At 37.4% G+C, this 72,089-nt stretch overlaps 3 protein-coding genes across 3 annotated transcripts; 1 reads left to right on the forward strand and 2 right to left on the reverse strand.

Annotated features, from left to right (window-relative positions):
* The first annotated feature begins 14,800 nt into the window (after positions 1-14,800).
* On the forward strand, positions 14,801-16,665 carry LOC137033166 (transcription factor Adf-1-like). Its single transcript, XM_067405336.1, has 3 exons — positions 14,801-15,231; positions 15,542-15,723; positions 15,907-16,665. Exons 1-3 carry the CDS (start codon positions 15,081-15,083, stop codon positions 16,381-16,383), a joined length of 810 nt encoding a protein of 269 aa, XP_067261437.1. The 5' UTR covers positions 14,801-15,080; the 3' UTR covers positions 16,384-16,665.
* A 31,627-nt stretch (positions 16,666-48,292) lies between these two features.
* Positions 48,293-49,718, reverse strand: hmx4 (H6 family homeobox 4). The gene is made up of 2 exons (XM_067404975.1): positions 49,417-49,718; positions 48,293-49,305 (listed from the first exon to the last, which is right to left on the reverse strand). Exons 1-2 carry the CDS (start codon positions 49,619-49,621, stop codon positions 48,794-48,796), a joined length of 717 nt encoding a protein of 238 aa, XP_067261076.1. The 5' UTR covers positions 49,622-49,718; the 3' UTR covers positions 48,293-48,793.
* A 1,746-nt stretch (positions 49,719-51,464) lies between these two features.
* Positions 51,465-52,928, reverse strand: hmx1 (H6 family homeobox 1). Its single transcript, XM_067405073.1, has 2 exons — positions 52,661-52,928; positions 51,465-52,057 (listed from the first exon to the last, which is right to left on the reverse strand). The coding sequence occupies exons 1-2, from the start codon at positions 52,926-52,928 to the stop codon at positions 51,465-51,467; spliced, it is 861 nt and encodes a 286-aa protein (XP_067261174.1).
* Between the last annotated feature and the right edge of the window lie 19,161 nt (positions 52,929-72,089).

Here is a 72,089-nt window from a genome sequence, read left to right on the forward strand (position 1 = left end):
ACTGGGGGTGAGCCTTAAGGGCAAGGAATGTGTTTAGTTTAATTGAACTAACCCTGACAATCTTTCACTCTGCTAAGATTCATATCTTTTAACCACTTGTGTGCTCCAAAATTGTCATAAAATTGAAGCAGGCCATTTTGTTGCCATATATTACTCTATCAAACCATTCTTTTCTTATTGTTTTTTCTTTTTTTGTCTATTATTGCGTTACACATTAAAGGGTTAGATCACCCAAAAAAGACATTTCTGTCATTAATTACTCACCCTCATGTCGTTCCAAACCTGTAAGACCTTCGTTCATCTTCGGAACACAAATTAAGATATTTTTGATGAAATCCGATGGCTCAGTGAGGCATCCATTGCCAGCAAGATAATTAACACTTTCAGATGCCCAAAAAGCCACTAAAGACATATTTAAAACTGTTCATGTGACTACAGTGGTTCAACCTTAATGTTATGAAGAGATGAGAATAGTTTTTGTGCGCCAAAAAAAAGACTTTATTTAGCAATATCCAGTGATGGATGATTTCAAAACACTGCTTCATGAAGCTTCGAAGCTTTACAAATCTTTTGTTTCGAATCAGTGGTTCAGAGCATGTAAATTGCCAAAGTCACATGATTTCAGTAAATGAGGCTTCGGTATGTCATAAGTTTTTCGAAATATCAATGGTTCACCACTAGAGGGCGTAACTTTGGCAGTTTGATACACGCTTCGAACCACTGATTTGAAACAAAAGATTTGTAAAGCTTTGAAGCTTCATGAAGCAGTGTATTGAAATTACTAGATATTGTTAAATAAAGTCATTATTTAGTTTCTCTTCGCTTCATAACATTAAAGTTAAACCACTGTAGTCACATGAACTGTTTTAAATATGTCTTTAGAACCTTTCTGGGCATTTGAAAATGTTAATTATCTTGCTGTCAATGGAGGCCTCACTGAGCCATCGGATTTTATCAAAAATATCTTAAAGGTGCCCTAGAATTATTTTCCACAAGATTTAATGTTAGTCTAAGGTGTCCCCTGAATGTGTCTGTGAAGTTCCAGCTCAAAATACCCCATAGATTTTTTTTTAAGTAATTTTTTTAAGTGCCTATTTTGGGGCATCATTATAAATGCGCCGATTCAGGCTGCAGCCCCTTTAAATCTCGCGCTGCCCGCTCCCGAGCTTGTGACTCTATTATACATTGCATAAAGCAATGATGCATGCTGCATGCATGCATCGGATCATGCATCGGAGTACAGTATTTATTTGGATGTTTACATTTGATTCTGAACGAGTTTGATAGTGCTCCGTGGCTAACGGGCTAAAGCTAACATTACACTCTGTTGGAGAGATTTATAAAGAATGAAGTTGTGTTTATGTTTTATACAGACTGCAAGTGTTTAAAAATGAAAATAGCGACGGCTCTTGTCTCCGTGAATACAGTAAGAAACGATGGTAACTTTAACCACATTTAACAGTACATTAGCAACATGCTAATGAAACATTTAGAAAGACAATTTACAAATATCAATAAAAATATCATGTTATCATGGATCATGTCGGTTATTATTGCTCCATCTGCCATTTTTCACTGTTGTCCTTGCTTGCTTATCTAGTCTGAAGATTCAGCTGTGCACAGATCTAGACGTTAATACTGGCTTGTCTGCCTTGAACATGGGCTGGCATATGCGAATATTGGGGGCGTACATATTAATGATCCCGACTGTTGCATCACAGTCACCCAACGGTTGCGTCACAAAATGAGATTGACATAAGAAAGAGGAAACAATGTTTGACACTCACTGTATTTCCATGTACTGAAATCTTGTTATTCAACTATGCCACGGTAAATTCAATTTTCAATTCTATGGCACCTTTAATTTGTGTTCCAAAGATTAACGAAGGTCTTACGGGTGTGGAACGATATGAGAGTGAGTAATTTTCATTTTTGGGTGAACGAACCCTTTAATGTTTTTGTCCTCTAGCTTTTTTTTATATATAGCTTTATAGAAAAGTGAAAAAGCAGTTGACAGAAGCAAGTTAGTGAGAGTAAAAGTTTCTGTGACTGTACAAACCTCATGAATATTAAATGAGGTGACCACTGGGGGAGTTTATGATTTTTTGTTTTTTTGCTAAACCATTTGGTCTAGCTTCACACTGTACACCTATGGCATCACTTTCCGGTGCTACGTTGTTCTGGAGCAGGGTTTCATACACCCTGAATGGAAAGCAATGTGATGGTGTAAAAATAGCTATGTGACACCGTATGACAGCAACCATTTCCTGCTTTGCTTTATCTATTCTTCCACCTCTTCAGTTTGCAAGCTCCTCATTTCTCTCTCTGACTCTGTCTGTTATAGAGATGATTTAACTGATGAATCAAGCTGAGCAATGCACAGCCAGCAGAGCTCTGTTTCCTCTGTTGCCGTTCACTGTCTGTGTGCATCACTCTGAGTTCTAGAAGCAGAGTCCTGCCATGCATGTAGCAAGTGCCTCTCTGAGCTCCAAGATGCTCAGCTGTCACACATCTGTCTGCCTGATTGCTCTGCTCTCTGGGTGAAAAGTGCAAAGTACTTCCTCAAGCTGCTCTTTTGGATGTTAAAGCTGGCGAAACCTACCCATTTTGTAAATGCATGTTATAGATCTTATTATGAGCAGTGCATCCATGCATGTTTCGGGTGTTTTTAACATTTTTATTTGACCTTGTAATGTTTAAACAAAATGTCATAACTCAAATTTCCAAGCTCATTTTTGAGTGCAACTTTCACATCTCAAAATTCAATCAACAACCTATGGATAGAACCAAACCCTATACATTTTTTCTTTTCAATAATCTGTTACACTTGGATGTATAGTACGTCACAATATGGAAGTGAAGATCTGTCACTGTTTCCATTCAGAAAGTGTTGTTCAAAAATATCTCAAAATATCTTTACTAGGGATGCACCGATTTTTTTGCCCGATACTGATTTTAACAAACAACTATTGGCGATTCCAATTCCGATATTTGTTTTAAATTAGGAAGGTTCAAAAGCGGATGCATTAAGGCGTATTAACTAGTTTATTGCTGCATCTTCAAATAATTTCTATTGAACATGGATTGGATCCATTTAACATTCAACAGGCCATCATATACTGTACATAAATTCAACAGAACAAAGTTGCATTTGAAATAAACAGTGCTTTTCGGGTAGGTCTAACAGTAGTTTTCAGGTACAGAAATAAAGTAATCAAATGTAAAATATATTCTTCATTGTACAAATTAAATAAACATTAATCCTTATTACAGTTACAAAAGTCATTTACTCAGGAGTAGGAATGCAAAGGGATGGAAAATTCAGAATTTTGGAAAGTTTCGGGAAATTTTGGAAAGTTTCTGGAAATTTACCAGAAAATGTCCGCTCCTTTGTATCCTTAGTCAAGAGTAGTTTTTTGTCTTTTGTTGTTTGATTAAAGGGATAGTTCACCCCAAAATTAAAATTCTTTCGTTAATTAATCACCCTCATGTCATTCCAAACCCTGTAAGACTTTCATCTTCAGAGCACAGATCTTTTTGATGAAATCTGAGAGATTTTTGATGTTTCAAAAAGTTCATAAAGAGATCATAAAACTAATCACACAAAAAGTAATGTATCATGACCTTCAAAACAGTTTGCATCATTATTCATATCTGAACAGCAGAAATGTTGAAGAACACTTTTGTTCAGGACTATTTCATGTTAATTCTGTTTTTCATGTTAAATTCTGTAATTAGTAATAACTATAGATGGATCGGTATTGATATTGGCAATACGTGCCTTATTTGTTCTTGGTATTAGATTGAATGGCATCACTCATCCCTAGAGACTTCCAAATATGAAATCTACACAAGTGGAAGTGCTGTGAAATAAGGACTGATGTATTAACATTTTTTTATGACAGTTCTGTAATTTTACTACAGATACAGAGTGTTACATAACACTAATAGATGCCATCTCTCCACTGCCTGTTACACAAACACTGAATAAAAGTACCAAATCGCTCGCAGAACTTTTCAGACTCTAACCCCTCCAATCCTCTGCATGTGACCCGTAAGCTAGCAGAAAATCTCCAGATGATCTTCTGCTAGTACATAGTGAGCTAATTACACTGAAGTTGAAATTCATGTGCTGTAAAGTCACCATGCTCAGCTTTGAAATGGAGAAACGAGGGAAAGATTTAAACAAGTGCAAAGCTTTCTAGAGGTGAAGAGAGTTTGAGTGTGTTTGGAGAATGAAATATACACATTAAACCATTAAAATAATGCTATTTAGGTGGGGTTTGATTAAAAACAGAGTACAAATGCGACGCACTTATGAGAGTTAACGCTTCATGGGAACATTTTGGGAATGCTTAACTCAAGCTTGGTACTTTAAATGTCATGTTACTTTTGTCATCAGCCGCTTTGTATTAGCCTGGGTATGAACTTTATTCCAGGAAAGATATGCAAATTTTAGTTCCCATGCTCTGTATACAAACAGCAAATACCAATCAAAGAGCTTAACAATCAGCAGATTATACTCCACTCCAGATATACAAGCTAATTGCTACAACCCAGAAGGCTTTAGTAATGGGACCCCCAATTTAGTGTAACCGTATGGCTCTGAGCTTGAAGTTGGCATCCTTTTAGGAACAAGTAAATGACCGCATGACCACATTGGGGTGTAAGGCAGTGCACCATCTGTGCATCTGGACACAGCCGTAATGTCAGAGTGAGACTGTAAACACATGCTGTTTTTTACATTAGATTGAACACACACACATTTATATTTTAAGCTTTTACCATTAATGCACAACCTGTTCTGAAAGACCTAAATAACCCAGCAGATTGTGTGTGTGTGTGTGTGTGTGTGTGTGTGTGTGTGTGTTTAATGTACTCAAGATTTACATTTAGACATAATTTGTGTTAAATGCCATGATTCTGACATTTCTGATATTTTTTGCTGCATCATGATTATCATTTGTACTCGTTACTCAACAGAGATTCACAAGGTGTTTCTAATAAAGCATAAGCACTTGTGTTTGTCTGTACATGTCTATGTCAGATTTTGCCTAATTTTAGTCCCTACAAGGAAAGTTTCTTCTGTGGAACACAAGAGAAGATATCTTGTCCCAGTGCTTTTTGGTCTATACAATGAACTTTAATGAGGTCCATTATTGGTAGAAGTCAATGGAAATTCTCCACAAATGTGTGTATGAATATGACACAGATGCAGAGAGAGGGAAATAGAGAGTCAGGACCCAGCTGGAAGAGAGATAATAACACACATTAACTCACTCTGTACCACCCAAACTCCTTGCAGTGAGAACTGGGACCAACCCCTCCGTCTTCTACCTCACTACACACATCCCATTTAGCCCTAATCTCACTTTAGCTCCCCTAAAATAACATTGTTAAATCCACTAATCGCCCTAATCAACCATGAAAGCAAGGGTGGCATGTATAGTTCACCAAAATATGTTTTTTTCTCTGTTTATCTCTGTTTATTTCAGCTTGCTATTTTAGATTAGTGAATGTGATAGGATGCATTTTGGCTGATTTGCTTTTTCTTCCTTAATTACAGAGCTCAGTAAATAACACAAGTCAAAAGAAATATACTTTGTCATTTTCTAGGAATTGGACATGCTAAAAATGGAATGCCATAAGTGTCCAGAAAAGACACAAAGAGCGGCAATAGAATAAAGAAATGAGTACTTTGCCGCTCAAACATGATCTTTCTTTTATTCTCCCTTTCTCTCTTTCTACATCTCCATCTCATATGGAAATGGCTGTGTCTGGCATTAAATATGTAAAATTAGCACTTTAAGTAGAACACATTTCTGCGTTGTGCTCTGAGCTTGCCCAAGCTCAGGCATGCATATGATATGCAATTGGTCATCCCCATGGCAACCCAGATTGGATGAAAAGGTTTAGTGAGTGAAAGTGGATCAGATTGGGATGATTTTTTATTTAGTGAGTTTATTCATGGCGTAACTCACACCAAGTGTCTGCTAGAAATGCTGCATGTGTCTCTGTGGGGCGAGAGAGCTCTAGACAGACAATGAGGTGGAGAGAGGTTGTTGAGGTGGAACTGCTGTTTTTAAAACATTTTTAGTTTTAAAATATTTGATTAAAATGCACTGTAAAAAAAAAAAAATAAATAAAAATATTCCAAACCCGTAAGACTTTTATTTATCTTTAAAAATACAATTGAAGATATTTAAATGAAATCAGAGAGATTTCTGTCTTTCCATTAACAGTCCATGCAACTACCACTTTGATGCTTTAAAAAGTTCAGAAAGAGATTGTAAAACTAATCCATGTATTGAACAGTTTAGTCTAAATTTTCTAAAGCAACATGATCACTTTATATAATAAACATATTTAGGTTAGGCTTTTATTCACATATAAACATTTGTCAACACATGCATCATTTATGGTAAACAGAAGCTCTAGCATGCTTGTTTGATATGCGAGAACCAATGAGGTTCATTCTCGTTTTACGCAGCACGTTTGAGCTTCCGCAAGAACCAATGAGGTTAGTTCCTATTCAGTCAGTCACATTTGGCTTTACATTGACTGACGTATTGAGGTCTCGCCCGGGAAACTAATCACCAGAGAGCATCCAGAAAGACCTGTGCAAAGAAGTGCAGCATTTCATCCCTAATTGGATTCAGAGTTAACGGCAATGCTTGCCTGGGCCACCGCAGACATCGGGCCCTTGGCCAGGCGATGTCCACCTTGGTGGTACAGGAGCTCCATCTCTGGTTGGACCTGGCTGAGATGAAGGACACAGACAAAGTTTGCTTCTTCGACACCCCATCTCCAGGGGTGTCGACAATGTTCCAGGATTTCGCACAGCAGTTCTTGGCCATAAAGCACATCCTTTCCCAGCGGGATGACCGGAGTCATCCCATCCTTCCCGTTTTTCCCCCCTCAAGAAGGCGATGCACCCCATCCAGGCCGCTGCTAAACCCTCAAAGCGTCCATCGAATCGCCCCTGAAACTGGTGGCCCAGAGATGGAGGAAGGTGCTCTGAGCAAGGAGATGGTGAACGCACCACTCCTTTCCCCAGAGGAGGGGCTGGTGGAGAATCTTTAGTTTCATTTTATTTCTGTTCCATTTCTGGTCCTAGGGCAAGCACTACCCTAGAGCAGTTTCCTTAGCCTCTGGGCCATATTTGGCATACACTGGCAGTGAGTGACACCCTGCTTCCACACTCCCAGCCACCCTTCATTCACCACAGGCAGGGATTACGCATTTCGAGAACACACTGCATCCTCACATCTCCCTATCCAGTACCTCATGGGACCCATGGAGCCAGGTAAGTGTCACATCACACTCACTGCCTCTACTTAGGCCCTAGCGCTCCTCACTGCCCCCCCTACGGTTACTTCTGTTGTCACTCTGGTGTCACTTGTGCGGAGCATGGGAGTCTGTTTAGCGCTTTCCAGCCCAACCCATTGGCTCATTCAGACAGTCAGATTCGGCTACGTGATTCAGTTCACCAGGCGTCGCCCCAGGTTCAGTGGCATCCAGTTTACCTCAGTGGCAAACAAAGAAGCACCTCTTGAAATTTCAGTCCTCCTGGTGAAGGACGCAAGAGAGCCTGTCCCTAGGGGGATGGTGGGTGTTGTGAATTAGGCCCTAAGCTCCTGTTCAAGATGCTCACGCAGAAACAAAATCCTCAGGTGTGTTTGCCTCCAGGATTGGTTTTCAGGGATCATCCTGAAGGATACATACTTTCATGTCTCGGTTTTACCTCAACACAGACTGTTCCTATGTTTCACTTTTTATGGTCAAGCATGTCAGTACAAGGTCCTCCCCGATGTGCTGTTCCTGTCTCCCCACATTTTTACCAAAGTCGCGGAGGCTGCCTTACTGGGCATTCACATCTTGAACATCTTGATGACTGGCTCATTCTAGCTCACTATCAGCATCAGTTATGCAAACACAGGGACCTGGTGCTCGGGCACCTCAGCTATCTGGGGCTTCGGGTCAACTGGGAGAAGAGCAAGCCATTCTCCTGTGCAGAGCATTTTCAGTGCCCTGAAATCAAGTGTCCAGGCATATTGTTATTACTACAGATGCCTCCATGCAATGGGCGTGCAACTTTGGGCTCCTGGATGGGACCTTGACTGCACTGGCATACCAAATGCCTGGAGCTGCTGGCAGTGCTGTTCACCAGTTTGCGCCGGTTTCGACCATTACTTCAGGGCAAGCACGTGTTGGTCTGCATGGACAACACTGAAACTGTTGTGTACATCAACTGCTCAAGTCACTCAAGTCCCTTTGCGCAGTTCACATCCCAGGTGAGCTCAATCATGCTGCTGATGCGCTCTCACGATAGCTCACGCTACTGGGAGAAAGGAGACTCTACCCCAAGGTCCAGCTGATCTGGAGTCGATTCGGGGACACACAGATAGACCTGTTTGTCTCCTAGGAGTTTTCTCACTGCCAGTTGTTTTATTCCATGATCGAGGGGACCCTTGACACGGATGCACTGGCATACAGTTGGCCTTGAGACCTAAGCAAGTATGCATTTCCCTTAGTGAGCCTGCTTGCACAGACACTGTGCAAAGTCAAGGAGGACAAGAAGCTGGTCTTGATGGTTGCACCTTACTGGCCCACCCGGACATGGTTTTCAGACCTGATGCTCTTCGTGACAGCCCTTCCCTTGCGGATTCCCCTGAGGAAGGACCTGCTTTCTCAAGGACGGAACACTATATGGCAACCGTGTCCAGACCTCTAGAACCTCCACAAGTTGTCTCTGGATGGGACACGGAGGACTTAAGTGGCCTTCCACCGGTGGTGGTAGATAATATCACTCAAGCTAGAGTGCTCTACCAGGTGACCTTACACTTTGAAGTGGAGTCTGTTCACTGACTGGTGTTCTTCTCGACGGGAAGACCCCCGGGAATGCCTGATCATGGTTGTGCTTTCCCTCCTGCAAAAGAGGTTGGAGCAGAGGCTGTCCCCCTCCACCTTGAAAGTGTATGTTGCCGCCATCATAGCACATCATGATGCTGTTGATGGCAGGTCACTTGGAAAGCATGACCTGGTCATCAGGTTCCTGAGAGGTGCCAGAAGGTTAAAGACCTCCCAGACCACACCTCATCCCCTCTTTGGGATCCTTTCAAGCCGCTTGAGTCAGTCAAGCTTAAGGATCACATATGTGTACTATCCACGATATGGTTTCTCTGTCGGTAAACCCGTGTCTCTCCCCGGGCAGTTCTGTTCTGCCCCATCTCTGCATTGGTAGTAGCTCCTCCCTGGTTAGGCAGGACCTACTGCAGAGATCTTCCATATGTAGTACTGCCTGGCGGGTCAGTCAATATGTGTATCCACCACACGTTTCCTCCCCTTCAACAGTGTGTGCCTCCGTAGTGTCCCTCTCCATTGGACTAGGCATGTTTCCTCAGCGTTAACAACAATGGTCATGGCTGAAAAACAATGGGAATTGAGATCAGAAGCACTCTTCCCAGTGAAATGTCATGATAACAGGAACAGCAGCTATGCCCGTCCCCAGAGTAAGCCTTGTCCCTTCCATCCCTTGGTGTGGAGGACTACTCTCCTTGGGCTTACATGGGGCACTGAGTAGGTTATGACTGTGCAAGCGCAGTTGCCAAAAGGACACGCTACAGCTCACCAGCATCTGCGTCTTCAACACTTGTAACACAGTTCAGTGGCTGTGGCGCTGTCCATAGTGACCCCAATAAGTCAATTGACATAATGTCAAATGTAATTGATAAACCACCCTAATGTAGATTACTAATAACAAAAATTGGAAAAAAAAAATAAATTATTTATATAAAATATAATCATATATGGTGCATCATGCAGGCACTTCTGGGAATGTGCTTTTACAGCTTTTTTATCGTAAATTATATGGTAATTCTTCATAGTTTTTACTTGTAAAAAACATTATTTTGACAGTATTTTAATGTAAAATTACATGTAATGCAATGTTAAATCATTTATATTTATTCACAGTTAATTAGTTATTTAATTGTAGCGTTTTTTTTTTTTTTTTTTTTTTTTTACATTGTGGCATATCTCTACGTTTTTTTATTTGTTTGTTTTTATTTATTGGTTTTTACAGACAGCTCCATGTCTAAACTAAAGTGTCTTAAAAAAATAAAAATGACTATATTTACACATATGCATATCCACATGAAGCTGCTGACCCTTACTACAATGCATGTGCTGAGTTTGACCACATCAGCTCATATCATTCCAGCTGTATCACCGCCTGCTTTCCATTGCTTTGTCTTTTCATTATCTCTGCTGCATTGACTTGCATCAATGCGTAATATATCTTTTTATCCTCCTTACCTTTTTCACCTCTCTCATTTTTTCCACAACTGATATGTTTGCAACACATTTGCTTTCTATCATGGTGGGGACTTTCCATCAACATTATTTTTTATATTCAACTAAAGATATTTTCTATCTTCTAAACTTAACCCTCATAGAAAGCTTTTTTTATTTTTAGATTTTCATTACGATATTAAGCTTTTTCCTCAGGGGGATCCAACAATGTATGTGATTTCATGTTTTACAATTGTAGGCAAAACCTGACACTCCTGACACATTTAGACAGTAATGCATTGGCTTTAATTTACTGTCTTGCTATAGTCTTCTTGTGTCATTGGTTTAATATAGCTGTGACTAAATTAAACATTTAAAGGGAAAGTGGAACTTGAGTAAAGCTGAGGAAATTTATCTTGCTTGTGCCATTACACAAAAAAAATGAAAGATTACTGTGTACATTTTTTTGTTCAGTTTTGTTGTTGTTTCTTTTTTTTCTTTTTTTTTCTGTTGTTAACTAAATGATTTAACTTGAACAATATTGTCTTGGTATGCTATTCATGTATGTTTTATAATATAATTTGCCAAAAGCAAAACTCAAGAACACGATAATCTAAAAAATGAAATTAATTTTTAATCAGTGCTGGCACCTCTAAAGTGACTTATATAGTGCTTTTCCTTTCTGTCTGCCAGCAATGTCTTTCTGAAGCCCAGAGAAGACTAACCATATGTGCTATAATAAATGTAATTAAATATTCAAAAGGTTAGAGCTTATTGTAAAGTCACAACATTTTAAATTCACTTGCTCTGAAAGGACACGGCGTGGGGTTTTAAGGTTAACAGGTACCTGTATAGAATAATATTTTCTTCATTGGAGAGTATATTTTCAATTGTGCATTGAAACAGTTTCATGCATTTAAAAGAAGTGTCAAATGTACCAGCATACGCTTCAAACAGAGTCTTCTGGAGTCAGATTCTGTCTTGTTGTTATGGCTTTAAACACTGTGATTTAAGACTATCCATAGTTTTCATGACAACCCAAGGGAATCCCAGGCAACATGTTTATGATTTAGCACCGTGCCTACCTCGAGCTCTGTAGTGTCAGTGATATGGCCAGGGGTTTGAAACCCTAACATTAGCCCACATGTTTCTGTTTTGACTGTGCAAGTGCTGGGAACCTCTCCGAGTTATTATGCTGCTTATTCAGTGCCTTAATCACCCCACACAGTACCTGCCCTCTGTCCTCATCCCATAATGCACTGCCTCCAGCAACCGGTGGCCATTTTGGCTTTGAACCAAGCCCTAATGAAGAGGCATCTGTTTCAATGGATGTTAAACACCGCTGTTGACTTTCATTTCTCTTCTTGTCCCTCCTCCCTCCCAGGAGAATGGAGAGATGATAATGGATGGATGCAGGGTGCCTGTTTTTCTGCGAAATGTGAATTTGACGCCAGTCCTTTCTCTTCCTGGCTGCGGCCTAATCAATCATAACCGATCACAAATTCATCAGCTTGAATCAATTTCAGACCGTTAAGATTAAAAGCAGAAAAGTTTGCGGGAGGCTGTTTCTTCCTATGCCTAATTCGTTTAATTTAGGACAAATTAACCCCAATGCCTTTTAAGGGTAACCATAAGTCTAATCATTACGGGCCTGTCCAGTGTATTTTTGAAACTTATCAAAAAATGTTATTGCTTATGTTCACAGCCAAGTTGCATTCAGATTCTCATAAACTTCTCAAATGCCTCAAATATTAATATATTTAAATTCACTTCACATGAAAGGATATAAAACAAAAAAAGCAATGCCAACTTCATGGCAATTACTCATATGCTCTCCCTCCACATATTTAAACACTTTAGCGTCCAGCTCTACGTCCGGAGTAGTGTATCTGTTTTGTAAATATTGATTCCAACTCAATTGCCAATGACAACTCAAAGAAACCTTTGCATTCATCAGCATTAAAGGCCCTGGGACAAATACTGTGCCTTCAAAGGCCTTCACCCATCCAGCAATTAGGGCTAATAGGTACTGCGGGCCAAAATCTTCCCCTTCCTCCACTGCTTCTCTCTTGAGCAATTCGCCGCCCCCCTCCCTTCACCTTGGGGTGGTCACAACCAGGGGGCCAAGCACAGGAAGTTGGTCAGCTTTGAAGATCGGAATTGTAGGTCCAAGGAGCACTTTCAGGGGTGAGCTATGGTCAATTTGGTGTTTCATATTCATTTAGGGGTGTGAAGGTGGAGATATCACTGCTGCAACCTCTGACCCAATCTGAAGGTGAAAGGAAATATTCTCTCTGTAAGACATTCTCATTTCTTTGTCAATGGATATTACGTCAAAAAATCCATAGCGTTTGACCCACTTAAATGGAAAGTTCATCCAAAAAACTATGTTGTTTGGACCCCATTCATTGAATGAAAAATAAAAGGTTTTAGGTGAACTATCCCTTCAAGTTATTTCTTCCAAATTAGCTATAGTTTTTATACATTCTATTGTTAATGCTTCAGTCACAGCTTTATTTAATAAAAAACATCAGTTATACATTTTGAAAGCTCTTCTCGCTAATCCTCCTACGCTAGTTTTTGACATATTTGGTCTTTGAGTCCAAGCTCATGGTAAACCTATTTCATACTAAATGAAATATTAGCTCTTTAACCTGCTGCAATATTAAACCCAGGAATACACCAATGTGATTGTTTATTGTGTTTAAAACCTGACGTTGGATCGCCTGTAGGAAACCATAGCGGCGGTCTTCCAAGCCAGAGTCACGCACAACCAGGTTTGTGAATCCGGTTGGCAGCAGTATGAGTTTCAGTGCGGCCTCCGTTGAGGTGAGCAGAGGTGTCAGTTTAAACTAATGTGAAAGGGCCCGGTCGCTTTCTCTCTGCTCCAGGCTTTTTCAGTCCAGCTCAGCCCCGTCAGGATCCCGTTTCCCCCTGGCGACCGACTCCTCCAGCACCAGACGCTCAAATCAGTCACAGATTGGCACGAAGAAGAGCAGGGAGAGCATGAAAAAGAAAGAGAAATGGGAGGAAAAGGAAATCCTAATGAATAACATTTGGGGTCCACACCTTGTCTGTCTAGACCCCCCCTCATTTTTTCCATTCAGGCTTAACACTTTGATCACACATTCAATTTGTAAATGTTACCAATGACCTCAATCCCTTTTTCTTTCCCAACTTCTCCCGCTCGGTCTCTCTCGCTTCTCTCTATAGCAGAACTCAGCCCCCGGGCCGTCGATTAGGTTTCAAAGTGTTGATCCTCATCTGAAATCTATTGCTGTTATAAAGTGGAGGAGTCGGAGAATGTCCGTCACCATGTGATCTGTAATCTGTGATCCCTTTGCTTTGGGAATATGATGGTATTTTGTTTCAGTCGGTGCCCTGCAAAAGGGCATCCAGCACACGTTTTGGGGGGTACATATCAATTTTTCTTTGCTTTGATTTTTTCCCCCCTTTCCATTTTGAATGAATTTAAAATGTGAGTGTGTTTTTTGACTTAATACTCACAGATGATGAAGGTATTTCTAAATCAGTCATTCAGTTTTTCTTTTGTAATATTTTTTGATGAAATGCATAATTTTTCAAAGAGAAAATATTTTTATCTGTCAACCGTGTCTATAGAGATTGGTGTAATTTCTGCTCTGGGAAAACACAGCCCAGCTTGAGCGGCTTTTCAGCTCTTTCTCAGTGTCCGGTACCACAAAAGGCCGATAACATGAATATTGGCGTTGTCCCTCAACACTTCCAATGGAGAAATTCCTGGGTAATCGTTGGCGAGGTCCACGGTGATTTTGACTAGATTAGCCCTTCCTTCTTATCCCCATTTAGATATACTTTAATGGATTTAGTTATTTCTAAGTGCTGACACATAACTTAGAAGTTGTCAGAACTTGTGGAGAGCTCATTTCTATTTTCAGATATCCTATTTTTTTTATGTTTTACCGCTGAAACACTCACACAAAGTTTTACTTCAGTCAATGATGTGGTGTTTGCGGAAAATAAACAAGAAACTAAATTATTATTTGGCACTTTTAATTTGAAATTTAATTGAGGTATTCCAAGTTTAAAAAAAAAGAAAGAAAAAAAGCACAACAAAAACATTACAGATGATAAAGGATACAGTTCAAGCCAATAGTTCAAGTCAGGTTGGCCAAGTTGTTAACAGAACTTAATCAGAAATCACTCACAAACTTCTTTACTGGAGTCTCTATGTCAGGTATTTCTGTGATCAGTGTCTTCCACAGCGAGCCGGGACTCCAGGTGCTGAAAGAGAACTAAAGAAGGGGGTTTGTACTGACCTTATCAGCATCTAACCCCTGTCATATCACAGCCTTTAGAGGCACACACACATCTCAACACCACACACACACACAAAACACACTTCCACACAAACACTTGTTTCAGTGTCATCTAATACATGAAATCTGCTGCTCTTTTTTATAGGTTATAATATTTGAACAATTTACAGAATGTACGATGCACTCTAAAGGCCGGAACACACCAAGCCGACGGTCGGCCGTCGGGCAGTTTTTCTTCGTCGGCCGACTAAGTTTCCTCGGTGTGTTCTGCACCGTCGGCTGAAGTTGGTCCTCGTCGGCTTTGTTTCGGCCGATTCGAAATGTTGAATCGGCGTTGGACCTCGTCGGGCCGTCGGGCCATATGATCATTCTGATTGGCTGTTCAGCTAGCGAACCAGTGCATGAGAAAAGAAAAACGGAAGTGACGAAGCAAGTAAACGACGAAGTCAAGAGGGAACACACATTGTTTACCTTAGGTACGTGAAAGACATGGCTATCTGGAACGAGGCAAGTGAAGACGAATTGATCAACATGATCCAGGAAAGGCCGGGTTTGTATGACATTACGGAAAAATGTTATGTCAACCGTGTGCTGAAAGCTGAACTGTGGCGTGAGATCGAAAATAAACTCGTCATATCAGGTAAGATTTCCTTTTTGGCAATTGAGAAAGCTTGTTTGTAATTGTTCAATAGTCCATAGTAAAACTAATATAACCATTTTAGTGTTTTGTGTGTACCAAACTAAGTTTGTTTATGGAAACAGACAGTAATTAATATGTGCTGTGCTAGCATCTCATATTTCATAATAATATTAAAGTTAATCAAATTGTTAATAATATAATTAACAATACAGCAAAAAGTAACATTTGTTGGCATAACAAATACTCATTAAAGTGACAAAATAAGCAGCCATAACACTTAATGCTTACAAAATTTTACTTTGTCCCTCAGAAAAAGAGCTCAAGAAGCGGTGGGATTCATTGCGAACCCAATACATGCGTTATAAGAAACAAGGACCCTCAGGAAGTTCTGGAGCTCAGAAGACTGGCAGGCAGCAATGGATCCTGAACCGCCTGCAGTTTCTAGAGCCTCACACAAAAAGGAAGGAGAGCACTTCAAATCTAATGATCATGGTAAATAAACAAATATATTTATATTTATTTATTTATTTATTGTTTAATTTCAGAATAAAATAAACATTTTGCTTTTTGTAAGATGGCAAGTGCTTCTTTAAAAGAGTCTATTCACAAGTAACTCCGCATATTAAGTCAAGCCATTACATTAACTTGTCACATTTGTATCTTATGTTTTTTAAGGAACCTGCGGCTGATAGTGATTCCTGTTCACCCTCAGATGGTACCAACAGTGACACCTGGACTGGCACCCATGAAGACCCCAGCTTCAGTGATGCTGACCTACGGTCAAGTACACCCTTGGCTGAATCCACCATCTGTGGAACTGAGTCCACAGCCATGAGAAAGGACCATTTGCAAAGCTCCAACATAAAACCAAAGCCTCCAGGGAAGCGCAGGAAGATGCAAGACGAATCCTCCAGCGAGGAATCCACAAACTTGATGCGCACCATCGGCAAAACTCTGGAAAAGTTGGCATCACAGGAAAACACCAATGATGCCATCTCAGCTTACTGCAAAAATCTTGAACACAGAATGCGGAATTTGCCACCACATCTACTGCCACATTTCCAGCATGAGGTTGATAATTGCATTTTCAAATATTCAGTGGGCCACAACCATGCACTGGATGCATCTTCCAATCAGTATACACACTTGTAATTTTTTATGTAGCAAAATTGTAAACAGATATTGTAGCATTTAGTAAATATGTCACGCTTAGTTGTACGTTATATTAGAGTACTTATGCAAAGTTTATATTTCTGTACATTTTATTTATTTTAAATACCAACTGTTGATATTTTTCTGTAAATTACCTTAATGCTATTTTTGCACATTTGAAAATAAAACACTGACTTTGTGTAAAAGGTACTTCACTGTTCTTTATGTAAAAAAAAAATCACAAAACACAATGATGTAAAAATATAAACTTTATTTTGCAAATTCACACCATTGTTATAAAACATAAACCAAGGTCAAGGGAAAGAAACAAGTTTGCTACATGCTTATATTTTGCCCCACTGAAAGGGCACTGCACCGGTGTCCGAATTAAAGTACTGGCACAGTTTATCCCTGAGCTGTTTGGCGTGTGTTGTACTGTTGGTTGTGCGTGGCAGAGAGGCCTGCTGTAGGCCAGGGTCTTCTCTCCATCTTCCAGGGACAGTGTCATGATCTTGTTCTTCCTGGTCGATTCCTGCCATGTACACTTCACAGCACTCTTTGCGCAGAAAGTTGTGCAGAGCACAGCAAGACAAAACAATGTCCTCCACTTTGGCAGTGCTTTGAATATTAATGGTGGTTAGTAGGACGCGAAAACGATTTGCCAGGATGCCAAATGCATTTTCAACCACCCTTCGAGCTCGCGAAAGTCTGTAATTGAATATGCGTTGCTCTACAGACAGCTTGCGGTTCGGGTATGGCTTCATGAGGTATTCCTTTAAGGGGAATGCCTCATCAGCCACAATGCAGTAAGGGGCCAGCTGGTCTGATTCAGGAAGTGGTGCAGGTGCAGGAATGTTGGATGTTCTTTTCTCCAAGGCATCCTGCAATGAGCATCCCCCAAACACTCCACCATCTGAAATGCGCCCGTTGCAGCCCACATCAACATACAGAAATCTGTAGTTGCTGTCTACCAGTGCCATAAGCACTATTGAGAATGTATGCTTGTAGTTGAAGAATTTAGATCCAGATCCTGGAGGGGGACGAATGTTAATGTGCTTTCCATCCAGAGCACCCAGGCAATTTGGGAAATGCCACTGATTCTGGAATCCAACGGCTACTTGCTGCCACTCTTCCACTGTGTCTGGGCACTAAAAAACAATATAATTAAAAGAAATTAGTTTAACTCGTCAGACCATTAATAACTCAGTGATTTTGACATTCTTGAATTAACCCTGCAAAGCCCACTTCTGCAGAATTACAACATCACTTTCAAAAATTTAAAAAAAAATGCCTGCAAATGTTTTTTTCTCTCAAGATCACATTTACATAGTTAATGGGTTCTATTGTTCGTCCTCACAATGCTATTGGGTTGAAGAAGTGTTTATAGGTCAGCATTAGGCTCTTTATGTTTTGGATTTTGGGGAGATGCCTGTTGCATTGTTCAGGGACAGGTATGAATGGTCTTGAATATGAACCTGTAAGTGCTCTGGGGGGATGAATGTGTTCTTTTAGTATGATAAGTAGAGAGCATAATAGGCCAGCCAGACTGTATTGTTTGAATGTAGTAGTGGAATTTTATTTGCATTGAAATTATAATTTGATGGATAATACTTAGATCTCTGCCCTCGACACATGGTCTACCATCCTGTCTATTCTTTCAGTTTATCTACTACAATATAAGACCCTAAAATTACCCTTATTAAAATGTAAAAAAACTGAAAAATCTTTAATTTCTACATCAGAGGCCTCCTAAAACAATATCTGAGAGATCAAAAAAAATTGCTCATTTTTGGGCTAAAACAAAAAACATTAAACAGATACATGTATACCTTTAGGTATTTCTCTTTTAAGACTTGGTAGATTGCTGCACAGGTTTCAGGAACAAATTGCTGAATTGTGGACATTCCCACCCGGAATTGGTAAGAAAGGCTCTTGAAGCTTTCTCCTGCAAAGATTACAAACACATAACTCCACTATTAATTTTCCACACCTTTTACAGAGTCAAATCTAACACTTTTAATGCATTTGTACTACACTACATTAAAGCAAATATTTTTTTTATCAGTTATTAAAGACATTGTGCTACAAACAACCATAATAATGTTTTATACATTGTGTCTTTTTAAAGTAGGCTACAACTGGATACAAAATAATAAAATTCTTTTCACTTTTATAATGCTTCATAATACACCAAAATAAACACAACTGAAAAGGTGTTTTAATGAAATGTTCAAACAACGAATAACCTTACCTGTTGCCAAGAACCGTAGTGTAATCATCAGACGTTCCCCCACGGAGATACAATCCCGGTAGTTCGTGTTTGTTCTCTGTATGATTGGACTAATAAGTTCTTTTAACATGTGAAATTGAGTGGGAAAAAGCCGAGCGAAATTTTTAAAACCACAAGTTTCCTGTAACTCGAGCTCTCGACACAGGTTCGGGAAAGCACCTTGGGCCTGTCTCTGGAGTATCCATGGTTTCACCCATTTAGTGCGCTTTCTCCGTATTTTTCTCATCCGCTTCTTCTTTTCCTCTTCCACAAGCAAAAGACCAAGGGCTGACAAAGCCAGTGCCATTTGCAACGTGTCGGACATTTTTGAAATAACACGAATCCGTATGTGATGAGCGAGAACTGGTTTTTCATGCACCTTTGTTTATGTTTTGTATCCCTGTAGCTCTTCCGGTCTCCCTAGCAACGAACCATAGCAACGAACACAAACTACTGCCACCTGCTGGCATGGAAAGGCATTTCATCTCACGCAGGCGCAGAACGGACGTGCTATTTGGCCGTCGGCTGTCGAACGTCGGCTTGGTGTGTCAGGGCAACTTTGGACCCAGACGCTGCCGACGCCAGCCGACGCCAGCCGACCCCGCAGTCTGCTTTCGTCGCCACTAGTTCGTCGCCGTCGGCTTGGTGTGTTCCGGCCTTAAGATCAAGAAGCTATCAGCATCTTTCAGAAATCCAAACCAGCTGAAAAGTACAGTTGCATATCAAAAGGGTTTTTTTTCACATCACTCAAAATCAACTTTGTTTTTCTATGATTTGCATAATCTAAAGTAAAATCTTGAAATTTGTCAAAATTAAGATTCTGTCATTATTTACTCATGTTGTAAAAACTGTAGGCTATTATGTTATTTCTTCAGTGTAACAGGTGCGTTTACATGGAGCATTGTAATCGGTTTAAAAGTCCAATTCGAATGAAAATGCAATAAACACCTCAATCGGAATAAAAATGCCCAAACCGAATGAAATTGTAATCGTTTGAGAGGGGTGGGATAAACCTTTCTATAAACCGAACAAAATAAAAATTCTGCCATGTAAACGCGTTAAACCGATTACGTTGGGTCTACGTCATCCCGTCAAGAGGCCAGGGTTCGTCAAAATGCACAATGTCGGCGGCAAATTTAAACTGGAGTGAAACTGAAATAACACATTTATTAAATACACTAAAGGAACTTAGTGTATCATTACTTCGGACCTTCATCCACACGCTTCTGCTTTACAGAGGAAGGAGGTGTTGAAATGCTCCTTGAGATCACAGCCACCAAACAGGTCAGCTTCCTGAGCCCGTATTTTCCTCATACCTTCCAGCAGTAATATGCTACAAATTAACGCTGTTGCTTGATTAACAGCAACACTTTACATAAAAATAGCGCATAAGAAATAATGGAACTCCATGTTGACAGGAATAAAAGGCGGCATATAGGACATAAGCTAATGTGCGCATGTCACAAAGTCATTCCGATTGAAAGTGCCAGCACATGTAAACACCATATCGGATTAGATAACGTCTCATGTAAACAGTCCACCTAATCTTTCAGTTGGAATGATTTTAATCGGAATGACAAAAAAAAGTGTACATGTAAACGTGTTTTTTACTGTATATTTAAATTGGTGATTTTTTGGTCTGTTCATCACACAAAACTATTGTGTGGCTATATAAGATGAAGTCATAGACTACTTTTATGATATTAAATGATGTTTTTGTATTTTTTTTAAGCTTGAAATCCCCATTCATTGTTACTGAATAGAACAAAAACTCAAGTGCTTCATTTTTCATAGTCGTTTGTTCTCACAACTGAAAATACCCTCACTAAAGCAGTTTCTACATGAGGAGATATTTCCATTACTTAGTCTCACATATGGGACGAGTAACTGCCACTGTGCTTTTCTATGCGGAGTAGTATCACTCACAGCAAGAAAAAAACTGACAGAAAGCCTGTCTCCTCTCTTAAAGGCATTAGATGCGTCTCATATAAAGAGACAGCGATGGCGAACACACTTCACATGAAATGTGGATGATTAATTGAAGAATCTGGCAAAGGGCTGTTCTTCTGTATATTAAAATAATTTGTCTGAAGAAAAAAACCAAAAGCAAATTATGGACAGCAACAATTTCAGTGAAGCTACTATATTATCAACATCCAAAAATATAACGTTTGACAACTAGTCTTTCATTCCAGCCAACGCAAACACCTAATTGGGCACCATGGAGCAACTGTTTGCAGAAAGTAAATAAAACCACCACAGCTAGATTTGTGCGGAAACATTTGCCCATGTGTGCAAGGCGAAAGACGGACATTTAGGGGGCAGCACACTGGAGACGTTGCACACACTCAAACACTCCTCAAGATTGCCCCCAATAAACGCATTCGCAGACATTCATGCGTTTCGGCATCTGCAATATTGATCATGTAGCAGAGGCGGGTCGGAGGTTTGAAAGCTTTTACAGTGTAGGGAGCTAAAAACGCCTTGTGGGCTCCTTAAGGTGAAATGCTGCACGTCGCTTCAAAAACGAGCCTTTCCCATCCCAGAGGCCCCCAGAGTCACAGCAGCAACTCTACACGAAATGCTCAATTAGAGCGGCACATCCAATATTTATCCAGTACACTGCCAAACTCACAGCTCAATTTACTAGACAAGACGATTTACAAGGCATGTCCTGGTTCAGGCATTCCTGAGAATTTTTGAAACCATTTCATTTTTGTTTGTTTAAAAAGTGAATGTTGTTTGCTTTGCTATTACGGTTCGATTCATTTTGGCACTTAGCAACACTATCCGCTCTTTGCATTTCTGTTATTATTGGCGCTTAGTTTTTGTCATAGTAGCTACTTGGCTTTTGCTGCTGCTTTTTTTCTTTGCCTGTAGAGCAGCGGAAATTTCTTCAGCCGATCTTCACAGTCACATCTTCATTGGTGAAACCTAAATTGCACCTCTGTCCAATAAATGTTGCAGAGAGAAGAGGGGAGTAATTAGTTCTTTTAATAAGCAATAATTCATAGCTCACTCTGCACCCTGTCAGATGCAGAGATGGGACAAGCCATCGTTTCGCCTCCGGGACTGAAGGCAGCCTCATTAAAAGTGCATTAAGTGCTCTCTCTCACACACAGACACACACATGTGAATATGGAGTTATTTAGTATTTAATGTGCTCTTCCATAGATACTAATAGAAGTCTTTCCATGAGAAGTCATGTGGTGTGCGTATGCATTGTGACAGCGCAGTTACACTTATAATTAGAGTAAGTAGTTTGTCTGGGATGGACTTGGGCACAAATAGGACATCCTGACTTTGAACATTATTTGATTGGTCTGTGGTGAGGAACAGTTTGTTGCACTTGCACACACTTGTGTGTGTGGAAGTGAATGCGGCAATCCAGGACCGTTCCACTGAGCTCAGTGCTGACGAGAGCCGAACAGACAGGCCAAAGCAGGAAGCCCTCAAGTCATGCAAAATGCAACACAAATGCTCCTCCATGAAAGCCCACTGATGGCACAGACACTAATATGCTCACGCAATCAGTGAGTCTCAAACACACACAAGTATTCTCCCTTTCTTACAGACCTAAACACTCTTGAACAAGAGGCACACAGATACACACGTATTTACAAGTTCATATTGACTCTCAAATTAATACCTGGCCTCACCCAAAATAATCTTTCATTTTTCATGCATGTAAAATCCTTAGCTTAATGCATGTGGTAAAATGCCTATATAGACTGCTATACTTTACTCAGACAAAGGTAAATATTCTTGGGCAGCTGCAGAAATTGTTATTGAGGCTGGCGAAATTCATCCAAGCACACATAAAAATAGCATATGCCTTTCTACCTCAGGGGTGTCAGTTTGGATCTGGACTGATTTTTAAAAGTTTAAATTCCAAAAAACAAAACAAAAACAAAGATAAATACTCTTTTCCAAAACTTGGCAAGATACCTTACTGCCTAATAAAGTAACCAATTTGGAATACCCTATAAGCAGTAACTCTGTGGACCATTCACATTTGATTTCAACTGTTTTATTACAATGTTAGCATGTTGCTAAGCTAACACCTCATAATTATATAAAGCACACATACATTTTGAGTAAAATATATCATTTTTAATTACATAAAATAAATGTGTCAATACATTTCAGTATTTAATGAAATCTTATTTATAATCAGTGTTGGGGTGAGGCTTTACAAGTAACTTGAGTTACGTAATCAGATTACTTTTTCAAGTAACTAGTAACTAATGCATTACTTTTTCAATTTACAACAAAATATCTAAGTTACTTTTTCAAATAATTAACGCAAGTTGCTTTTTCACATTTATTGACTGAGAGCTCTTCTGTCCCACATTGGTTATTGTAGTTCTAGAATAAATGTGAACATGCATTTACTCATCTCACATGCACAAAAACATTCAGTATTTCTAAAAAAAATAATAAAAACAGTGAAATGCAATCTCAGAATTTTATGCAAACCTGTAATAATTAACTATATTAAATTACACAAATATATTTAATCTCACTTTATTAATCAATGTCTTTGCTGCTGACCTTCAATGATTCAATTCAAGCATACTAATGAGCAAAAATTACTTTAGATTAGATTTAGAAATAAGAGTACTTCCTTCACTCGTATCCTATACTTCTTGGATCCAGAATTGTAGCACAGCTGAAAGGTTTGTTTGAGCTGCGCTCTTCTGTACAGGCGTATGAATTTCCTTCATCTTAAGGCTTATTCATTTAACGTTTGGTGTGAAAGGGCCTTAACATTTGCCAAAAATAGAACTTTAAAAAAAAAATAATAAGCAAACTCAGTCCAGGTGAGAAAAAGTAATGCAAAAGTAATTTAACACATTACTTTTCATAAAAATTAACTAATGCAATTTGTTACTTTTTTAGGGAGTAACACAATATTGTAATGAATCACTTTTAACAGTAACTTTCTCCAACACTGTTTATAGTCAGTGTGGCGACCAGGGCGGGCGAGAGCCGTGAGGGAACGGCGCGAGGCCGGTGGCGCGAGTGTTAATGAGCTTCACCTGGGAGGCGCACCGGCCTTGAGTCCCTCACGGAGGAGCTCCGGGAGCATAAAGGAGGAGCGACTACCGTGGAGGACGAGAGAGGACCAGGCCTGGACTTTATTTTATGTTTTATTATGTTTGTGTGGCCGGCAGACGTCCGCGAGGGTCTGCCGGCATTACTTTCGTTTTGTTCTTTGTTTATTTTACATTAAAGTTTTGTTGAACGTTCGCCGGTTCCCGCCTCCTTCTTCCCATATCTACTAACCTTGTTACAGTCAGCATTTTTCTCGACTTGTCAGCCATCTTGGATTTGTTTCTTTAGCTCATCACAATGTCTTCTGAGATTGCCTTTCCCAAAAAGGATACATGTGAAGCTGCCTTAAAGTTTGGTAAGTTCATCCAAAAATGAAAATAATGTCATTAATTACTCACCCTCATGTCATTACACCCGTAAGGCATTTGTTCATCTTCAGAACACAAATTAAGATATTTTGATTAAATCTGATGGCTCAGTGAGGCCTGCATTCACAGCAATGGTACTTCCTCTTTCAAGATCCATAAAGGTACTAAAAACATATTTAAAATATTTGCGTTCAGTGGTTCTACCTCAATATTATAAAGCGACTAGAATATTTTTTGTGCTCCAAAAAAACAAAATAATGACTTTTCAGCAATATAGTTATGGGCCGATTTCAAAACACTGCTTCAGAGCGCCAAAGTCACGTGATTTCAGCAGTTTAGCCATTTGATAGGAGATCCGAATCACTGATTTGATTCGTAAAGCTCCGAAGCAGTGTTTTGAAATCGGCCCATCACTATATTGTTGAAAAGTGTTTTTTTTTTTTTTTTTTTTTTTTTTTTTTTTGGCACACAAAAAGTATTCTAGTCACTTTATAATATTAAGCTAGAACCACTGAACTCACATGTTTCAGACTCGATCGGAATCGGACGTTACCTCTCGATCAGGACTCGGATATATCTGTATTAGGGGTGCAACGGTTCTCGGTAAAAAATTGAACCGTACGGTTCTCCACTTACGGTTCGGTACGCACTTGCACCGCGGCCCATCTCGAATGACGATGCATCTATTGGTTAATATGGTTTGTTTAAAATAGCAGCATGGAAAACAGACAGACAGAGTTTAGATAATGTATGTTTCAGTCGATTGATGCGCAAAACGTTACAACAACAATAATCAGAAAGCGTGGACAAAACAGTCACTCTTTGTAAACTGTCAACTGCGAGTGCCGTCTGCTCTAAATGTCCAGTCATTTACGCCGTCATCACCCGGGTGTTGATACAGGTGAGACCTGAACAGCACACGTTGCTGTCTGTGTTTAAACTAAACTCATTTAAGCCTTGCTAATTTAAACCTTCAAGAACAAGACGCGCTCTTCTTTATTCTTTTTCATGTATTATAGAAGTATCGGATCGGGACTCGGTATCGGATCGGGACTCGGTATCGGTAGATACTCAAAATCAAATTACTCAGACTCGAGGGCAAAAAACGTGATCGGGACATCCCTAACATGAACTGTTTTAAATATGTTTTTAGTACCTTTTATGGATCCTAAGAGAGGAAGTACCATTGCTGTGAATGCAGGCCTTTAATCAAAATATCTTAATTTGTGTTCCGAAGATGAACGAAGGTCTTATGGGTGTAGGACGACATGAGGGTGAGTAATTAATGACATTATTTTCATTTCCGGGTGAACTAACCCTTTAAGAGTTAATGAAGTTCCTTCATTTGTCATATTCTTAACCCCCAGCCTATCTTCCTCTCTCTCACACACACAAAGGACACATATATCCACTTTTCCTCACAGTTTCATTTGGCTGCAAGTTGTGGTTTCCACACATCAGTATCCGGTGGTGTCTGTTTGTGTGTCTGAAGGTGTTTGAGGACGTGTCCATTGTGTGCAGCCCGTAATGGAGAACATTAATGATTTAGACCCACAGAGAGGGAGAGAGAGTGGGTGGTTATGGCTTTATAGTTAGCACTGAAACACAGTGGGATATCTATAATCACTATTGTAGATTTTGGTCAACTGATTGCGATGAATTATGCATTGCTAAAAGCCTCCAGCTTCCACGGTAAATCTCCTTTTTTCTTCTGTTGTTGTTGTTAAAAGGCTGCACTTGCAACAACCACTTTATCAAAATCCCTGAATCCCAACATTCTCTTCACTTCTGCACTTATTCACTACAGCACACAAACACACAAGAATCAACAGAAACAAACAACAAGAATCTTATACGTACCACACAATGGCCTACTATTTTATGGTAAACTGATAAAACCTCTTCAAGACAACCAGCAGAGACCTCGTGCCCCAGTCCTATCTGTTCACATGCAACACCCTCTGCCAGAGATCTGCTCTCCTCATTCCACACACATTCTAATTTTCCCGCGTTCCTGGGTCAACATATTTTGTTGATCTTTGAACAACATTCCTGTCCGAAAATTTAATCATAACCATATACCTACACCTAAACCTAACCCTACCCATAAGTTATCCCTAAAACCAGAGGGAAATGATAGGTGAATAACACTGATGTAGAAGCACCAAACTCTGATTGTAAGCCTAAACTTGACATATAATGTAAACATGTCCCTCAAATCCGATTAGTTGATTGGAATGTTGTTCTAGGATCAACAAAGATGTTGATCCAGGAACATCTTGTACTTTGGTTCTGCCACTCCATCAGGACTCCCAGATGTCCGCTCCAAACCTGCAGTAGTTTCATTAGCGATGAATCTCATCTGAAATCAAAAATTTGATTGGAAACACTTATTATGTGCAATTTAGCATCTACAATTAACCTGGCCCACATGCCCTTGGACGTTGGGCAGACTATTTACCATAATAAATAATAACAAAATTTATTAGTTAACCTATTAGTTAAATGTGTAAATTAACTTAATTGATAAACAAAAATGGTAAGAAAAAAAGCTGCTTAGTCGGTATTTCTTAGATTATTCTGACCACTATTAGTATTTGTCTGCCAGCTTTAATTAAATAAACACTTTAACTGAATAATTTTTGTCCAAACAGTCTCTTGCTTTGTAACCAAAGCTGAGAAGGGAGTCAGATCCCCAAGAATTCTTGTACACGTAATTTCAGTTATGCTAATTATGAATGAGTGTGCATGTGCACCCTATATAGGAATGATTGGAATTCAATAACATACACGTTTAACTATCAAGGCGGAGGTGGAGAGTTTTATGAAGGGTCCATTTTTTTTTGCACAAATTACTCCTTATGGAAGATTGACTGTTACATGTTCTCCGTTTTGTGTACCTTGTGTTTCTGTTATTTGGACTTTTATATTGTATTCTGCTTGGTTCTTTTCCTGTTTCCTGTTTCCAGTGCCGTTTTGTAGTCAGTTTGTAGTTTTTCTTGATTAGTTCTCTGTTTGTTCCCAGGTATGTCTTGTTTGTCATTACCCCTTGTGTATATAAACCCTCATGTTTCCTGTGTTCTTTGTCAGATCTTGTCCATTATTGGATGTGTTGTTGCTGGTGTCCTCATTTCTGCTCCTTGTGCTATGGCTGTTTTTTTGTTTTAAATAAACTGCATTTGGATCCTTGTCTTCCTCATTTCTGAGTTCTCACCAGCATTACATTTGCAAATGAGGCCCATTATGTGCATGTGAAACTGCAAGTAGTGTCCAGTTATCATTTCAGAAATAAAAACTGTATTCAATAAAAGAATACGCTTTATTTCGATGGTCCACTTTAGACATTCTACACTATAAATAACTTTGCAACTACATGTCAACTATCTCTCATTAATTTGCAACATGAATAAGAATAAGTTGACAACATGTAGTTGCAAAGTTATATAGTTAGTAGAATGTCTAAAGTGGACTACTGAAACAAAGCGTTACCTCTATGGATATAGACTATAGATGTATCATGTACTATATGTATAGAAATAATATGAGTAGCATGGTAATATGCTATTCCAAACACAACCACAATGTGAGAAACTGTTTTTTGTTTTTTTTTTTTTTTTTAATACATCACTCTCCTCAGATCTCAGGGCTTTGATGACATGACAGTTAGGCTGAAGCGCCTCAAGAACTGAGACGCTGGGGAGTGAGATTAAGCTCCAAAGTCCGAACACAGCCATTTAGCACAGACCACTCCACCTCACACCAAATTAATATTTCAGCATTCAATCTATATTCATTAAAGAACACACTGCCTCTGACCGCCTCTTCTGCGGCACGTACACAAGCTTTTATTTCTTCGTCTTATTTATTTATTTCGTCCCCTGAAGCAAGTCTACATGCTGCAATTATTGCTGACTATTAAAGGGCACTTAAAACATCTCAACCGTTGCTACGGGCACAGCAGCGATGTGAATTAAAGAGACTCTTGGATAGGAGCAGGTGGGTCTGATGTGAAATGACAGGCAGAAGTGGGTAGCTGCCGCACTACAATTCAGTTCTTTAAATGCATCTGCAGGTTCACCTAATGTGTGCAGCTCTGTGTCTTACTGATCAGGGTTAGATAAGATAATAATAATGTAGACATGGTTTCAGAATTTCAGAGTACTAAAGGATAAAAAGAATAAATCTGTTTTTTATTTTTTTATTTCTAAAAATCACTTTTAAAGTCATCATGAAATCAAAATTGACATTTTTTTCTCATTCAAGAAGGCATTTCACTTGGATTATGTCACAGTAGGGAAGAAAGGATGATCATTGTTTTATGCTAATTTTAATATAAAAAAGTTTCTAATTCCTGTTCACACCAAGACAAATGTTTGGTGAGAAAATTCAGTGAGATAAACCTTTTAATTAAAATAAATGGCTTATAATATGTCTGCTCAGACTGAAGTGAACATTCAGATGCCGTCAATGTGTCTGTTTATTTATTTATTTGTTATGAAGAGGTGTTCTAATCTCTTTTCCATCGCACTGCAAAGAAAATTGTCCAATCAATGTTATTTGTGCTTTTAAAGTGAAAGTAAAGTGACGTGTAGCCCATACTCTGAAATTGTGCTTTGCATATTACCCATCCAAGTGTACACACACAGCAGTGAACACACACCCAGAGCAGTGGGCAGCCATTTTTGCAGCGGCGCCCAGGGAGCGATTGGGGTTTAGGTGCCTTGCTCAAGAGTGTTCAGTCACTTCCCCCACCTACATTTCCTGCCAGTACTGAGACTCAAACCCACAACCTTTGGTTTACAAGTCCAACTCTCTAACCATTAGGCTACAACTGCACCATTTTGACCACATGCCCAGAGTCGCTGCTGTTTTCAGCTGGGCTCACACTGTGCGATTTATAACAGTCCTTTACAATTGTTGCTTGTCAGACTGTACGAATGTGATCCTCATGTCACACTGTGGGATCTCAGCTGTCATTTACGCCAGACTGTACAATGGTCATTAACAGGCTGTCTGTGAACATGTCAAACTAGCGATCAAAGACTGACGATTTTAGCCTAGGATTATAGGAATCTTTAAGGATTTGCAAAATTTGTCTCAGACAACCAAATCGTGGCCAAAATCGCACAGTGTGAACCAGCCTTTACATGAAACTATGCCTTGATTAAACTCTTGGTTAAACTTACTGAAACCATTTAGGGTGCGTTCACACTTGTCATGTTTGGTTCGATTAAAACGAACCTTGGTGCGATTGCTCGGATAGTGCGGTTCATTTGAACATATGTGAACACTGCCATCCGAACCCTGGTGCGCACCAAACAAGCGGACCGAGACCGCTGAAAAGGTCCGCTTCCAAACGAACTCTGGTGCGGTTCGAATGATATATGAACGCAACACGGACCAAAGACATGTAACCGAACCAAAAACAGGAAGACGAGACCCTAAAAAGGACGAAATCCTCACGCATGTCGGTTTTTCTTGTCATAGTCGTGAGTTTGCCCATCACAGGCATCAGACCTATGCATCAGACGCGCGTCTCCATGCAGCAGATCGTTTGTGTGTGTGATGGATGGATTCCCGCCGGTGTTTTGACTACTTTACACATTTTATAAGCTCTTCACAAGTTCCCAGCTGGCCAAAATACCATCACATGCAGGCTACGCACACACAACGAGCGCATTTACCTCAGAAAACAGCATTGTTTTGGATGTTCGGTAAGTTCCGTCTCAAAATAGGCAATACGTCATAAAATCCGACCAATCACGTTGTGAATGTATCACTATGCCTTTAGGTTCGGTATCTTTTGGTTCGGTGATAAAATTGCCAATGAGAACACTAACCGGACCAGGACTAAATGTTTTTTTTTTTCTTCTTTGGTCCGGACCAAATGAACCAAACGAACCAAACTACAAGTGTGAACGCATCCTTACAGTAAATACTTCTTACAGTATTTCCTACAGTATTTCTTCTCTGTGACAAGCGGATAACAGGAATGTTGCGCTAGGAAAACATACCTGTATCAACATTTTTGCAAAAAATGCATGTTTCGCGGCAGTTTCAAAGTGAAATGTCCATTGAGTGGTGCTAAAAGCGTGTTTAGTTTTTTTTTTTTCAAATGAACGTGAATACGGCAACGTTTATTATGTTATTATGAGTTTGTACATATCACTGCATTTCTGAATTGAAATGTCCGGTGAGTGACGCTAAAAGCTTAATGTTCCATTGCCTTTAATAATGTACAACTACACTAAACCCTAAACCTACCCGATAGTGACAACAAAATCAAATGTGACATAAAAACACAATCATAACCATGGCATTTTAGCATGTTTTTGAACTCTTGTCTTTGAGCTCTTTTACCATGACTCATCTTTCACGGGATTCATACCCAAGCTCTTCACAGCACGAGTACAATTCTGTACCAGCTGAGCTACCGACTAAGCATATTATGTCAGTAAAACTGAACATCTGGAGCTGGGTAAGTGATACAAACTCCAAAATATATTCGTTTACAACTCATGCACTATGGTAAAGTGTTTTGAGGTCATAACATTATTGTGCAAGGAACCGTGTGAAAAGAAGTGTTTATTAATCTATTATCTGGCCCTGTAAAGTCTGTAATCATAATTGTGTGAAAACGATTAAAAGTGCTTGCTGTTTTACTCCCTCTAATGTTCATTTCTGGTGGAAACTGCAGCGACATGTTTTGCGTTTTGCACAAATGTTGACACAGATATGCTTTTCCAATGAGCCTGTGTTGCAGCATTGCAACATTTGTATTCAGCCCATCTGCCATTTTCTTATGCATTGATCTAAACAGAAATAAATTCAATATATAACAAATAATAAATTTAAAATGTACAAATATACAATCTACTCCACTTACATTTAACTCCACTCACATTTGCATTCTTTTAATTCAGCTAAGAGATCACGCCGTGATGTTTTGATTTTTTATTGGTCACACATCTTCACTTGCTACAAATTCGCAGCTCAGAGAGTTCATCATACTTGAACTCTGGAATGCAGTAAAATTCACATGATCTTGCATTTCCTGCTTCCATAAATTTCGAATGTAAACGAATGGAAGTCAATGCAACAAACCTTAGTGTGACTTAGTCTTAGCCTCAGACATCATGCCCACGGGCTGTTGGCTGAACATCTGATGCATATGGCACACAAAATATGAAACACTCCAGGAGTTTTGAAGTCATCATCTGATTGGTTAAATTCTAATGGATTTCTGGGAGTTGTGTGTGTCGCGTTCTTTAATGTTCTGCTGGAAACAATGCTGTTGTGACGCCAACCCCTGGCTACATGAGACTAAGTGTGACCGCACCTCGCACCACCATCCTGTTTAATGCTATGGTGTGATACCTTAAATTATTTAGGAGAGATGTGTTATGTTTTTGAAAATTATGGAAGAAATGCACAAAGGCTTTTCTCAACAAATGATGTTTTGAAATTTAACAGCCCCATGCAGTAAAAATATAGTTCTTTCAACAATTGCCTGCAATTGTAAAAATTAAACTGAACATTCTCAGGAATGTAGAACATGTATGTATTATCAGGTTAAACATCATTCAGAGGCATTGTGTCTGCTAAATATGACACCCTATCTTCTCTGCATTTTCACATTGAGTTGTCTCAGATCAGGCAGCAGAGAGCCTCTCACAGTTGAGCTAATCCCTGATCAGTGCAGCAGACAGTGACACAGTGCAGTGTAAGCTGTCTCTGGGGCCTCTTTCTGGAGCCTGTCACAGCTCTTGCATTTAGGTCACCTTTACTACATGCACATTTGCTTTGGCCATTACTTCTGCTCCAATGCCCACCCTAGTACAAGCCACAGCAAGCTGAGCTTAGTTAGCCACTCCCACTGGTTTATTGCTCTGTGGGTGTTTACATATGCCTATGTGTGCAATTGTGTGCATTTTCACATGTGCAAATGGGGTATTTAAATGTAAATTCAGCATATTATTCTATTTAAATTTCAAATAAGCATTAAAACATATTCAGCCTGGCCACCTTCATCTAGGTAGTCAGGATATATACAGGGGTTGGACAATGAAACTGAAACACTGGCCAATATAGTGTAAGAGGTTTCACGCCTATATACCTGTGGCTAATCTTCATTTTGCATTCCATCAGTAAGAGCAGAGATATTGCAATCCACACAACATAATGGGAGACATATTAGAGATCAAAAGAGGACAAATTGTTGGTGCGTGTCTCGCTGGCTCATTTGTGACCATGACAGCAAGTCCTTGTGGTGTATCGAGAGCTATGGTGTTCAGGGTAATGTCAGCATAACGCCACGTAGGTTGAACCATATCCAACAGGAGTACCTGTCAATGCAAGAGGAAGTTGTCTGAAAGGGATTTCCAGGTGCTAACCCGGATTGTATCCAAAAAACATAAAACCACAGTTGCCTAACTCACTGCAGAATTAAATGTGCACCTCGACTCTACTGTTTCCACCAAAAGCTGTTTGTTGGGAGTCAAAATTAATTGTGGGGCTGCTATAGCCAAACCTTTGGTCACTCATGCCAATGCCAAATGGTGGTTTCAGTGGTGCCAATATTGCCAATCTTGGGCTGTGGACAATGTGAAACATGTATTGTTCTCTGAGTCCACCTTCATTGTCTTTCCCACATCTGTAGAAGTTACAGTGTGGAGAAGCCCCAAAGAGGCTTAACACCTGACTGTTGCTGTCCAGAGTAAAGCACAGGGGTAGATCAGTGATAGTTTGGGCTGCGGTATTATGGCATTCCCTACTGTGCTTGATGGGCACGTCAATGCCAAGGACTACCAAACCATTCTGGATGACCATGTGCACCTAATGGTTCAAACATTGTACCTTGAAGAGGGTGCCGTGTATCAGCATGATAATGCACCAATACATACTGCAAGACTTGTGACAGAATTGTTTAATGAATATGAAAGTAAAGTTGAACATCTGCCATGTCCTGCACAGTCAGCTGATCTGAATATTTTTGAGCCACTTTGGGGGGTTTTGGAGGAGCAAGTCAGAAAACGTTTTCCTCCACCAGCATCACAGTGGCTGCATCCGAAATTGCATACTTCCCTACTATAGGCGAAAAACAGTATGTGACAAAAGAAGTATGTCCAAATTCACAGTATTCATAAAAGGCAAAAAGTACCTGCATGACCTATTTCTTCTGGCGAGATTCTGATGACTGACAATGGACACTTTACTATCCCTTGATGCCATGGGAGATGATTTGTGAATGGCAGTGAAGTGATGTAACTGACACGTGATAAAGGCAACATGGCGAATGTAGTATGTCCAGATTACATTCATACTAGGGCTGAGCGATATATCGCATGCGATTGTCATGCGCATTTCGTCAGTAAAGCCGGTTCCCTGATTACCGCTAAATCGCCATCACCTGCTTTCAAATGGAGCGGCATTTAATAGACAAAGCCGTAGTTCACTGACAAGCCACGCAATATCGTGTTCATATCGTGTGACAATCGCATGCGATATATCGCTTCATAATTATGCTCAGGTTTGGTTTCATTTTCATTGTGGCCTATTCTGTTCCTTTTTTGCCTGCCTTAAGGGTGTTTTCACACCTATGGATCGCTTGTTTTGTTCCGAAACAGGGACTAAATTTGTTACAATGTTGCTTTTTTTTCTTGGTTCGGTTCGCTTTCACATGGCAATTTCAAAGCGTACCAAAATGCGTTAAGGTAAGTCACATGGGAGTAAAACTGTCCTCTTATTGGTCAGAATTTTCTCTGCGTCATCCATCAAAATAATGATTGACAAGTTCGCTCCATGAGTTTATTGTGGCTTTATTTGTAACTGTCGAGACACACACAAACACTTTATAAATGTAGCTCTCTCCCGCAGTTAATTCATATTTGCTGCGGCAAATTCAAACGCGCGCTCTTTCTCTCTCTCCATCTCTGGATTTCCCAGCACTGTCTAGTAGGCGACCTGTTGTCCGTGTGTCTGTCGAGAGAGACCATTTGAATTGTATAATGAAGCAGAGCGGGAATTGAGACTTCGTCGGGACAGCATTCTCGCACGGAGAAGTGTAATTACACACCAGAGGCGATCGTTGGCTTTCAGATAATGTAAATAATGTGCTCACTCACAGAATCAGACATTACTGATTTTTATATCATATTTTCCGTTATGAAAATGATATAATTTGGTTCGTTGGTCCGTTAACACTAGAACTACCAAGGCAGTCATTTTGACCGTTTTAAAGATTTGCAATGTAATAACTTTGTTGAAATAAAACCCATATAACTACAGTTCCATGACTTTTCTTAAATTAATGTAAATTTTATTTTAACATTGTTATTTTATTAAAATTACAAAACACAAAAGAGTTCTGAGTATTTCTACCTTGAATGGCCATAGCGGTCAATTTGACCGCACATATTACAGGCGTTGTATCTCCTCAGTGCTTTTTCCTGCCGTTAAAGATGTGCGTAGCTGTTGCCTAGCAACCTTTCTCTGGCAGTTTTGTATGCTTTTGCTAAGCTAAAACTTAGCTTTACCATCAAAATGGCAACAAGAAAGAAAATGACTGTCACTGAGGTTTTATCCTTGCTTGAGAACATTGATGATGCAGAGTCTGATGGAGGAGCAGAGAGCGATGTCTCTTGGTCTCTTGACAGTTCGTCTGACTTGTGTTATGATGTTTATTATCTGTCCTAATATAACAGAACTATTTATTCATTCTAGATTTCATTAGAGGCTGCATAAAATTGTTTCCGATTCGTGTGGTCCAAACATTTCCGATAATGCTAAAGCATTGTAAACTCCAAAAGTCAAAATGTATTGAATAAAGACAGATGTAATAATTTCCAAAATTCACAATATGTTTTTATCTAACGAAATAGTCTGCTTCATTTTATATTTGTTGACATTTTGACTTTCAAAAACAACATTTTAACTGCGGTGAAAAACTTTGATCTCCAGCTTGCCGGATGCAAATTGCGGAAAGCAAATTGCGACATGCACTTTTGTGGGAGGTCTAGTAGCTCTTACACAATAATATCACGAACATATTATATTATGTATGCTTAAATTACCCCACATTTTTCATAAAACATGACCATAGAAGCTTTGAAGTAAATATAACATGACAAAAATGACATTCACTGCTGTCTGGTATGAACAGTCAAAATGACCGCTATTGGCAGTTCTAGTAGTTATAGAATTCCGGTAGTGCTAGTGTTAACTGGGTCGATTGCTTTCACATCTCAAGCGAACCGCTCCAGAGTTCGTTTGAAAGCGTACCGAGACCACCTCTTCAAGCAGGTCTCGGTACGCTTGTTTGGTCCGCTTTTGGTGCGCACCCGAGTACGATTGCTGCTTTCACACCTGCCCAAACGAACCGCACCAAAGGGGCAAACGAACTCTGGTACGATTCAACCGAACTAAATGAGGCAGGTGTGAAAGCACCTTAGTTATCTAGTTAGTTTTCCTTTGTTCTCTGTTTCCCTACCACTATAGTTTGTCACCTTGTTTTTACTTTTTTTTTTTATTATTATTTTAAATGTTGCTGGTTTTCTTTTTTTATTATGCAAACAAAGAATGTGACACTATTTACATGTGCAGATTTACAAATACAAGGCCAGGAAGAGGGCAAATCATAATAGTAATAGTACTAATAATATGAATAATAATAGTAAGATTAAGTTATTAGGATTAAATAATTAATAAGATTAAATAATTATAAGGTCCCTTTGTGGCCACAGCCTAAGTTAGTCCCTAACCCATGTCACAGCACAATGGGGTGTCAGGGAGAGACGCCGCGGGGCACAGGGCCCAAGGCCCACCCCCCACCCCCCATTCCCCCCATCCCTCCCATCCCCCCATCCCCCAGGACACTTCTGAGGTCACCACTCAAATGCCACGCTTGCCTGTTTTTGTTTTTTGTTTTTTACTGTAGATGTGTATATGTGTCAACTATACTAGTGTGAGATGCATTAAAAAAAAAAGTAAGACGTGCAGAACCAACCCATGGCAAAGGCTAGGCCAACACACACACCATTATTTATTTATTTATTTTATGCATACCTTGTTAAGCATTTAATAGATGTGTATGCATCTCAGCTAATATGTAATGCATTAAAAAAGCAAGGCATGCAAAGCAGAACTAGCCCAAGGCAATAAATCCCATACAAAATGCAGGGAAATGGCGAGGCTCCAAACCCCAACCTCACACCACACCCACCCACAACTAATCCTCACCACACTAGATATCGACTGGGATGTTATGGCCCACTGGTGACCCAAGGCAGGGAGAAAAAATAACAATTAATCAAATAATTAATTAATCTTTATAAGTATTTAACTAGGTTTAATAATAATCAGTGTTGTTACCTTACCTGAATGAGTTGCAGGCTGGCATTTTTTGTCATGAAGTAGATATTTGTTCCTTCAGGACATGATCTGGTGGTATTTGTGTATATTGCACACTTTGATTACTTTGTTACTTTGATTCTTCTGTTGTTTTATTAAAGATACTTGACTATTTGAAATACTATCTCTCATCATCATCTTTGTGGCGCAACCCGTGACAGAGTTGTTTTGGACTTCATTGACTTCAAATTATTTTCTTTTACAGGTTTGGAACAACATGAAGGAGAGTAAATGATAACAGACCTTTTTTATTTTTGTCTGGACTATTTCTTTAATGGTTGTCATAGCAGTACAATACTCTGGAACAGCTCAAATATCTCTGGGCAGAAGCTGTAATATTTCACTATAGGATGGTTTTCTGAGTATCTAAGATTCAGCTGCTTATTGAATCTGCCACAGTTCATCTGTGTGAAGTGATTATGTTAACAACCAAATTGCTAATAAACATTGATAAAATTGTTATGGCCATTATAAATCACTCACCACTCTATTTATCACTTATAAATTAAACACACTCCCCACAAACCCAAGAAGTACACAAACACTCAGACAAACACACTGTGATATTGTGACTTTGAATGAGCTACTAAAAGCAGATTATTGATCAATGAGTTGAGTGAGAGCAAGAGAGGACAGGAAGGGTGAGAGGAGACGGATTAGACGGTTAATCTTGTGTAAAATAAAGAAGCCACCACCGGATCATTGATCAGGAATGGATGACAGCGCTTGGAGTGAAGGAATGAAAGACCTGTACTAATTATCAAGCGAGTGAGAATAGCCATGAGATCTATAAGTCGAGACACTGTCCAATGCCACTTGGGGCAAACTAATGCTAATATTCTCTCAAAAAGAACAGCCGAGTCAATACACCTCCATTAGTACATAGACACCCCTTCACTCCACTCCTCTTTTATCTCATGCTCTTTTTCGCAAGGCCAAGGAGCCCCTTCTGCACCCGTATAAATTTCAGCCCTGTCTTTCTGCTGTTCACACACACACAGTCTTACTCACAAGCACGCTGGTCACTCAATTCATTCCCCCATTAGTCTCAAGTTTCAGCACTGCTGTGTGTGGAACATTGATTTTGTCTATTCTGTCACACTAAGTGAGCAATAGACAGCGGTACTGCAAAGGGTTTGAATCCAGTATGAACATATTTAAAGGGGGGGTATATTACTATTTTATGTATTCTGACTTATTTACACTGTTAAAGAGTTGGATTCTCATGCTAAACATGGCCAAAGTTTCAAAACACGAGTTGGACGAATGATGTATTTCTGTGCCAAAAATTCTCTTCAAAACCAAACAGGAATCGGGATCTTTTTTTCGAGTGATGTCAACGATGTCGGAATTCCTTGTATGGGCACTTTTCCCGGTAGGGTGCGCACGCGCACGTCGACCAGAGTGAGAGAGCGAGAGAGCAAGAGCACGCCCATCAACGTGCGTTCAGGTTTACGGAAGTCGTGGGCAGCGCTGCACAGGTCACAGGACTTCACGAAATCAACAATGTCACTAAAGAAGTGTGTTTTTGGTTGTGAGGGAAAGATAACCTTGCTTCCCAAAGAACCCAGCGTTAAAGGATTAGTTCACTTTCAAATAAAAATTTCCTGATAATTTACTCACACTCAAAAAAATGATTCTAGCTGCTTGTTCAGTTTATTTAAATAAAATAAGCTGAACCAACACAAATCTTTAGTTTTTTACTTAATTGCCATTTGCACTCAATTGTATTATGTTAAATGAAATTAAATTTGCAAAATGTTATGTTAACCTAAACCATTTGTGTTGGGACGACATGAATCATTTATGTTGCATTGATTGAAACTGGGCAGTGGATTTCTAGTTCCCAGCATGCTTTGCGTAGGGAAAGATCAGGACAGTAAATGTTGAACTTAAGTGCTGTTTAATGTGTTTTTTAGTAAAGGGAAATACCTTTTAAAGTTTGATGTTCAGTTATATTTGACATTTAAAAGAGTTTGTTATGTCGATTTTTTTGAGGTTACCATTATGCTGAAGTGTAGACCTTGTGGTTAGGCTCTGGGTGGCTACATGAAATAAATCTATGTTGTTCTCAACAAGCTTTAACTGTGCTAAAGCCAGTGATGAGAAGTTCTTTACCTGATCGTTACTTGCATGCTATAAATGTTACTTAGCATATGAAAAAGTGTTATTTTAGTTTAGTTTTTATAGAAATATAAATAAATTAGTTTGAGGGCCAGCACATAATTTACACAGTCTACATATGGTCATCAGCTTTATTCCTCTCAACGGTCATGAAACATGTATGTCTGTGTACAACAGCTACTCAAAACCTAAGCACAAGCGCACATCTTCACCATGATGGTAACAAAAAAAAAAAAAAAACAAAAAAAAATTATACGCTACAAACTCTTTTAAATGTTCAAAATAACTAAACATTAAACACTTAAACACTAACAGGTCTTTCCATTTCCTTAAAAGTGCAGAAAACTTGAGCAACACTGCACAAGGGCACCAGTCTGAATTGCAATAGCACTGGTTGGATCAACAAGAATGAATTATGTTCAGGAAACATTCACAGAATACGTCAAATGAAACTGGTGTGATCTCATTCAATTAGGATGAATTTCACTCATCAGTACAATTAACCTAGCTTAAGTTCAAATAAATCAGTTCAACTGTGTGGAAATAGGTGTCATAATTGAATTAAGTTAGACCAACAAGTTATTTTTTTGAGTGCACCCCCATGTCATCCAAGATGTCCATGTCCTTCTTTCTTCAGTTGAAAAGAAATTAAGGTTTTTGATGAAAACATTCCAGGATTATTCTCCTTATAGTAGACTTCAATGGACTCCAAACGGTTGAAGGTCAAAATTACAGTTTCAGTGCAGCTTCAAAGGGCTTTAAACAATACCACACAAGGAATAAGGGTTTGATCTAGCGAAACGATCTGTCATTTAAAAAAAAAAATGTAAATATATATGCTTTATATAAACAAATGATCGCCTTCCAAGTGCTTCTGCCAAAACCGCACTTTCATATTCTTCGAAAAGCTTACACTGTTTGTCCTACGCCTTCCCTATTCTACTTACGGAATTAACATTTTTGAGTCGGAACAGCAGGTGGTGAGTAAAACTGCTTCAAATGTCTGGCGCCTAATGCATGTAATGTAAACAACACGAACATATTGAATTCATAAATTCATTATTCATCATTCACTATACGCTATATTCATTATAGTGATTCAAAAGTTATCCAGGGATAATGCAATGGTGTTGTGTGTGTTTAAATACATCTGTTTAGCTGACCATTGATAGCTTGCAGATGATCGCTACACAAAATCTGCACGTGCTCGTCACTCTTTAGCTCCGCTCACAGGACACGCCTCCAGATGCTCGGCTGTTTTCGGAAATACTCGGTACAGCGTATGTAGCTTTTATAAATATGATAAAACTAAAGACTTTTTGGAGATATGAAGGATGCACTACTACTCTATAGGTACTTGAGATTAACATTAGATTGGCAGAAACTGTGTGATATCTTTATTTTATTTTTTATTCAAGTTTGTTTGACACAGTAAAGCCAAATGGCCCATGCTCACTAACAATTATTAAAAAATTGTTAAAGATTTTGAAAGGACATTTGACTAGTTATGCTTGAGTCAATTGTTTTATTTGTGATAATGCAATGAAACATGTCAAATTGTGCAGACGTAATTTTTGGCCTGGTTGTCACACTAAGAAATTATGAATGGTAATTTGAAAATTAGCAGCAGCATTTTTGCACAGTAAAATAAAACATGTAGCTGTAGTTTGCCCTTTTTTCTCCAAATAATTTTGTCAGATAAATACTTTAATTTTAGAGTTTTGTTCATCCCTTATATTTAAAACATATCAATAAAATAAAATATTTTCCTTGGTATTTTTGATGGTTTAATTGAACTTGTAGCATCATTAAAAAAAAAAAAAAAAAAAAAAAAAGCAGACATCACTTTGGTGACTACTGTACATATTATATACGACCAAAACCAACATATACTTCAATGTGTTAGATCTATCAAACTAATTATGAATATTAAAAATCTAAGTGCATTAAACATTTGGATGATGTCATTTCCTGACATATCTAGTGGAACCTAATGCATAAATCAGACACCCAAGCTCCCCAGATACTCTAAACACATTTAGCTTTTCACCCTCTCCACTTTCAACTAACACACACACATGCACATACCAGATAACTTACAATCAGACAGAGAAGCCTGCTGGTGTTCATACACACATGCACCTCCTCTTTCTCTGTCTCAGTCTTCTGCTTCACTGATCTTCTTTTCCAAAAGGCTCATTGTCCACTAACCCCCATTCAATTTCCTTAAGCGCCAAGCATGGCCCAGGCCACAGAAGTCTACTAAATTAGTAGATCAATAAGCTATCTGAAACTCTTTAGGGGGTATTGAAAAGCCCTGTTCTCTTCTCCAGTTGCTCGTCCTAACGAATAGGATGTTGTTTATGTTGTAATGTGCTGTGTCATGGAGTTCTTGTTACAAGTGTCCCCCTGGACCACTGGCCACTTCAGGGACTCGCTCACTCAGTCTCAAATTCAAATTCATATTGGTTTATTGGCGTAACATACTTTTGTACATATTGGCAAAGCATTGCAGAGATACAGTATAGATACAGTACCCTATAAGTTGAAATTAAATATTTTTTGGGAAGTTGATGTGATCTGTAGGCTTAATTTAAAATTGCTCCACATATACTGAATTCTAAGTAATTTGCTAATTATTAAGTTACTTAATTTTGGACACTGCATGACCATTGAAATTAATTAGTGAAGGAAATTTTTATGGATTTTACAATTTTGTAAAGCAACCCCTTTTAATCTCATATACTGTACTTTGTGTGGCAACAAGTAGGCTAGGTAAGGAATATTTTGCTTTGAATTTAAAGCCGGCATAAAACGGAAGTTGTAATAGTAGTTTCTTCTCTACAGTAGTGTGACATATCCGAGTTAAATGGCTTATTGAACAAGAAAAAATGTCTTGACTTTGTACATCGGGAATTGAATTGAATTGTTGTGGTTTGCTCACGGCAGTAAACACGTCATCATAGAAAAGATAAGGCTTATTCAAGATGCATCTGCATCTAAAGTCTTTGCAAAATGGAGGGGAAGTTATTAGGCCTGTTTGACTTGAAGCAGCTGCACAGACCGATCGGTGTATGACATCAAAGTACCTCGAGAGCGTTTTGGAGAGCATAAGACTCCTTATGCTTTTGAATTGCTCTCGCGGTACTTTGATGTCATACACCGATCAGACTGCACAGCTCCGATGCATCTCGAACAGGCCTAATGTCTTTGCAAAGGAGGGGAATTTATTAGGCTTGTTCGACTTGAAGCAGCTGCACAGACCGATCGGTGTATGATGTCAAAGTACCGCGAAAGCAATTTTAAAAGCATATGGAGAGTCTGCTCTCTGATCACTCTCGTGGTATTTTGATGTCATACACCGATCGGTCTGTGCAGCGCTGCTTAGTTGAACAAACCTACTTTGATTAAGGATTACAAGGGCACACACACACACACACACACACACATATATATTGATGTGCACGGATAAATAATTTATAATAAACACTGTAATATTCCATTAAAATAAGGATTGTGCATTTGGAATTCATGGTGACTTTAAATTCCATGTAATAATCAGAAGAATAATCGCGTGATCATAAATGGCACTTAAGCATGTATGCTACCCTTTAATGGCTTTGAATATAATTAATTTGCTCACTTGTGTTTGGAACAACGCTTTAGTGTTCCCCTCACGCATTATATTTGTTTGACGCTTGAATTTATGCAGCACTGCCTATAAATTTAATTCTCAAGTAGCCTACTACCACTTGTCTTGTAGGCCTATTAATCATTAAAAATAAACGACGACGAGATGTTGGTTTTGGAAGGTTCGAAACATATTATTCCTACTTGGCAGGTTCCACGTGGAATGCCTTAGAAAGGATGCCGCCTGAAGAAGTAGCTACAAGGTATGCGTTTACGCTGTGCAGTGCGTTGATTGCGAGTGGTTGAGAGCGTGTAAAGAGAACTTTCTGATGGGCTTTGTTTGGTTATTGATTGTGTCATGTCGCGCCCATTGTGAGATCGTTTGGTTAGTATCGCTTGACATTATGTAGCCTACGCCTGAGTGAAATGTCTCGTCGTAAGGGCGAATCGCCATAGTTTGTCTTATATGTCAAATATGTCTTGTATTAACTCTCTTTTTTTCTCTTTTACCTTCATCAGATCTCGTTGTATATTATGTGTTTCTACTCTATTATTCTAGTATTGAGCGTATCTGTTATTAGAGAGATTTTGACTAGAACCTCTGTCATTTTTTAGGATGTACACACACAGCTATTTGGGGTGTCCAGGAGTTGCAGTACCTAAATTATGGTTGTCCTGATTTTCTAAATCATTACTACAATTTGTTTTGTTACACTTGTGTTTTCTTAACCCGCTTTGTTTTGTCTTATTCTTATTTTTATTCTGTAGGCCTATTTCTTATTGTCTTCTCCTCACAGCCATATATTAAGGGGGCCCTTTGACTGAGCAATGAGTGGTCTTACCCTCAGGCCAGAGACATGACCTCTACTCTCTGCGGACCCCCAAACTCCTGCACACACTCTGTCCAACAAAGTCTGTCAACCCCTTTTCATTTTTTTCAAATCTCATCAGTTGGTTCTATTGCTTTTGTTTTTATTAATTAAAAATGAAAACCATTGTTGTGAATGTCTTGTATCAAATGGAGTTTGTACTTACTTAAGCTTCTAACTCAGTTAAACAATAGAATGGTTATGTTGAAGAGAACGCTTAAAGGGATAGTTCACTCAAAAATGAAAATTCTGTCATCATTTACTCACCCTCAAGTTGTTCCAAACCTGTGTTAAATTTCTTTCTTCTGCTGAAACAAAAGATATTTTGAAGACTATAGGTAACCAAACAGTTGATGGACCCCATTGACTTACAAATGGGAATAATAAATAAATAAATACTATGGAAGTCAATGGGTCCCATCAACTGTTTGGTTACCAACATTCTTCTAAATATCATCTTTTGTGTTCTGCAGAAGAAAGAAATTCATACAGGTTTAGAAAAACTTGAGGGTGCATAAATGATGACGGAAGTTTCATTTTTGGGTGAACTATCCCTTTAATGATTCTATGTTTATGACTATGTTTTATGCTCAGTATATATATATATATATATATATATATATATATATATATATATATATATATATATATATATATATATATATATATATATATATGCTGCAACACTTTGTAGGGCTGTTACCATTCAGTTTTAAAAATTAAACTGAATATAAATTGACGTTATTTGTTCCTCTTGATCTTCAATGGTTACCATCTTCGTGATGAAGAGAGCCTTTTTTCTATATTAATAAGGCTACATTTGTAACAAAGTTAACCTACCGTGAGAACAAGGATGTAGTGAAGCCGTAATCAGCTCTGCAAACTAAAAAGCAGACGGATGTTGTGTGCCTACAGGATTTAGGGTGCTTTTCTTCAAAACTTTTTCTGGTGCTTTCCTTCCAGTTGCCAATGACAACGACCTCTGTTAGAGAACTGTGAAAGGTCTTGAGGTCAAAGTACTTGGAGGACCCCCAGCAACATGGGCCACTTCCTAGTCGAACAGAACGGTGTATATATATATATATATATATATATATATATATATATATATATATATATATATATATACACACACACACACACACACAAAGTGGGACAATGAGTACAGATGTACATAGACGCCACCACAACCCCCAACTGAGGCTACTTGACCCAGAACTGTGCAGAACATTTTGGACAATGGAAACTCATAACAGAGAATTGCTGACCACACTTCTATCCACTTTTAAGTTGTTCTTTGTTCTCAAGTATGTGTGTGGATACAGGAGGTATGCAGAATAGTTGACGCTCATTGAACATCAGCAAGTGATGTACTGTGACAAGGCGTGGGGTGGAGAAGAATGGTATGTTCAGCCTAGAACTTGTACTGTGTGTGTGTGTAAATGAGAGATTCAAATTAAATTAATACATTTTTACAATACTTTTAGTTTGTAAAATAAAAAAGTGCTATACAAAAAATAAATAAATAAATAAATAAATAAATAAGAAATGAAATTAACTTACCAAAACACAAATTGGTTTAAAAAAAAACATAATATTACAATATTACTAAGTAGGTAACAATCAAAAGCAGTTACTTTTTTAAATAATGAATTTCTTTGATATATGAAATTTTCCTCCTCAAAGTTCATTTTGGTTCGATTTGGCAAATGACTACATAATCACTTCTAAATGGTCAGCCACACCTCTTCCTGTATCGGCTGTCAATCATGCAGACAGCATGTCTGCTTCCAGAGCTCAGGTGCCTTGTGGACTGCTGTTGTCAAGCGCAAGCATCAGAGCACTCGGAAATGTGAGAGTCTCTGGCGGCCGACAGGAGGCCACTTTAGGAGATGCTATCTCGAGGACCCAAACACCCGACACACTCACTAACGCGCACGCACACACACCTTTATAATGACACTGACACATTTGCACCTATGCGCACACACATAAATGCTCTTGGGAGTACCTGGTTGATTCAACTTAAGTTTGAATGGTTTGGGGCATTAATTACATACTCAAACACGAGACCAGAACATGAATATATAGTATGTTAGCCTCAGTTTCTTCCAGATTTATTACTTTTAAGTAAAACAAAGTCATAGATAATAAGTTTAACCCTTAATGTAAAAAGGATGATCCTGCCTTTTAAAGCAATTAATGGATTTAAAAAAATAAAAAAATAAAAAATATTCATAATAGTGTGTGTATGTCTGTGTGTGTGTGTGTGTGTGTGTGTGTGTGTGTGTGTATATATATATATATATATATATATATATATATATATATATATAATGTATGTGTGTGTATATATGTGAAAATGACTCTTGAAACTTGAAACCATAATTTATTCTAGTTAAAGGTGCTATTAATCAATACTGTAGTACAGAGACATCCATAACCCGCTGTAGTCATTGATACCCCTAAACCTGTACATATGGCATGTTTGTGTTGTGGTCACTTTGATCAGGCCTTGGTTTTAATGGATTTTTCTCCTCCTTTTGGCCATGGGACCAGAGAGGGCAGAGATATAAAGTGGAGGGGTGGAAGGTCATTTGAACCTTGTGGTTTTGGAGCAAAGTGCAGGACGACAGAAGGTGTTCTCCCTGTTTTGAGACATCACTCTCTCACAGAGACAGGAAGTCTGCTCTCCCCCTCCCACTTACACATATATGCAGACTCTAGACCATTAACAGATCCCATGCGTTAATGGGCAGTATTGTAGCAATAGATGGAATGGAGTTAGGTATCCAATACTGAAATCACAGTGATTATCTTGCCACCTCAGAACCAAACTGGAGTCCCTGCCTGGTTGAAAATTGCTTAAGTAAAGTGGACAGCGTCACTGTACTTTGGCACTTTGGCCCTAAGGCTCCAAGTATTTGGTTACCTTATATGGAGAAATGCTAATGTGTGATAGACTATGAGACTGACGGCGGTGTAGAAGTTACTGTTGACCTAGCTAAAATAAGTTTTGACTGAGACTGTAGATGGATGAACATGAGATTTTTTTTTTTATATAAAATACTAAACTTATTATTTTTAGATTCAAAAGTTCTCTTAGTCTGATGCAGCAGAATACACAAAGTGTGGAGCTTTTCCATAGTAATATTCAAAATGATATTTTGACTGGGGTTACATCATTGCTACAAAGCATTTAACCCATTAATGCTCGGTGTTTAAATATATTAAGACCTATGCAAAGGTTGAAGTATTAGTTTTTCAGCTGCAATGTTGAATCCTGAAATGGTTGCATAGTGTAAAAGAAATATTGTCCAGCAAGTTGTCAAAAGCTTTCAAAGTTTGCTTACTTGTACATTTGTTTTTAAAACATTTATTATCACCCAATATATATTTAGAAGGTGTAATTGAGCTTTTAGGAACTTTAGGTTAAGGTTAAAATCCATGATAAATTAAATTACACAATTTTCTTTCTATTTAAAATCCAAATTTACAGTAACGTCACTAATCCTAAACCAGATTCAAGTATATGTAAATTTAAATTTTAGTATATTGACTTTAGGTTTTATTTTACACTATAGTTTTAATGTATTTTTTTTTTGTGTTTTTTTTGTTTTTTTCTGTAAAAACAGTGATTTTACATTTTGGGAAAATTTAGAAACCTTGGACTCAAAATGATACAGAAATGAATGGGAATGTAGTCAGGGTGTTTGAAAATAAGTGGTTTTCTGTTTTATGGTGATAGCTTGGTAAAGTTAGTTTTTAGTTATTTAGTTATTTTTTTAGGCTCCCTGTTTTTCAACACTGCATTCCTTGTGTAAAAGTTGTGTTTTATAGAAGTGTCATTTCAGTCACAGGCTTTTGAAATACTTTTTAAACATCATTCCAAGATCTGTTCGAGGTTTAAAAATGTTCATGTTATTAGATAATTTTTGTGTTATCTTTATTCTATTTTATAAATAAATGGTCATCTCTGTTTCACTTTATATGATTAATTTGCTAATCGCTGCAGTAGAGTTTAGAGTAGGCTAAAAAATTAAACCGGAATCTGTAATGCAATGTCCTTGTAAAGGAGATTATCCTTCAGCGTTTTAGCCTCAAACAACTAATTTGGTTAACTAATAAAATTAAACGCCTAACCCACAGGTTATCCCTCTTCGTTATCCTCGACCAAATAACGTCAGTAAACACTTTCTCTTTTTTCTGGAAACATTTAATTATCAATCATCTTATTACTGGTTATTAGTTGTTTACCATTGGGAGAGAGAAAGAAGATGGCCCGTTTGCCACGTCTTCAACTCAGCGTCTGAAAGAATTAATTTAGGTCAAGAATGAATCGAACAGGACCCAAAAGACAACAGGCACCTTATTGGGTTTCAGTCGTTTATAGAAAACATACCGTGGCCTAACATGACCTCTCAAGAAATAAGAATTTGAGAACCATACAGTAAAATCATTCTTTACAGAATATAGGCCTATAATCACTATTTTAATTTCATCGCTCGTGTACACGCAGATTGTTTAGCTTGTTTAGGCCACAAATAACATACACTTTTTAAAATTTGTATCTAGGCCTATCACAAACAGAAATTAATCTCAGCTATTCATTTGAAAAGTTATTAAACTGTCTGAGTAGTTTACTCCTAAAGCGTGAAACACTGGTTTACAATAACTAAAACTGCATGCAAAAATTCAGTAGCGCTTTGTAAAGCCTATTTTACACTAACTTTTATTGATATGCACTTTACTTCAATGTTAGGCAATACATGCCCGAGTTTTAAATACCTATTGCAATTTAGAGGACATATCCTCAGGTGGAATTAGCCGCCTGTGAGGTCTGTAAATAATATGCTTGGTCGTCCGAATTTCCTTTGTTTTCCGGAGAGATTTTGTTGGCTTGCCATAGATAATTCCTCTAGAACTGTAACATTGTTAATGAGACTCACGTGTTTAATCAACATCCGCGGGTGTGACTAAGTTTGGATTGATAATTGGGCCTATAACTGATTCAATATCAAAACAATATAACGTTCTAAATTGGATTAAAATCAACAAGTTACTACTATAAAAAAAGGCAGGACACAAAAGTTTTCTTTTGAAGCAAGTGTAAAACAGAAGATTTAATGACACTCGATAAAATACTGGTAGCCTATACTCAATTGGCCAAGTTATGCTGGAAAGGAATTAAAACGAAAAAAAAATCTAAAAGGAATAAACATACAAACATGCGTAAAATGTAAATTAACCAATACATTCACTTAAATACGTTTTCATTAAAATTAGAGTGCCATTTAAAATACAAATGCATGCATCAATAATCTATCTTTGGCAGAGATGTAGTAGTAATAATAATAATAATAATAGTAATGTAAACCGTAAAACATGTGTGTTATAATTCCCTGCCATGTGAAGACAGGATGATTGGGACTGGCATTTCTGCCAATATGGCTGGGGTATAAGTGTTATTTTTATATAAAATGTTGTACAGCATACAATAAATAAAATAGGTTTTGCATAGAAATGCAAGCCAGCTTCTTTACTGACCGAAAGCTCAACAATGTTCTCAGCAAAACACTCAAAAAGGCAGATAATTCTTATCAAAATTTTAGTTGGGCCGTGTTGTCGGTTCTGTTTAGAAGAGCTAAGAAAACTGTGTCCCTTGCACCAGGGTCTTTTCTAAGTCATATATCTCCATCAAACATGCTGAAGTACTTGCTGGCATTTGAGAAATAAAAGTAAGGCGCGCTACCTCCAGGATAAACGACTGGCAGAGGCATTGGAAGCATGCACCTTCCGAGAAGATTATTCTCTTTATATAAAGCTGGGAGCGGTACCGTCTTTCCAATGTCACCGAAATCGCTATTCGGTCCCTCCAGTTCAGTAGACAGTTGTCTTTTTAATTTATTCCGTCGATTCTGAAACCAGATTTTGACTTGAGTCTCGGTGAGCTGTAAAGAGTTCGCCAGGCAAGCGCGCTCTGCGCTACTCAGATAGCGTTTCATGTCAAACGTAGATTCCAGTTGGAAGATCTGTCTTTTTGAAAATATTGTGCGCGTTTTCTTTTTCGTCATCAGTTTATTCTTCTTGCCGTTGTTCTTTTGTTGCGCGTCGTCGCAGCTGTCCGTGCTCTCGCTGCGCACGTCGACGGTTTTGAGCGCGTCCACTCTCCCATCTCCGTCTATGGTGACTTTATCTGAAAGCCAGGCAAATGCTATATTCGTTCAACAAATTACAGCACTACTAATAGCATATCATAGCAGCATATTTTGTGCCAAAAAATAAAATAACATAAAAACAATCTTACCAATGGCGTGCAATCTTGCATCTGACTCTTCTTTGCATGGACCCTCGCTCTCTCCGGGATGATGTAGACAGCCATCCCGACACACTACAAGCGCAGTCTTTGAATGACAGCTGTCAAAGTTTCTGCTGCTCGACTTGGAGTTGAGAATATTATCAATGGTGAACTTCAAAGAAGCGGGTCGACATGACGCTTCCTCCTTGCTCATATTCTCCGTTAGATGCGGGTCCTTGTTGTCCGTGTCTCTTTTTTTTTGCCGTTCGTAAACTAACGTCTCGATTCTCCGAACACCATCGCTCCACGACGTGCAGTGCTGCTGCGTTCGCCTTGACTGTTAGTCCACTGACCGGAAGAACACGATTCTCCATCGTTTATTGGTCACGAGAATCAGACAGCACGGCGGCCAATGGCAGAGGGGGGTGGGAGCTAGAGCTCAGACCTATCCAGACATCTGGCACACATACTTTAATATATGAATCACTTTGCTTACCGTTTTTAACGAGTGTTCTTAAGAAAAGGAAAGAAATTTCAGGTTTTAGCTGAGGCCGAATTTGCGGCCTTTGCCAGCTCGTTTGATGACGCTTGTGGGGTGTCAATTTGAGAAGAAAGGGAGCTTAGGCTTAGTTTTTTTTTTCTTTTTTCAACTGAACTTTCAGTTCCCACTTAAGTTAATTATCACATTATTATTTAACTTCTTGCACGTCATTGGTGTGTGTTTAGGATTAAATTCCGATTTGCAACTTTGGTTATTTACCAAAGTTTCATTAGTTTTGTTTTAGTTTTTTATTTTATTTTGTGGCAGTGCATTGTTTTTGGAAGAAACACGCATGTTCTTTTCAACTATATCAGCCGTAGGCTACAATGTAGACTATTACAAAAATGAACGATGACCCTCACTTTTTCCATTAGTGGTTTTCAAGTTATTTTTTACGTTATTTCTTCGTCCTTTAATAATGTATCAAATGATTGTGTATTAGAGCATTGAAAGCATACATAGACCATAATGTTATAATACATATTTTTATTGAACCCTTAGTCAGTCACCACAATTAAGATTTCATTGTCTTTTCACCTTCTTAATCGGGAAGACGATCAAAATAGACCCTGCAATACTTCTGTAAACATTATAAACTATAATGATATGATTTTGTATGTATAAATAAAATATAATAAAATAATAAAATATAATATATTTGTATATATGTATAAATAAAATATAATAAAATAATGTTGTCCCAAACAACATTATTTAAATAATATTTTTAGATCATTATTCTGTTGTCAAGTGAATATGCCCAGTCGCGGGCCTACTTTAGATGAGTAGCATGAGATTTATTTGTGAACCCATGTATATGTACATACATTTGACATAATTAGGCATTATTCGTTTAAATTTGATTATGTAAACTGTACATATTGCATTCAACTGAGTGTTTTGATTTAGTATTGCATTTTCTGTTGTGTTCGAAGGATGCGTAGGTATAAGAGGGCCCATTTAAACCACATCTTTTTCTTTGTGAATCATGATTGCTGCATTGTGCTGTGAAAATTGGTGAAATTTGATTTACTAATTTAGAAAATACACATAATTATCCAGATCATCTGGACACCCGTAGAAGTATCTTATTCATGATGATTGGTTTTCAAGCTGTCCCGTGACGTCCTCTAAACACATTCATCTAAAGTCTTGAAACCCATTTACAGAAAAGTCATATTGCTTTAACGTGATTCGTTTATTTAATTTTATAATGTGAAAAAGTGACAACTTATAAATCGGTGGTTCTGAATAAAAATATATTTGCACAAAGCAAGTGTTGCCCTTATTTGCATACAGGTGAGGGCCTCCATGCACAGAAGACTATATAGACATAACAGTGGCAATTAACACAAACTTGTCTCTTTCGTGATCTTGTGATGGGTGTTTTCCTTTCTTTGGATGGAGCAGACATTATACTGCAGTTGCATGATCAGTTATTGCACCATTCAAAATCATTAATGATAATTGTCATTGGGCCACTATTGTCAATATAATGTATTTCAGTCTCCAAAGTTCAGACCAGGCCTGTCATCTGCGATGTTATTAAATTCATTGAATGAGCAAAGGACGATAACGGATAGTTCACTGAATTTGAGAAGCCCATGATTGGTGGCGAGACCGGAGACACGTTAAAACTGAGTGTCGACATGGGTGTCGTTTTATCGTGGTACAAGATGGGCACCCGTACAATCCGTTGGGAGTTGTGGTTGAAATTAACAGCCTCTAAATCCGCGGCCAATTGTCTTTTCCATTTGTTTCGGCGGTTCTGGAACCAGATCTTCACCTGTGTCTCTGTCAGGTGCAGGGAGGCCGCAAGACCCGCGCGCTCAGAACTACTGAGGTATCTCTTCATGTCGAACGTGGATTCCAGCTGAAAGACTTGGCTTCTGCTGAACACAGTTCGGGTCTTTTTCTTCCGGGCCGATCCTGGCTCGGAAGTGTCGGGACCTGAACGTTCATCGAAGAGCTGTCGAGCGTCCTCACCCTCGTCAACCACACACTCGCTCGTTTTTCGGTCTACTGCTCCATCAAGAAGCTCAGAGGCCACGGGGGTGTCCCTGTCGCTGCGGCAATGTTCACTGGAATTGCGGGTTTCCTCTCTTGGACCTGAATGGTGATTGAAATGAATGTGTAAGTGTTTAAGAAATGCACGTTTATTGTATTGGATCAGACAGATGTTGCCAACGCGAGATCAAAAATCTGCTCTCTATAGCTTGTAATCTAGGCCCTTATATGTGCAATATTGTGTAGCCTATCCATCTATATAAGCAGCCAACTCTCTCCCTGTGGCTTGCACAGCTTTACAGTTAGAGTTAGCGAATCAGACAAACCAATTGCACTCTTAAGTCTTTATAACGAGTTTGGGAAGTCTTTCATTGAGACTCGGCAGCTCTGCACATTCGAGTTGCTTTTGTTGGTTTTACCTAATGAGGCTTAAAACTAATGTGGACCTGCCAGTGGCATAATTGCTGCTGTACTAACACGGAGAATAATTATTCATTTGGGAACTAATAATGAGCAAGTCAGCCTGTTTCCATTAACGAAAATCACAGCTCATTCGAGCTTGTGCACTCATTTAAATTAAGTCATCCATGTAGACATCACTGTTCTAATAAATCTCTATAGTTTTTCCACTTATATGCTTCTTGATTTCTAACAATAACTGAAGAGTTTTAAACAATAAACAAGTCTGTGTATCCCGCAACTTACTCTCAAGGGGTTCCCGTCCATACCACTCCAGAGGTGATTGTGTGCTCCGACACATCTCTGTCTTGAAGCCTGTACTGGATGCTTGACTGCATTTTTCTTTCCGATACGCCTTAGTGCTGCCCTTAACAATCTCTCTGTCCATGCCATCGTTATCCTTTATAAGACGGACAGACTGTTCTGTCCTACAAGAGCCAAGTAAATTCTCGATAAAAAATGACGAGCCCCTGGATGCGGTGGAAGTATGCTGTTGTTGGCTTCTGTCATGCATTTCTCGTACAAAAATACCAGTTACAGCAATCGGCGGGAGATTCGCAAATACTTCTAAGCAAAGAGTAACGAATCCTTTCTCTCCGGATATCCCCGCTCAACCATCGCTTAGATGAAAACCTTCGTGCGTCCACGGCGCCAGTACACAGAGAAGCGGGCGCTGTAGTAGGCTAAAGAAAAATCCAAGTCAAGTCAAATGCTTAACAAGCGGAGGGCATTCTGCTATTGGACGATCACAATAGCAAATGGGATTACTCGTGAAAGGGTATTACCGGCTCCAGTTCGACATCGCTTTTGATCGTGCCTCAGGGTCGGTGGAACCCCTGTCACAGAGGGCTTTATGTGGGTCAATTAGGGAGCAAATCAAAATACAGATAGTGGTCCAGCGCATCGCGTCAGCTGGGGATCTCGTAGAATCGGATGCTGCTCCGTCTATTGGTCGGATGGGTCTCTACATCACAACGACGTTGCAGCAAACGCCACTGTTTGGCAGCGAAACAGCCTTCTTCGGGGCATCCCATGATGTGTTTGCTTAATGCATTAGTCAAGTAATATATTTAACCCACAACTAAACATTTTATTATTATTATCATCATTATTATTATTATTATTATTATTATTATTGGAACTCATTATGATCTGTAAATACTAAATCTTTTAGACAATCCTTATTAGACGCTTATTTACTGACCCATGAAATTCGTTAAATATTTTTTCGAGCGTTAACAGTAAATTGGAATTAAGTTCTTCGCCCTGACTAGACATTTTCTTTCTTTCTTTTTTTTTTTTTTTCTTTTTAAATCTTGGTGATTCCCATTTGAATGCATGTCATTTGCAAACATAGAAATTGCATCGCCATACAAATAGAAAAACAGAACTTGCCAACAATTCTAAGTCTTTGTTAAAGTTCATTATAAATATATGTTGCACCCCGTATTGGTACGAAATAATAATAAGGTAGTTAGGCCTGCACTCTTAGAAGAAAAGTTTCTATAGAACCTTAAAGGGTTATTTAATGAAATTTTATGGATTTAGTTTTGATTGATTAATTTTGTTTTAGTTCATTTTTTAATTTTATGAAATAAACCAGTCGTAAACATAGTTTATAAGTAAAAAAGCAGTAAACATAAAAGTATTATGCAATCATTTAAGACATTTATCTACCTTTTTGTCATAAAGAGTTCTTTAAAACTGAGCCAAGAACCCTGTGGTTTTATATTGAATCTCTGCAGTGTTGTTAGGCGCTATAGCTAAGGCACAAAACCATGCAATGCTTCCAAAAGTGTAAATAGGTAACTGTTACCTGATTCTTAAAATTGTAATTTTAAAAGCCATGTGATTTTTATCATATGGCAAATAGAATGTTTAACAAAACATTTTTACAGCATGTTTGCAACACCTAGCCTAATAAAATTTAGCCTAACTAAATTAAAAGTAATTATAATTACTGAAAATAAACTATAAAAAAAAATTGTTTTATTGGTTTTATCTTATCTAAAACATCTGTGATTTGACTGTACCGCATCAGGACAGCAGTTCAAATCCTAGTTTCAGATAAATAACACACTATTCTGGCCTAAAGGAAACCCGTTACCTACATAAACTTATTTCAGTGATCTTGATTTAGCGAGGTCAAAGCGTAATCCTCTCCCGTACTTTTAAATTAAATAGCGTGAAATTTAGTAGACTAGGCTACTTCTTCAGTCAAGTTAATGCATGGAAGATAAATACAAAACTTATACAATACATACAATTTAAAAAAAAAAAAAAAAGATTTGTTATCTTTGACGTGATTTATTGTGCGATCTGTTTGTTAAATTGAATGTTTTAATACTTATTGACATTATTATTGTGGTGGACTTCGTACTTCGTACAAGCTTATTTATTATAGGAATCATTGTCTTTTTTTCTTTTTCTTTTTTTTTTTTTTTTTTTTTTTTTTTACCAAGTTATTGCATAGACCTATAGGCTACGTGAAGGTGAAAGGTGGTAATGATGATGATGATAATACACATGTAATAATATAAAAGACACTACAAGCACAAAAGGAATTAATGTCAGCTCATGGTCTATGCTGATTATACATGACAAATACGTTTATTTCGTCTGATGAAACAAATGTATGATAACAATGCGCGCAGATGTATTTTATATTAGATTTTCGTTTACATGGACATGTAACAACTGTGACATTAGGAAAACCCTAACAATATTTCAGCGCTCATGCTTTAGCAAGGTCACACCATAATCTTCTTCCGTATAGCCTAGTTTTTAATTTAGCCTACATACATAGTGTGAAATTGAGAACTTTGTTACATCCTTTAACTTAAATTGTGTTGTTATATAGGATATCAAGAATCTGGAAGTTTCATTATCTTTAAATTATATTGTTGAAACGCTAAATGTTTTTTACGTCATTGCTATTCATAAAAACCGATTTCGGAATTTGCTGTTTAAAGTGCAGAATTTTATTTTCCTAAAATTATCAAATTAATAAGAATGTATAGTCAAATATTTATAAAGTTAGATTCTTGCCAACGGAGTGGCGTAGCTATACTTCTGTTTCTCATTCACAACAGATAACAGACAAAAATAGTAGGCCTATTCGTTAACGGCTTGTAATCATTGTGTTATTGATTTCAGCAAAGTCGAGTTAATTATATAGTTTGTCTCTAGATGATGATGATTATTATTATTACTATTATTAAATAAACCCATACATATTGACCTATTTGAGGATCTGCTCAACTGGGACCATCAAATATCTTGGATTTGGAATATTAAATTTAGTGTAAGAAAACGTCTAATTTTTTGGCATATATGCTTCAGCCAGACATTAAGCTACACTTGGCATGGTATCCTGCAACAGGCAACAATAGGAAAAGGCCACATCAAAGGCACTTACTGTAATTAAACAGGCTTCAAGTTTGAAAATCCATATTGTGATACATATGGTGTCAAGCAAAAGTATGTCTAGCGTGTTCTCTGCAGACGGTGGTGCCTGTTTGCCTGTTAAACCATGGGCGACATCACCACTTAACCCACTTATTGCAGGTTTTGCTGTATTGACTGGGGTTCACTTTTTACTTCTCTTCTTTCCCTCCTTTTTCTTCCTATGAGTGAGAGGCAGAGATTATTTAGCTCATATTACTGTGTGTACTTCGGCACTTTCTCTGATATGGCACCAAATCCGACCCCCTGTATGTGAGAGCAGACAGCCCTGGCCTCATGGGCATGTAACCCCACTGATCCTTATCCAGACTGGCATGGCCTTTTCACACTGGTGACCAGTACTGAGTCCTTTAATGCTCCCCTCTCCCTCTTTTTCTCCCTATCTCTTTTACTTTTTCCCTCTCCCAACACACATTATCTTTCTTCCATTTATTTAACCTTTGCCCTCATTGTCTTTCACTATATGTCACAATTCTTTCCCATCACATGAACTCATCCCTCCCCCATATGTCCTCATGTTCACATGATATCGCTATTCTCCTAATAAGCTTCAAAAACCACATGGTGTAACCATATTTCCTTCCTGGACCCAGAAAGGAAACGGGCCAAATAAATTGTATTCAAGTTAGAAAAGGTAACATGGTTTTCTTCTGTGCCTTCATTTTTGCTTTTGTTTGTTAAGCTCCTTGTGTATTTTCCTCTGGGCATGTTACAATTGCTCAGTCTAATCTCTCTTCAGGGGCGTACAGTACTTTATGAATAGAGAGTATTAAAAGACTTTTATATACAGATTAGCATATGACCCAGTTCAGCTGAACTCTCTATCCAAACAGTCACCCAGTTTCATCTTGAAGAAGTGGTTTGTCGCTATATAATCTTTAGTCTCCTCCTGTAATTCAGTCTGGATATCGTTATGACCATTATGGATATCACGTCTTTCTGCTCTGACCACAAATCTTGTAACTATGTTGCATTTACACAGGTCAATCTTTGACAGTTGAAAGAATTCTAGTATGGCTTAAAATCTTTTAAGCCATAAATCAGAGCAATCGTCTTTGCTCTGAAGCGGTGGCATATGGGGTGTCTACGAAGCCCCATCTATTGGTGGGGTTACAGTATAGCAGGTAAAAGATGTGCAGTTGTGGTTTATCCCACTACTTTAGTCAATATCATGGTGTGCCATTAGTAAAAGAGCTTATTATTTTTACACTCTATAATTATAAGTCTGCCTTTCAGACATTCCTCATGAGGAAAAAAAAAAATCAAAGTGAGGACAAGTATGTTAAAGGATTAGTTCACTTTAAAATGAAAAATACCCCAAGCTTTAATCGCTTCAAGTCATCCTAGATGTACATGACTTTCTTCTTTCTGATGAACACATCAGAGTTATATTAATAAATATCTTGACGCGTCCAGGCCTTATAATGGCAGTGAGCGGGACCAATGAGCTGAAGAAAGTGTTTCCATCCATCATAAACATACTCCACATGGTTAATAAAGGCCTTCTGAAGTGAAGCGTTGGGTTTGTGTAAGAAAAATATCCATATTTTGTAAAATATAGCTTCCGCCAGACTGTATTCAAAAAAGCGTTAGTGAAATAGGGAAGTCGTAGGACGTAGTGTATGCATTTTGAATTGCAAGAGGCGTTATACTTTCTTCATAAGTACTGAAGGCGGTCTGGCGGAAGCTAGATATTTTACTTTAAAACTTGTTAAATATGGATATTTTTCTTATACAAATGCATTGCTTCGCTTCAGAAGGCCTTTATTAACCCCCCAGAGCCATGTGGAGTATGTTTAAGATGGATGGATGCACTTTCTTGAGCTTCATACTCGTTGGTCCCATTCACTGCCATTATAAAGCTCAGATGTGTCAGGATAATTATTAATATATTATTGAGATGAAAATGTTACTCTTCTTAGTAGTGTGTAATGCACCCTGGGTAGTAACTGATTACATGTAATATGTATTATGTAATCTGATTCCAAAAATTGAGTACTTGTAATTAGATTATATTTAAAATACAACAATCAGACTACAGTTATTTTTTTATTATATGATTTTACATGTTATTCTTACAATGGCAGTTAATTATTCATAATTCAATGATTCTCCCTACTGCTTATTTTTTTATCTTTTAAAAATTTTCTTTCTAAAAAAAAAGTTTACTGCTTATATATGTTCTGAAGGTCTTCCAGGTTTGTGGAATTGCACACAGAGACCAGCCACTAGTCATGAGCCTTTTACTGAAAACTGAGAGACACACAGCGTTTGAATACTGTTTTTATGGAAATCATTTCACTTTTAAGAAGTGTTTTCTCAACTTTGCAACATTGCATATCTAATCAGCTCCTGAGGAATACAATAATTATTATTTGAATTATCACTCACTCAGTCATTTAACCATCACATAATTTCATATATACATGCAATGCAGGGTTTCCCCAACTTTTTTTGTCAGCTGAATTACTTTGAATGAATAGATTTACTTGAAGTACCCCCTGAGATTTTAAGTTAATTTCATGTTGTTGATAACAAGTTATGAAGTTTTTTTTCTTTTCTTTTTTCTCTTTTCTTTTCTTTTCTTTTCTTTTCTTTTCTTTTCTTTTCTTTTCTTTTCTTTTCTCTTTGTACTTTTATATCAATATGGTACAAGATTATCCTATTCAAATCAATGTGATAAACAAGTTAGGTCAAAAGTAATCTATAAGTAATCAAAAAGTAGTCAGATTATATTACTTTAAAGGTGTAATGTAATGTTACTAGTTACAATTTTGTCATGTAATTTACAATCAGTAGCTGACTATAATTTGGATATACAATATAATATAATATATATAATATATACTTTATTAGTATAATATAAAGTATAATATATACTTTTTTATTTTTAGGATGATTGTGTGTTTTCTGTAGTTTGTGTATGTGTTGTTTTATGTGATATGCTTGTATGCTGCAACCAAATTGCCTTCGGGAAATAAATAAAGATAAATAAAGATAAAGATCCTAAATCAAGATACATTTACTTGAGAAGCAAAATGAAAAGATATAGACTTTTAAGTTTAAGTTTATTTTCTTCCCTTTATTGGCAGATATTTTTCTTGGTTTAAGTACAAACTTAATTTTGATAGTTTTTTTTTTTTTTTTTCTTTAAGAAAACAAGACTTAATACCTTAATTTTTTGCTTCACAATAAAATACAGTATAGATATTTGTGCTGTAAAACAAAGTTTTTTTTTTTTTTTTTTGCAGTGCAGGGCAAAAAATGAGCACCATGATGTCACTAACCCTTTGTTACAAACAAGTTGTTTCAGAAACAATAGTTAATTAGAAGTTCTCAAATACATTTACAAAAAGTGCTAAATGACAATGTCTGTTTCTTTACAGCATCTCTTCTGTACAGCAAATGTTAAACCTAAGAAATCTTGAATTCATGAGAGACAGTAAGGGTCTCTATTCAATAAACTCAAACCCCCCCCCCTTTTTTTTTAAAGATTAGTTTTCACCCGAAATATGAGCCAAGGTCAGAGCAACTTCTGTGTTGTTGCAAGAATGTTTGTTTGTATGCACCGATGGGTGGCTTGTATGATGTTTGTGCACAGACAGAAGTTCAGTCAGTCATGACTTTTGTATGATCTTTAAGGACTGTTTGCTGTTTCCTAAAAGACAGTAGCCGGGTTCAGTCTTACCCTGGCTATGATTCTGTAGCCTGGACCCTTCATTTGACCCATTAAACTCTGCATTGACATCGGACACATTTAAGGTTGAGCTGTCGCTCTTTAGTGGTGCGGTCAGCCCGAACGCCCTCATGGTCTCTGCGGTCTGAACCCGGATTGAGTCGCCACCGTGAAATTGGACTTGATAGAGGCAAGTCAACACAGCAGCAGCAAAACTTCAGCTGTGCCTCCGCCCATATGTGGTTAATATCGCATCAGTTTGCAATTTTCTGAAACAAATGAACTGAGAAGCACACATCAAAATCCTACCCCAGAATTTGTATTAAAGGAAACATAACACAATTTATGTTAATTTGATCACATGCATGACATTTGATACCATAACTTTACAGTACTTTATTAATTCTTGTAAAGGAACAATAATCTTATTTTTAGATGAATGTACATTTGTTCTAAGAATTAATGTGATGGTATTTCTATTTGCTCTAGTCATCCAGCATGTTCATCATGTATTGAGGTCATGCATTAAGAATTATGTGTAACTCATGATAAGTCACTGTTCTAGTTTATGTACCTCTGCTATCTGAAACGGTAAGATTATGATATGTTGATTCTGCTGCTGGTTGGTTTTATTTTGCTATTATTTCTGCTGCTATTTTTATTATTATTTAAATATTTGCTTAATTGAACAAATGATTTGTACCTTTCAGCTAGATGTTTATAGAAGAGGAACATAATAGCCTTATTGCAAGATTTTCATAATTCTTTCAGCTTGGCCTAAAATGTCAGTTTATCTTCTCTATCAGCTGGAGGTTTTTAATGAATAATGCCTGTTTGTTTAACCTCTTCATGCCACGTTGCCCCCTGTCAACCCCAGCTCGTCATGCTGCCACAAAGAGGTGAAAATGTGAGGTTTTTAAATGCAGTTCAAAATAAAAAATTCCATTGCTCAAACTCTCAAAACATATATTTATATAAAATAAGTTTTCTACAAAATCAGGCAGAATTGATACATGAAACATGTGCATGGGTACAAGTGAATTTGCAGTACTACAACTGAAATAATATGCTTATTTACAACTAGATCTCTTAAACAGTTAATGCTGGTTAATGCAATTTCGCATCAGACTTTGCATAAAGAAGTAATTTAGACAAAAAACAAAACAAAAACAAAAACACTACTACTGTTTAATACTTGTTTAGTGTTATGAAAGGCATTTCATGGAAAATTTTTCACAACCTCCAAACATTGCCATTTATATGCGTGTACAGCCTGTCTTTCTTTTCATCCACACGTGAACACAAATATTCAAAAACCTAAGAAATATGTTTTTTTTTTTTTTTTTTTTTAAACGGAGCATTTTATAAACTACATGTACAATCAATGTTCTGAAGTTAAATATTAATTTGAAGACTTCACATGGATTGTTACGAGTGCTTTAAGATTGGCTTTGCTCATGTGTTGTCATTTTTCATGTCTGATTTATCATCCAAAACCCAGGTTCTGATTTCTGAGTTCATCTCCTTGACTGAGTTTATTTAACCTGACAATTAACTGGTTGTTGCATGGGGAGATGCAGTGCACGCTTTACTGAACTGCTGCTGGATGAGGGGATTGCGTGAGAAAGAAAGAGAAGGAGAAAGATGGCACAAAGAATGTGAAAAGCAAAGTCTTGGTAAGTATGCTGTGCTCAAGGTCATTTCTGCAGCTCTTATGGTTCAGTACCTTATACAGATTTACTTTGCACTACACTTTTAAAAATAAAGGTCCCAAAAGAGGGTTTTCACAGGGGTGAGGGGTAAGAACAGTAAAAGAACCATTTTTGTTCGTACCGCACAGAACATTTTAATAATCCAAAGAACCCTTTGTGCAGTGGAAAGGTTCTATGGACGTTAAAGGATCTTCATGGAGCCATCAATGCCCATACAAAACTTTTATTTTTAAGAGTGTATGTCATACTGATGAGCACATGACACCGTTTGGCATCAGACCATGCCAGGACAGGTTATTCAGAGTAGATGCACCATTATTTCAAAGTTTGGATTGGTTGGTCAGATCACTGGCTTTGAAGTTTGCAAGACCAAGGCCATCTGTATTGACTAATACATAACATCTTTTTTGAGAAGAAAAGCAGGAGAACTTGGATGTCAGAAGGGATCCTCTTTCAGTCGCCAAGTCTAAAAGTAATGGGCAACTTTATTCAAAAAGACAGAAGAAATGACATTACCTCACTATATTAGGGGGCCTGATGGTGAATCAGTATAATATATAAAGAGTTATCCAGTCATCCCTCCATCTCTGCTTCTTGAGGATGGATTGCTCATGCCTGGCGAGCCTAACTGTGGTAATTGGTGAGCCTGTTTGGGGAGTGGTGATTAAAGATGGATGTGGGGAGTGGAGGCAGGACTGGGTTAACAGAAAGCGACAGGAAAGATGAAAGGCGGTGGTATTAATGCGTTGCCCAGAGGAGAGGAGCCCAGCCTGGAGACGCTTGTTTTTCACTCTGTTTGTCACGCAAGTTTCCTGCCCCGCCCAGCTCGGGCGCTGAGAGGCCACTCCCTCTCTTTTTTTTCTTTCTGTATCTCCTCACACAATCTCTGCAGCTTTGCACTATTTCTCTCGCCATGTTTCTTATGGTTTTGTATGCGTGGCACTTCTCTATGTTCATGTGCTCTGTCTACTTCTCATTATATACAGATCTGAGCATTGTCTATTGTACCCGTCTGTCTGTCTGTCTGTCCATTTGTCATCTGCTGACTATGTCTGTGTTTGAATCTTCTGCCGCCATCTTTCTCTCCCTCTTTTTTTGCTGCCTGTCAGTCACTGATGGCTTTTGTAAGGGGAAATTGTTAAGTATTTTATCGCTCTTCTCTCCGTGTAGGTCAGGCAATGAAAACAACTGCTGGTTTGAAGGTGCTTTAAGTGCTTTTAATTAATTGATGAGAGAGGAAATGCTTTAACATAACTTCCATCTTTGGCTCTCCCTTTTCTTTCTCTCAGTAATGTTACTAAAATAGAATAGGTAGATGAGACTCGCCTTTTAAGGGCATCTTAGGCAGAAATGTCATAATCTACCCTTCAAAACGCATTGAGGTTTAAGAATTTTATTTTTGAGGAAAACGCTTATATAAAAACCACTTTGAGTTCCAAGGTGCTCCTCTGATATGGATAAATCGGTAACACCTTAACTAATGTTAACAAATGAGACCTTGTTGTAAAGTATTAACTAACATGAACTAACAATGAGCAAACAATTTGTTACAGGCTATTTATTAATCTTTGTTAATGTTAGTTAATGAAAATACAGTCGTTCATGTTCATTCAACTAATGTTAACAAATACAACTTTTGATTTTAATAATGTGTTAGTAAATGCTGAAATTAAGATTAATAAATGCCGTAGAAGTATTGTTCATTTTTAATTCATGTTAACTAAAGATGTTAACTAATGAAACCTTACTGTAAAGTTACTGATAAATCTAACAAAATAAATTTAAAATAATGAAAATTCAATAAAAAAAGAATAAATTCAGACGTTAGGCATCTGAAACGGCACTAATTATCATATATATATTTTTTTCAATTACAGCATAGTATCTGTAAGAAGTAAATTTAATTTTCTAATTCTTAATTTTATTGAAAATTGCAATATTAAAGTCCAGTGGTATAAGATATATTGCTAATTATGTTGTAACTAAAAACAATCCTTTTGGATGATTTGTTAATAAAAAAGAAAAAATAATAATAAAAAAAGGTTTGTGAATATTACACCTATATTGAAAATGTTTTTAGGGCAACATTTCAATCATTGGAAGCATTGCGGTTTGTTCAACAATAATTTTCATCTCCTCAGATCTTCTCCAAGGTAATACTTTTTTATTAATAAAATGTGTTACATGTTAGATGTATTATATGTACATATAATGAATCACAAAATGTAAATTTTTGTTCATAAAAAAATATATATTTGTATGAAAACCTGAGAATGAAGAGTTTAATTTTTCCCCCATATGTTTTTCTTTTACATTTAGGATTTTATTAGTTAATGCTTTCTCTGACTTGAGATTTCCTGTGCAATGTATAGGCTACCAAAAGTAGCAAACATGTATGAGGATGTTAGCTTATTTAAAATGCTACTTTTATTACTGCTCTGAAAATTAGGTATGTGCATAGTTTTTAAAATGACATATTTTTTGGTTCACTGCAGCTCATTAAATCAGTACATGAAAGTAAATGTCATCTAATTTATACAATACACTGTACGCTAATCTCATGTGCTTTTGGATTTTCTGGCAGTTTGTTGCCAGAGACGGATTTCTGTTAGCCTCAGATCATATAGCACAGCGGTAATAACTGAGTAGCAGGTCACTATTTGACAATTGATTGCTGTAATCTCTAATCCATTTTTCTGACTGGTCATTAACCCCAGAGTCGTCTCCTGTGCTGGAATCTTTTGTCTAATTAATGGCTGTTCAGTTGACTTTAGTTTGTTTAGGGCCAAAAAAAAAAAAAAAGAGCGAGAGAGCCAGATAAACTTTTTCATTTGCTTTGTAATATATAAAATGTTCTTTATGCCGTGAGCAATCATCTATACCGCGTTATAGATAATTAAATCATTTATATTAAATTGAAAATCATTTGTGATAATAATTTAAAAGGAAAAATAAATGCTACTTACTTTTTCATCCTTGTTTACTTACATTAAATATACACAGACATCCTTTAGAGGTGCATTTTCCTATTTAAAAATGAAATAATTTAGAAAAAAAAGCCTGGTTGTGGTGTTCCCCTTTCAACCATCATTTAGTCAGGTATACGTCCTGTGCAGTGATTTTCGATTTCAGTTTTCAGAGGAAAAATCTCACTGTCGTAAGTGTCGTCATTAGTTAAACAGGCTGGTGTCTCTGGCACAGAGGGCTCCATGAGGTATGGATGTTGTCAGCTTCTATTTCCTTAGTATGACCTTTGGTTCTTGTCTGGGGTCACTGAACACTTTTATTTCTCCCGCTCACATGCAGAGTCTCTGTCTCCAATAAAAGAAGATATCAGGATAAAGGGGAAATACAAATCGTTCATTCTAAAGACGATCACTGCATTGACAGTATCAACTTACTCTTGGTGAAGTCATTATCATTTTCTGTACTTGTTTATTTATTTAACGTTATATTTTTTACTGTAACACTTTACAATAAGGTTCATTAGTTAACATTAGTTCATGCATTAAAGGGATAGTTCACCCAAAAATGTTGTCATCATTTACTCACCCTCATGTTGTTCCATCCTCAGTTTCTTTCTTCTGTTGAACACAAAATAAGATATTTTGAAGAATGTTGGTGACCAGATAGTAAGCCATTGACATAGTATTTTTTTTCCTACTGTAGAAGTCAATATCTACCATTGACTCTTTGATTACCAACATTCTTCAAATTATCATCTTTTGTGTTCAACAGAAGAAAGAAACTCATACAGGTTTGGAACAATTGAGGTTGAGTAATGACAAGTTTCATTTTTGTATAATATTATAATATTAACTAACTAATATTAACAAATGAAACCTTATTGCAAAGTGTTAGCATTTTTCCTTTAACATTAAGGTACTAATAATGGATTTTAAAAAAAATGCTCTTTTTCTGTTTGCAAGTACAAGCGAGAACCATAAAATTTGGAACTTTAGATAAAGAGTTCAGAGATCAGGAACTATTTATTTATTTATTATAGGTAGGTTTTTTTTTTGGTTTTTTTTTATAGATTTGGTTGTTTTGATCTTTTTGGAAAATATTTAGCAACTGTAAATGAAAACGGTGTTTTGTTATGCGTTTTGTAAATGTGTTAATGAGTTGAAGTATGTTGTTTTAATTCATGGAAATTGTTTGAGGATATGTTTATCTGAACAACTGCTTGATTACAATTGCAGTGAGTCAGAAATATAGATCACATTTATGAAATAAAAAGGTTTAATAATTATACAATATTACACAAATCTAGAAGGGCCATAATCTTAACTATTAGCCATTGTTGTTGTTTTTTTATCAAAAATCAAAAACAAAACAAAAAATAAATCAAACAAATAAATATATATTTTCTACTGATGTACACAGTGTAATAGTATGACAGTATTTACACTATAGCTGTTTTTATGACAGCTGTTTTTATAAAATATTTGCTTTTTACTGTTACTTGTCAAGCAAGCATTTAGTTTATGCAGTTTAAAAAGTATTTACATGACCAGTTTTGTTTGTTTCATTTTAAATACTGTTAGGTGATTTCAGTCTGTTAACTAATCTGTAAACTGTGTGTGTGTTCTTGTATACATGATTTATGAGGACACAAATGTGTATAATGACATAGGTATTACACTGGTACTTTCACTCGGCGGCCATCTTTGAAACGCCTCTACGGCATCCTGTGCATCATGCCCTATCTCTTTGAATGGGGAAACATAAAATTCTCCAAAACTGTTCGCCAACCTTACGATTACATTTCATATTTGAAATCACCAATGAAATCTGACAACAGCTGTCTCATAAATGTTTTATCCAAACGCTCGAAACATGACAAAAAACTGTATTTTTTAGGCTGGATCAAGCTAATGCGCATGCGCAGACCTAAACGCGCGTCTCTTCTGCCATGTTTCAGAGGCGCGCATCTGACTGTTTCTATAGAAACCGGTTCTTCTAACGGCTGCTGCAGTGACACGATGACTTTACCAGTCGGCGATTGGCTCTTAGGCCGTGTGTCCACCAGAGCGTTTTTAGCCAGCTGAAAACGCTATGCGCTCTGCTTAAAACGCCCGTCTGTGAGCGCTTGAGAGCGCTTCTGCAGCGTAGCCTTTTTTTTCCGTTGAGACTCTTTGTTGCTATGATACGGAATATCCACGGCACTGTTACTTATAACTGATTTTGCAGGTAATTTCTTTCATGCTAAAAATGTTTACACAATGTGAAATTACTTGCTATGTATGTTCAGAGACCAGCAATATTAATTTCTCATCCATTTTGTTTCTGTGTGTTGATGTCGCTGCAAGAACGTGACAGTTGGTGGGAGTTGTATTTGCCCCGCCCCTCCTCCACTCTGATTGGACGGCTGGCTAAAAAGTGACAGTGATGAGCGCAGTGTTTTACTCAAAGTTGAACATTCTTCAACTCGAGGCGACCGGTAAAAAACGCCCAGCTCTCAGCGCTTGAGCGTAAAAAAACATGCTCAGCGCCTCGTTACGCTCTCGGCGTTTAAAAAACGCGGCGTTCCCATTGAAAACAATTGAAAAAATACGCTAGCAGCTGGAAAAAACGCTTAGGTGGACACACGGCCTTATTCCGCCATATTGCGTGTTACACTTTCTCTCATTCAAAACAATACGAGTGACACGTCTTGTGTTATTCTATAGTCTTTGGTATTACAACATAAACACGGTTTATGAGGACACTTCCTGTGTCCTTGTAAACCAAATGGCTTAAAAAAACACAATAAACTGTTGTTTTTATAAAAAAAAAAAATGCAGAACATTTTCTGTGATGGGTAGGTTTAGAGGTAGGGATAGTGTAGGGGGGTAGAATATAGTTTGTACAGTATAAAAACCATTGGGTCATTCTACAGAAACGTCCACTTTTGGTATGACAAAATGTCTTAAAATGTATTTATTTTTCTAACATTTAAACTTAGACCACATTATTATATTACACTTTGACTTTATGAATACACATAAATGACAGCTTAATGATTTTTAATTTTTTTTTGTACATTTATTTAAAGACTGCATGTCCCCTTTTTTTGTCACTGGTGTTACCTTACTTCTCTGGCATTTTTAAACAATTTTATGAAATATTATTTCTCTTTTTTTTCAGCACATGCAGTCAGAGTTACAGAATAATAATGATAATGCAAAAAAAAATAAGGAGATTATGTGTTTTTTATTTTAATCAGGTTAGTTAAAAGTGTGATTGAATGATAATAATTCAATTTCGCAACCATGTATTTGCTATAACAATGAAAATTTTGGAAAAACAGTTATGAAAAGTAATGATGCAATCCTTTAAATCTTAATTCTTGAGTGTAGCAGAATTCAATGGATGTAAAATTATTATCATGTCACATATGACACATTTTATTTAATGTGACAGACAAAAAACAGTAACACCAGTGACAAAATGAATCTCCAGTGACGTATACGTAGGACCAAAGATCCTTAATTTTTCACCTATAATTAAGTAGATTGGACTAAATTTTTACATTTGGTGTACAATAAAAGACTTATCTTTGACACTTAGTGAAAACAGTCAGAAAAAGATCATAAACAACATTTTAAAACTGTCTGTAAAATACGCTGTCTGTAAAGTCGCTGCACTGAATTTAGCCAAATACCCTTAATTTAGCCATACCTGCCCAAAGGAGAATTAACAATGAGAAAGAAAAGTTATAATCATGTAATCTTAGTGCTATTTTATGCAAAAGAACTAAATGAATAGCTTTAAATAAAGTTTATCTATAAATGGGTAACACCAGTGACAGTAACACCCAGTGACAATTTTCATGAAAAATGCATTTTACAAAATGGCCGCTGCAAGGTGTCAACCCACATGTTGTCAATCATGATATATTTACTAAATCAAGTAGTTTAATCCATTTGTATTCTAGTTTTTTATAATTCCCTAGCAATAAAGTAGGTCACACCAGTGACTTCAACTAAAAGCTTTGTATGAAATTATGATTTTTTAATTAAAATTTCTGACAATTGAAAAGAGATAGTGGACTTTTCATTTGCCTTTCTTCATTAATCTTCAGGAAACAGGAAGAAGGAAGTCAAGTGATGCCATCAGTGTGACTTTTTCTTTCAAAATAAGAGATTTTTGTTAAAGGTAACACCAGTGACACAACACCAGGGGACAACTACATTCATTATATATTTTATAATATTTATTTGGTATTTGTTTTTTTTATGTTATTCACATTATATATTTGATAGTTATGCATACATTATTGAAATTAAAATGGTAGAAAAAAACTGTTTCTGAGCTCAAAATAAAGTACTTTCCCTCTGTACATGACTGTGGGGACAAGCACTTCTGTGGTGCTTGGAATTTTTAGAATTAATTAAAAAACAAATATTGGCACATTGATGGCTCAAGAAGGTTTAATTGTTCAAATAACATATTGTTTCATATTAAAATATATATATATAAAAAAATTGTAATCCTAAAGTGTTTTTCAAGTGTAATATTTCTGTAAAGTCTAGGGACAGAAAAGTGGACGTTTCTGTAGAATGACCCCATTACGTCACATGTGTGTGTGTCTGGTTCATGTCTACATCCTTCTGTGGAATTCATATGTTTGTTCTTCAATGTTTGTGGTTCTGATGGATGAACACTTTTTTTATTGTTGTTGTTGTTGTTGTTGTTGTTTTTAAACGATACAGCCCTAACAATTTACATAAAAATATGCTGACTTAAGTTAATTACAAAGCATATTATATTCAGTACATAGAGAATGTTTACAGTTGCTTTGCTTTTTGCAAAAGTTATTCTTTCCAGAAGGCTATTTCACAAAATAACTTAAATAATGACATCACACTAAATAACTGTGTGTAATTATCTTTGTGCAATTTGAGATCCAGCTCTGTTTTATTTATCTGATGTTTGGAGATTCATTAACTTAGCCTATTTGCTATTAGCATTGAGTGGACTACCAACCAACTCTTGAATCCAGTTCTAACACTGAATTGAATGTAGACTGTAGTTGCATTATGTCACATCGACCAATAGAGGGCAGCAGAGTTCTTCAAACCAAACGTCACTCTTTCTCGTCATTCTCGCCAAGCTCTCTTTCTTATCTCACTTTAAACAGCTATAGGCGGCAAAATGCTTATGCTATTAACGACTGAATCGCTTCTGTATTTTCCGACTGAAAAATAAAAGGGGGAAAAAAGATGGAATATTGTCAAATAGTGCCGTGAGCCCTGAGCATACAATTCATGTAATCAAATCATTACAATCCTTAATTAAAGCAGAAATTAATTAACTGAAATTAAGAATGCACTATAATTCTCTTCCTCTATTCTCCTTCTACTTCTGGTATCTTTGTCGTTTTAGTGCTTAGGCCTCTAAAGTATTAGTGAAGAAAATAGGCTTCCATTTTAAAATGTTGTGATTTTGCATATGTGCCACAGTATCAGAAAAGATTGAGTACAAGTATACCAAATAGGCTATACTTAGACTTTTCTGTAAGTATTAATTTAAAATATAGAGCAATTTTAAATATATTTCTGAGAAGTACATAATAAGTAGACTGAAAGTTTACTTTCTTATTTTTAGTTTTTTTAAAAGTACTAATAGACTTGAATAAACATTTATTGATTGATTGATTGTAAGGGTGTCCATGTTTTATGGACATAATGGCATAAAGACATAACGCATGTCCCCACAAGATCAAACAATTCTTGTATTGTGAGATAATATTTGGTCCCCACAGCATAGGGTTTACCAGGAAATTTTTTCCTTGGTTATGCAAACGTTAAGGGAACATTCCATTTGATAATTTCACAAACATTATGAGAACGTTACTTTTGGATGTTTAATTGTTCTCTAATGGTATTATTATTAATTCATTTTTTATGCAATTACTTTTGCTTAACCTTTATGATCTTCATGATGTTTATGAAATGATTTCATGTTACAAAAATAAACACTAACCATTTCTATATATTGTGTAAAAAAAAAAAAAAAAAATGTATAGATACTCTGGTGTCTTTTGGACCACAACGAACAATTTTGCCCCAATAAAGTTTTTATTTCAACCATTTGAATTGGTTACCAAGGTTATTTTCAGATATTGAGCAATCATTTTCATAATATTGTCAAATTACAGTATACAATTATGTGAAAAATAATTTACTGTAAATGTGTGTCGTTAGGATACAAAAAAGCTGGCTATGAAATTAGTTTATTGACATTGTTAGTCAACCAGTTAAAGTTTGGAAAGTGTGTTCAAAGAGTTCAACAAATGCCCATAGTTTAAGAAATGCCCATTAAAGGGATAGTTCAACCAAAAATGAAAATTTGATGTTTATCTGCTTACCCCCAGGGCATCCAAAAGATGTAGATGGCTTTTTTTCTTCAGTCGAACGCAAATTATGATTTTTAACTGCAACCGCTGCCGTCTGTCAGTCAAATAATAGCAGTGATTGGGAACTTGAACAATAAGAGTCGAAAAAACTTCCATAGACAAGTCCAAATTAAACCCTGCGGCTCGTGACGACACATTGATGTCCTAAGACACGAAACGATCGGTTTGTGCGAGAAACCGAACAGTATTTATATAATTTTTTACCTCTAATACGCCACTATGTCCAACTGCGTTCAGCTTCCGGCTAGTAAGGTCTGATCGCGCTCTGACAACGGAAGTGATGTCTCGCGCTCATTGAAGTATATGGGCGAGACATCACTTCCGTCACCAGAACGCGTTTTTTGACCTCACTAACAGGAAGCTGAACGAAGTTTGACATAGTGGTGTATTAGAGGTAAAAATTATATAAATAATGTTCGGTTTCTCGCACAAACCGATCGTTTCGTGTCTTAGGACATTAATGTGTCGTCACGAGCCGCAGGGTTTAATTTTGATTTGTCTAAGCAAGTTTTATTTACTGTTATAGTTGAAGTTCCCATCTAATGCTATTATTTGACTGACAGACGGTTGCAGTTAAAAATCATCATTTGCGTTCGACTGAAGAAAAAAAGTCACCTACATCTTGGATGCACTGGGAGTAAGCAGATAAACATCAAATTTTCATTTTTGGGTGAACTATCCCTTTAAGGTACAATACTGGGTCAGATTTTCCCTCTGATCTTAAATCTCCCAAATCTGAAAGAGGGTGGCACTGTTGTCCAAGAAAATGCTTTGATGTGACATTTGCTTCAGAAGAGACCAAATAATCACAGCCCAACATACTGTATGTTTCATCATGACAAAAACAGCTTAGAAATCATAAGTGATGTTTTTCAAAAAATGTAAAAATGCAGAATGTTTTCTGTGAGGGTTTTGTTTAGGGATGGGAAATAGAATATACAGTTTGTACAGTATAAAAATTATGTCTATGGAAAGTCATAAAACATGAAAGCCCAGAATGTGTGTGTGTTTGTGTGGTTGCCTCATCTTACATCACCTATCAAGCACATATAATTCACATATAAAATCTGGAAACAATACTCTGAGACATTAAAAAGGATATTGCAGACATTGATTAAGACATCTCCGGCATTCACACCAGCGAGGTGATCAAACACATCTGTATCTTTTTGACTGGCGTTTATACGAGTCTGCTAATGACTTGCATGGTAAATGTTAAATCAATCAACATACATGCTGAATAAATTATGAGCACAAAAGACGTTTATTCCAAGAAAAGTAACTCGGCTTACAAAACTCGCGTGTGTCGATATTACAGCAGTAGTTCTTGTAAATTTAACACTTTTTCTGCATACCAACCTTATGTATTGTGCTTAGTCCATCTCTTCTATTGAGAGTCATCAGTCATAAATGATTGTG

This window comes from Chanodichthys erythropterus, chromosome 12, assembly GCF_024489055.1.
Source record: "Chanodichthys erythropterus isolate Z2021 chromosome 12, ASM2448905v1, whole genome shotgun sequence".
Classification (NCBI taxonomy): domain Eukaryota; kingdom Metazoa; phylum Chordata; class Actinopteri; order Cypriniformes; family Xenocyprididae; genus Chanodichthys; species Chanodichthys erythropterus.

Coding starts and splice junctions, on each gene's coding strand:
- LOC137033166 (XM_067405336.1), top strand. CDS start 15,081: ATGGCTATCTGGAACGAGGCAAGTGAAGACGAATTGATCAACATGATC. Junction 15,232..15,541: donor AAATAAACTCGTCATATCAG/GTAAGATTTCCT, acceptor TTTGTCCCTCAG/AAAAAGAGCTCAAGAAGCGG. Junction 15,724..15,906: donor CTTCAAATCTAATGATCATG/GTAAATAAACAA, acceptor ATGTTTTTTAAG/GAACCTGCGGCTGATAGTGA.
- hmx4 (XM_067404975.1), bottom strand. CDS start 49,621: ATGAGCAAGGAGGAAGCGTCATGTCGACCCGCTTCTTTGAAGTTCACC. Junction 49,306..49,416: donor TGCAAGATTGCACGCCATTG/GTAAGATTGTTT, acceptor CCTGGCTTTCAG/ATAAAGTCACCATAGACGGA.
- hmx1 (XM_067405073.1), bottom strand. CDS start 52,928: ATGCATGACAGAAGCCAACAACAGCATACTTCCACCGCATCCAGGGGC. Junction 52,058..52,660: donor TGGACGGGAACCCCTTGAGA/GTAAGTTGCGGG, acceptor ATCACCATTCAG/GTCCAAGAGAGGAAACCCGC.